Genomic DNA, 72089 nt, shown 5'->3' on the forward strand with positions numbered 1-72089 from the left:
CCCCCCCCCCCCCCCCCCCCCCCCCCCCCCCCCCCCCCCCCCCATTTTTACACTGCTGCTACTCTGTTTATTATCCATGCGTAGTCACTTTACCTCTACTGACATGCACATATTACCTCGACTAACCTGTGCCCCCACACATTGACTCTGTACCGGTACCCCCCTGTAAATAGCCTCCACATTGACTCTGTACCGGTACCCCCTGTATATAGCCTCCACATGGACTCTGTACCGGTACCCCCTGTATATAGCCTCCACATTGACTCTGTACCGGTACCCCCTGTATATAGCCTCCACATTGACTCTGTACCAGTACCCCCTGTATATAGCCTCCACATTGACTCTGTATCGGTACCCCCTGTATATAGCCTCCACATTGACTCTGTACCAGTACCCCCTGTATATAGCCTCCACATTGACTCTGTACCAGTACCCCCTGTATATAGCCTCCACATTGACTCTGTACCGGTACCCCCTGTATATAGCCTCCACATTGACTCTGTACCGGTACCCCCTGTATATAGCCTCCACATTGACTCTGTACCGTAACACCCTGTATATAGCCTCCACATTGACTCTGTACCGGTACCCCCTGTATATTGCCTCCACATTGACTCTGTACCGGTACCCCCTGTATATAGCCTCCACATTGACTCTGTACCGGTACCCCCCTGTATATAGCCTCCACATTGACTCTGTACCGGTACCCCCCTGTATATAGCCTCATTACTGTTATTTTATTGTTGCTATTAAATTATTTGTGATTTAAATGTTTTCTTTTTTTTCCCCCTTCACTGCATTGTTAGTTAGGGGCTTGTAAGTCAGCATTTCACTGTAAGGTCTACTACACCTGCTGTATTTCAGCGCATGTGAAATCAAATCAAGAGTCGGCTTTCTATTTCGCAACAAAGCCTCCTTCACTCACGCCGCCAAACTTACCCTAGTAAAACTGACTATCCTACCGATCCTCGACTTCGGCGATGACATCTACAAAATAGCTTCCAATACCCACTGGCTCCAAGTCATCTACAAGGCTATGCTAGGTAAAGTGCCGCCTTATCTCAGTTCACTGGTCACGATGGCAACACCCACCCGTAGCACGCGCTCCAGCAGGTGTATCTCACTGATCATCCCTAAGGCCAAAACCTCATTTGGCCGCCTTTCCTTCCAGTTCTCTGCTGCCTGCGACTGGAACGAATTGCAAAAATCTCTGAAGTTGGAGACTTTTATTTCCCTCAACAACTTTAAACATCTGCTATCTGAGCAGCTAACCGATCGCTGCAGCTGTACATAGTCCATCGGTATATAGCCCACCCAATTTACCTACCTCACCCCCCATACTGTTTTTATTTACCTTTCTGCTCTTTTGCACACCAGTATCTCTATAATGACATCACAATACCCCCCACACCAGTATCTCTACTTGCACATCATCATCTGATGATTTATCACTCCAGTGTTAATCTGCTAAATAGTAATTATTCGCTCCTATGGCCTATTTATTGCCTACCTCCTCATGCCTTTTGCACACATTGTATATAGATTCTTTTTTTTCTTTTCTACTGTGTTATTGACTTGTTTATTGTGTTATTGACTTGTTTATTGTTTATTCCATGTGTAACTCTGTGTTGTTGTCTGTGTCACACTGCTTTGCTTTATCTTGGCCAGGTCGCAGTTGCAAATGAGAACTTGTTCTCAACTAGCCTACCTGGTTAAATAAAGGTTAAATAACAATAAATAATAATAATTTAATTCAATACTAAGCTAAGCATTGGTAATAATCAATCATAAGCATTAATAATAATAATAATCCATTCTAAGCATTAATAATAATAATAATAATCCATTCTAAGCATTAATTAATAATAATCAATCCTAAGCATTAAAACCCATCGAGGATAAATACAGTAAAGTGAGTGGTGACTTACAGCAGGAGCAGCCTTGGGGGGGACGAAGGTCTCAATGTCTTTCCTGGTGACACGACCATCAGGACCGGAGCCTGAAACACACACACACAAGCATCAGAGAGAAGGTGTGTGTGTGTGTGTGTGTGTGTGTGTGTGTGTGTGTGTGTGTGTGTGTGTGTGTGTGTGTGTGTGTGTGTGTGTGTGTAAACTCACCGCTGACCTGGGCCAGGTCAATGCCCTTCTCAGCAGCGAGCGTCTTGGCGAGCGGGCTGACGAAAACACGCCCTTTCCTGGGGGTTGCTGGGGCAACGGGGGCTGGGCTAGGGAGGGGCGCTGCATGAGTGGGGGCTGCAACCTAGCACACAATGTTGTTGTATCTATGAGTTGACTGACAGGTCTGTCAGATAACCATCTAGAAAATGTCTAGTTAGCTAGCAAGTTATAGTACAAGATCTCTAACAATGCTAGTTAACAAGTTATAGTACAAGATCTCTAACAACGCTAGTTAACAAGTTATAGTACAAGATCTCTAACAACGCTAGTTAACAAGTTATAGTACAAGATCTCTAACAACGCTAGTTAACAAGTTATAATACAAGATCTCTAACAATGCTAGTTAACAAGTTATAATACAAGATCTCTAACAACGCTAGTTAACAAGTTATAATACAAGATCTCTAACAATGCTAGTTAACAAGTTATAATACAAGATCTCTAACAACGCTAGTTAACAAGTTATAATACAAGATCTCTAACAACGCTAGTTAACAAGTTATAATACAAGATCTCTAACAATGCTAGTTAACAAATTATAATACAAGATCTCTAACAACGCTAGTTAACAAGTTATAATACAAGATCTCTAACAACGCTAGTTAACAAGTTATAATACAAGATCTCTAACAACGCTAGTTAACAAGTTATAATACAAGATCTCTAACAACGCTAGTTAACAAGTTATAGTACAAGATCTCTAACAATGCTAGTTAACAAGTTATAGTACAAGATCTCTAACAACGCTAGTTAACAAGTTATAATACAAGATCTCTAACAACGCTAGTTAACAAGTTATAATACAAGATCTCTAACAACGCTAGTTAACAAGTTATAATACAAGATCTCTAACAACGCTAGTTAACAAGTTATAATACAAGATCTCTAACAACGCTAGTTAACAAGTTATAATACAAGATCTCTAACAACGCTAGTTAACAAGTTATAGTACAAGATCTCTAACAACGCTAGTTAACAAGTTATAATACAAGATCTCTAACAACGCTAGTTAACAAGTTATAGTACAAGATCTCTAACAACGCTAGTTAACAAGTTATAATACAAGATCTCTAACAATGCTAGTTAACAAGTTATAATACAAGATCTCTAACAACGCTAGTTAACAAGTTATAATACAAGATCTCTAACAATGCTAGTTAACAAGTTATAATACAAGATCTCTAACAACGCTAGTTAACAAGTTATAATACAAGATCTCTAACAACGCTAGTTAACAAGTTATAATACAAGATCTCTAACAATGCTAGTTAACAAATTATAATACAAGATCTCTAACAACGCTAGTTAACAAGTTATAATACAAGATCTCTAACAACGCTAGTTAACAAGTTATAATACAAGATCTCTAACAACGCTAGTTAACAAGTTATAATACAAGATCTCTAACAACGCTAGTTAACAAGTTATAGTACAAGATCTCTAACAATGCTAGTTAACAAGTTATAGTACAAGATCTCTAACAACGCTAGTTAACAAGTTATAATACAAGATCTCTAACAACGCTAGTTAACAAGTTATAATACAAGATCTCTAACAACGCTAGTTAACAAGTTATAATACAAGATCTCTAACAACGCTAGTTAACAAGTTATAATACAAGATCTCTAACAACGCTAGTTAACAAGTTATAATACAAGATCTCTAACAACGCTAGTTAACAAGTTATAATACAAGATCTCTAACAACGCTAGTTAACAAGTTATAGTACAAGATCTCTAACAACGCTAGTTAACAAGTTATAATACAAGATCTCTAACAACGCTAGTTAACAAGTTATAGTACAAGATCTCTAACAACGCTAGTTAACAAGTTATAGTACAAGATCTCTAACAACGCTAGTTAACAAGTTATAATACAAGATCTCTAACAACGCTAGTTAACAAGTTATAATACAAGATCTCTAACAATGCTAGTTAACAAGTTATAGTACAAGATCTCTAACAATGCTAGTTAACAAGTTATAGTACAAGATCTCTAACAATGCTAGTTAACAAGTTATAATACAAGATCTCTAACAACGCTAGTTAACAAGTTATAATACAAGATCTCTAACAACGCTAGTTAACAAGTTATAATACAAGATCTCTAACAATGCTAGTTAACAAATTATAATACAAGATCTCTAACAACGCTAGTTAACAAGTTATAATACAAGATCTCTAACAACGCTAGTTAACAAGTTATAGTACAAGATCTCTAACAACGCTAGTTAACAAGTTATAGTACAAGATCTCTAACAACGCTAGTTAACAAGTTATAATACAAGATCTCTAACAACGCTAGTTAACAAGTTATAGTACAAGATCTCTAACAACGCTAGTTAACAAGTTATAATACAAGATCTCTAACAACGCTAGTTAACAAGTTATAATACAAGATCTCTAACAACGCTAGTTAACAAGTTATAATACAAGATCTCTAACAACGCTAGTTAACAAGTTATAATACAAGATCTCTAACAACGCTAGTTAACAAGTTATAATACAAGATCTCTAACAACGCTAGTTAACAAGTTATAATACAAGATCTCTAACAACGCTAGTTAACAAGTTATAATACAAGATCTCTAACAACGCTAGTTAACAAGTTATAGTACAAGATCTCTAACAACGCTAGTTAACAAGTTATAATACAAGATCTCTAACAACGCTAGTTAACAAGTTATAATACAAGATCTCTAACAACGCTAGTTAACAAGTTATAATACAAGATCTCTAACAACGCTAGTTAACAAGTTATAGTACAAGATCTCTAACAACGCTAGTTAACAAGTTATAATACAAGATCTCTAACAACGCTAGTTAACAAGTTATAATACAAGATCTCTAACAACGCTAGTTAACAAGTTATAATACAAGATCTCTAACAACGCTAGTTAACAAGTTATAATACAAGATCTCTAACAACGCTAGTTAACAAGTTATAATACAAGATCTCTAACAACGCTAGTTAACAAGTTATAATACAAGATCTCTAACAACGCTAGTTAACAAGTTATAATACAAGATCTCTAACAACGCTAGTTAACAAGTTATAGTACAAGATCTCTAACAACGCTAGTTAACAAGTTATAATACAAGATCTCTAACAACGCTAGTTAACAAGTTATAATACAAGATCTCTAACAACGCTAGTTAACAAGTTATAATACAAGATCTCTAACAACGCTAGTTAACAAGTTATAATACAAGATCTCTAACAACGCTAGTTAACAAGTTATAATACAAGATCTCTAACAACGCTAGTTAACAAGTTATAATACAAGATCTCTAACAACGCTAGTTAACAAGTTATAATACAAGATCTCTAACAATGCTAGTTAACAAGTTATAGTACAAGCCATCAAAGTTGTGTGTTACCGGGGCGGGGAGTGGGGTGGAGACATCCGCCCCTGCTGTCTCTATGTAGTCACTGAAGGCAGCGATGTCACTCTCTTTCTCCACGATGATGCAGAGAGGAGCGCCCAGTGGAACATCACGCGTTCCCTCAGACACCATGATCTTCGCCAGGTAACCCTCCTCCTGCACCTCAAACCCTGCACACACACACAACTAACATCAATATGTACAGTGTGGTAGTGCTGCGTGGGTCAGCCATTTTGTTTATTATCCACACCTGCCCGCAATAGCTAATAACCCATCGACAACTCTGTGATAGTGACAATCTGAGGCCCCCAACCGACCCTGACCCGCTAATATAGAAAATGCCCTGTACAGTCAGAGATGACGGAGTGATTTTTTGACGGGGGGGTGCAGGATATATTTTACGTCTAATTTAGATAAGCCCTATGTTTCTGCTCATAATGTCCAACGTTTTGGTAGGCTAGGCTATCGATGAATGCTTCAGTCTAGTTGACATCGGTAAAGTTCTCTCATCTCTGCATCTCTGTTTAGGGACCGGAGAGTAAAAAATAAAAAAGAGAAGATTTTCCATGTAAAATTTCCAAATGACATCAGTTTGACTGGATTCTAGAAATGAAAAGCTGAGAAAGAGAAAACTACACGTTTCCTATTTCAGTTTGGCTTGGATGCATATTTTGTTGTTGAAATATTATCAGCTTTTATGATGCTGATAAAGTTAGCACCTTTACAGATGGTCCCTAACTGCACAATAGTTCTCTCAAGATACTGAAATAAAGAACATCTCCACTCAGGTTAGCCAGTCGAAATTTACATTTGGCATATCATTTTACCGTGCGATGCTAACATCTGCAGGAATTAATATTAGCACAGACAGCACAGTATGAAGATAGGACAAAAACTGCTTCTCCAATAGAAATCCCTGATCGTGCTTGTAGGCGATGTCATGGCAACGTTGGCTAGCTAAACTCGTGCAGAAACACGGCATCTGGGGGTGGCGTGTATACCCTGGGGGTGGCGTGTATACCCTGTGGGTGGCGTGTATACCCTGTGGGTGGCGTGTATACCCTGTGGGTGGCGTGTATACCCTGTGGGTGGCGTGTATACCCTGTGGGTGGCGTGTATACCCTGTGGGTGGCGTGTATACCCTGTGGGTGGCGTGTATACCCTGTGGGTGGCGTGTATACCCTGTGGGTGGCGTGTATACCCTGTGGGTGGCGTGTATACCCTGTGGGTGGCGTGTATACCCTGTGGGTGGCGTGTATACCCTGTGGGTGGCGTGTATACCCTGTGGGTGGCGTGTATACCCTGTGGGTGGCGTGTATACCCTGTGGGTGGTGTGTATACCCTGTGGGTGGTGTATGTGTACAGTCTGTCTGTGTATTTATACAGTGTGTGTACAGTCTGTGTGTGGTGTGTACTGACCGATGGTAGCCTTGTCGGTCTCTATCTCTGCCAGTAGATCTCCTTCACTGAGTTTCTCTCCAACCTTCTTCTCCCAGCGCTGCACTGTCCCCATGGTCATCGTAGGAGACAGGGCCGGCAGACACACCTAACACACACACAGACACAGACAGACAGACACAGACACAGACAGACAGACACACAGACACAGACACACAGACAGACACAGACACACACACAGACACAGACAGACACACAGACACAGACACAGACAGACACACAGACACACAGACACACAGACACACAGACACACAGACACACACACAGTTTCTGGTTCTGAAAATAAAAAGCATCTTCACAGAGAATCTCCAGTGAAAGTGTTATGTCCAGCAACATGTATGGTGCATGTGTCCTACCTTCATGTGGGTGGGTAGGGAGCTTCCGGGGGCGGGAGCAGGGGGCGGGGCTGCTGCAGGGGGAGGGGCTGCTGCAGAAGAGGCAGAGCTAGCAGCAAGCTTCTCCAATGTCAGGTCCTTAAAGGCCGGGATCAGATCAGCACTGAAGACACACACACAGGTTAGAAGACACGGGTTAGAAGACACGGGTTAGAAGACACGGGTTAGAAGACACGGGTTAGAAGACACGGGTTAGAAGACACGGGTTAGAAGACACGGGTTAGAAGACACAAACAGAGGGCCTCCCTCTGCAGCAGCGGTCTAAGTCACAGCCGGCAGGAGTCACTACAGACCCGGGTTCGATCCCAGGCTGTGTCACAGCCGGCAGTGACCGGGAGACCCATGAAGCGACGCACAATTGGCCCAGCGTCGTCCGGGTTGGGGGGGGGGGGTTTAGCCGGCCGTGATTTCCTTGTCCCATCGCGGGATGCTGGGCAAGCTGACTTCGATCGCCAGCTGGACGGTGTTTCCTACGACAGATTGGTGCGGCTAGCTTCCGGGTTAACGGGTTAAGCGAGCAGCGTGATAAGAAGCTGTGCGGCTTGGCAGGGTCGTGTTTTGGAGGACGCCTCTCCCGAGTCCGTACGGGAGTTGCAGCGATGGGACAAGACTAACTACCAATTCGATATCACAAAATTGGGGAGAAAAAGGGGTAAAAGTACAAATCACACACAGACCTGTCAACGGTGATGCAGATGACTGCTCCCACGGTGACGTCTCTAGTTCCTTCAGGTACCAGGATCTTGGCCAGGTAACAGTCCTCCAACAGCTCAAACCCCACCGTGGCCTTGTCCGTCTCCACCTAACACACACACAGTTAGCCAGGTCTGTGGTCACTACGTATGAAACAGAGGAACACACCGTGGCCTTGTCCGTCTCCACCTAACACACACACAGTTAGCCAGGTCTGCGGTCACTACGTATGAAACAGAGGAACACACCGTGGCCTTGTCCGTCTCCACCTAACACACACACAGTTAGCCAGGTCTGTGGTCACTACGTATGAAACAGAGGAACACACCGTGGCCTTGTCCGTCTCCACCTAACACACACACAGTTAGCCAGGTCTGTGGTCACTACGTATGAAACAGAGGAACACACCGTGGCCTTGTCCGTCTCCACCTAACACACACACAGTTAGCCAGGTCTGTGGTCACTACGTATGAAACAGAGGAACACACCGTGGCCTTGTCCGTCTCCACCTAACACACACACAGTTAGCCAGGTCTGCGGTCACTACGTATGAAACAGAGGAACACACCGTGGCCTTGTCCGTCTCCACCTAACACACACACAGTTAGCCAGGTCTGTGGTCACTACGTATGAAACAGAGGAACACACCGTGGCCTTGTCCGTCTCCACCTAACACACACACAGTTAGCCAGGTCTGTGGTCACTACGTATGAAACAGAGGAACACACCGTGGCCTTGTCCGTCTCCACCTAACACACACACAGTTAGCCAGGTCTGTGGTCACTACGTATGAAACAGAGGAACACACCGTGGCCTTGTCCGTCTCCACCTAACACACACACAGTTAGCCAGGTCTGTGGTCACTACGTATGAAACAGAGGAACACACCGTGGCCTTGTCCGTCTCCACCTAACACACACACAGTTAGCCAGGTCTGTGGTCACTACGTATGAAACAGAGGAACACACCGTGGCCTTGTCCGTCTCCACCTAACACACACACAGTTAGCCAGGTCTGCGGTCACTACGTATGAAACAGAGGAACACACCGTGGCCTTGTCCGTCTCCACCTAACACACACACAGTTAGCCAGGTCTGTGGTCACTACGTATGAAACAGAGGAACACACCGTGGCCTTGTCCGTCTCCACCTAACACACACACAGTTAGCCAGGTCTGCGGTCACTACGTATGAAACAGAGGAACACACCGTGGCCTTGTCCGTCTCCACCTAACACACACACAGTTAGCCAGGTCTGTGGTCACTACGTATGAAACAGAGGAACACACCGTGGCCTTGTCCGTCTCCACCTAACACACACACAGTTAGCCAGGTCTGTGGTCACTACGTATGAAACAGAGGAACACACCGTGGCCTTGTCCGTCTCCACCTAACACACACACAGTTAGCCAGGTCTGCGGTCACTACGTATGAAACAGAGGAACACACCGTGGCCTTGTCCGTCTCCACCTAACACACACACAGTTAGCCAGGTCTGTGGTCACTACGTATGAAACAGAGGAACACACCGTGGCCTTGTCCGTCTCCACCTAACACACACACAGTTAGCCAGGTCTGTGGTCACTACGTATGAAACAGAGAAACACAAGTTAAACACAGAGTTCAAAGTAAAGAAGGGAAGAGAGAAAAGTGAAAATATAAAACAATGAAATATAAAGCATGAATAAAGTAAGACATTTTCATTTATTTAACAATATTTACTATTAATATGATTGTGACATTCAAACCTCAGAGAAATTCAAAAAATTATTTTAAAGTGTCAAACCAGGTTTTGATGTTTATCTTTTCACAAGGCCACTCTCGCAACACCCGACAGCCACCCCCGCAACACCCGACAGCCACCCCCGCAACACCCGACAGCCACCCCCGCAACACCCGACAGCCACCCCCGCAACACCCGACAGCTAAGGGCACTCCCGCAACACCCGACAGCTAAGGGCACTCCCGCAACACCCGACAGCCACCCCCGCAACACCCGACAGCCACCCCCGCAACACCCGACAGCCACCCCCGCAACACCCGACAGCCACCCCCGCAACACCCGACAGCCACCCCCGCAACACCCGACAGCTAAGGGCACTCCCGCAACACCCGACAGCTAAGGGCACTCCCGCAACACCCGACAGCTAAGGGCACTCCCGCAACACCCGACAGCTAAGGGCACTCCCGCAACACCCGACAGCTAAGGGCACTCCCGAAACACCCGACAGCTAAGGGCACTCCCGAAACACCCGACAGCTAAGGGCACTCCCGAAACACCCGACAGCTAAGGGCACTCCAGCAACACCCGACAGCTAAGGGCACTCCAGCAACACCCGACAGCTAAGGGCACTCCAGCAACACCCGACAGCTAAGGGCACTCCAGCAACACCCGACAGCTAAGGGCACTCCAGCAACACCCGACAGCTAAGGGCACTCCTGCAACAACCGACAGCTAAGGGCACTCCAGCAACAACCGACAGCTAAGGGCACTCCAGCAACAACCGACTGCTAAGGGCACTCCAGCAACAACCGACTGCTAAGGGCACTCCAGCAATAACCGACAGCTAAGGGCACTCCTGCAATAACCGACAGCTAAGGGCACTCCAGCAATAACCGACAGCTAAGGGCACTCCAGCAATAACCGACAGCTAAGGGCACTCCAGCAATAACCGACTGCTAAGGGCACTCCAGCAATAACCGACAGCTAAGGGCACTCCAGCAATAACCGACAGCTAAGGGCACTCCCGCAACAACCGACAGCTAAGGGCACTCCCGCAACAACCGACAGCTAAGGGCACTCCCGCAACAACCGACAGCTAAGGGCACTCCCGAAACACCCGACAGCTAAGGGCGCTAAGGGCACTCCAGCAACACCCGACAGCTAAGGGCACTCCAGCAATAACTGACAGCTAAGGGCACTCCCGCAATAACCGACAGCTAAGGGCACTCCCGCAATAACCGACAGCTAAGGGCACTCCCGCAATAACCGACAGCTAAGGGCACTCCCGCAATAACCGACAGCTAAGGGCACTCCAGCAATAACCGACAGCTAAGGGCACTCCAGCAATAACCGACAGCTAAGGGCACTCCAGCAATAACCGACAGCTAAGGGCACTCCCGCAACAACCGACAGCTAAGGGCACTCCCGAAACACCCGACAGCTAAGGGCGCTAAGGGCACTCCCGAAACACCCGACAGCTAAGGGCGCTAAGGGCACTCCAGCAACACCCGACAGCTAAGGGCGCTAAGGGCACTCCAGCAACACCCGACAGCTAAGGGCGCTAAGGGCACTCCAGCAACACCCGACAGCTAAGGGCACTCCAGCAACACCCGACAGCTAAGGGCACTCCCGCAATAACTGACAGCTAAGGGCACTCCCGCAATAACTGACAGCTAAGGGCACTCCCGCAATAACTGACAGCTAAGGGCACTCCCGCAATAACTGACAGCTAAGGGCACTCCCGCAATAACTGACAGCTAAGGGCACTCCCGCAATAACTGACAGCTAAGGGCACTCCCGCAATAACTGACAGCTAAGGGCACTCCCGCAATAACTGACAGCTAAGGGCACTCCCGCAATAACTGACAGCTAAGGGCACTCCCGCAATAACTGACAGCTAAGGGCACTCCCGCAATAACTGACAGCTAAGGGCACTCCCGCAATAACTGACAGCTAAGGGCACTCCCGCAATAACTGACAGCTAAGGGCACTCCCGCAATAACTGACAGCTAAGGGCACTCCCGCAATAACTGACAGCTAAGGGCACTCCCGCAATAACTGACAGCTAAGGGCACTCCCGCAATAACTGACAGCTAAGGGCACTCCCGCAATAACTGACAGCTAAGGGCACTCCCGCAATAACTGACAGCTGACAGCTAAGGGCACTCCCGCAATAACTGACAGCTAAGGGCACTCCGCAATAACTGACAGCTAAGGGCACTCCCGCAATAACTGACAGCTAAGGGCACTCCCGCAATAACTGACAGCTAAGGGCACTCCCGCAATAACTGACAGCTAAGGGCACTCCCGCAATAACTGACAGCTAAGGGCACTCCCGCAATAACTGACAGCTAAGGGCACTCCCGCAATAACTGACAGCTAAGGGCACTCCCGCAATAACTGACAGCTAAGGGCACTCCCGCAATAACTGACAGCTAAGGGCACTCCCGCAATAACTGACAGCTAAGGGCACTCCCGCAATAACTGACAGCTAAGGGCACTCCCGCAATAACTGACAGCTAAGGGCACTCCCGCAATAACTGACAGCTAAGGGCACTCCCGCAATAACTGACAGCTAAGGGCACTCCCGCAATAACTGACAGCTAAGGGCACTCCCGCAACTGCAGCTAGGCACTCCGCAATAACTGACAGCTAAGGGCACTCCCGCAATAACTGACAGCTAAGGGCACTCCCGCAATAACTGACAGCTAAGGGCACTCCCGCAATAACTGACAGCTAAGGGCACTCCCGCAATAACTGACAGCTAAGGGCACTCCCGCAATAACTGACAGCTAAGGGCACTCCCGCAATAACTGACAGCTAAGGGCACTCCCGCAATAACTGACAGCTAAGGGCACTCCCGCAATAACTGACAGCTAAGGGCACTCCCGCAATAACTGACAGCTAAGGGCACTCCCGCAATAACTGACAGCTAAGGGCACTCCCGCAATAACTGACAGCTAAGGGCACTCCCGCAATAACTGACAGCTAAGGGCACTCCCGCAATAACTGACAGCTAAGGGCACTCCCGCAATAACTGACAGCTAAGGGCACTCCCGCAATAACTGACAGCTAAGGGCACTCCCGCAATAACTGACAGCTAAGGGCACTCCCGCAATAACTGACAGCTAAGGGCACTCCCGCAATAACTGACAGCTAAGGGCACTCCCGCAATAACTGACAGCTAAGGGCACTCCCGCAATAACTGACAGCTAAGGGCACTCCCGCAATAACTGACAGCTAAGGGCACTCCCGCAATAACTGACAGCTAAGGGCACTCCCGCAATAACTGACAGCTAAGGGCACTCCCGCAATAACTGACAGCTAAGGGCACTCCCGCAATAACTGACAGCTAAGGGCACTCCCGCAATAACTGACAGCTAAGGGCACTCCCGCAATAACTGACAGCTAAGGGCACTCCCGCAATAACTGACAGCTAAGGGCACTCCCGCAATAACTGACAGCTAAGGGCACTCCCGCAATAACTGACAGCTAAGGGCACTCCCGCAATAACTGACAGCTAAGGGCACTCCCGCAATAACTGACAGCTAAGGGCACTCCCGCAATAACTGACAGCTAAGGGCACTCCCGCAATAACTGACAGCTAAGGGCACTCCCGCAATAACTGACAGCTAAGGGCACTCCCGCAATAACTGACAGCTAAGGGCACTCCCGCAATAACTGACAGCTAAGGGCACTCCCGCAATAACTGACAGCTAAGGGCACTCCCGCAATAACTGACAGCTAAGGGCACTCCCGCAATAACTGACAGCTAAGGGCACTCCCGCAATAACTGACAGCTAAGGGCACTCCCGCAATAACTGACAGCTAAGGGCACTCCCGCAATAACTGACAGCTAAGGGCACTCCCGCAATAACTGACAGCTAAGGGCACTCCCGCAATAACTGACAGCTAAGGGCACTCCCGCAATAACTGACAGCTAAGGGCACTCCCGCAATAACTGACAGCTAAGGGCACTCCCGCAATAACTGACAGCTAAGGGCACTCCCGCAATAACTGACAGCTAAGGGCACTCCCGCAATAACTGACAGCTAAGGGCACTCCCGCAATAACTGACAGCTAAGGGCACTCCCGCAATAACTGACAGCTAAGGGCACTCCCGCAATAACTGACAGCTAAGGGCACTCCCGCAATAACTGACAGCTAAGGGCACTCCCGCAATAACTGACAGCTAAGGGCACTCCCGCAATAACTGACAGCTAAGGGCACTCCCGCAATAACTGACAGCTAAGGGCACTCCCGCAATAACTGACAGCTAAGGGCACTCCCGCAATAACTGACAGCTAAGGGCACTCCCGCAATAACTGACAGCTAAGGGCACTCCCGCAATAACTGACAGCTAAGGGCACTCCCGCAATAACTGACAGCTAAGGGCACTCCCGCAATAACTGACAGCTAAGGGCACTCCCGCAATAACTGACAGCTAAGGGCACTCCCGCAATAACTGACAGCTAAGGGCACTCCCGCAATAACTGACAGCTAAGGGCACTCCCGCAATAACTGACAGCTAAGGGCACTCCCGCAATAACTGACAGCTAAGGGCACTCCCGCAATAACTGACAGCTAAGGGCACTCCCGCAATAACTGACAGCTAAGGGCACTCCCGCAATAACTGACAGCTAAGGGCACTCCCGCAATAACTGACAGCTAAGGGCACTCCCGCAATAACTGACAGCTAAGGGCACTCCCGCAATAACTGACAGCTAAGGGCACTCCCGCAATAACTGACAGCTAAGGGCACTCCCGCAATAACTGACAGCTAAGGGCACTCCCGCAATAACTGACAGCTAAGGGCACTCCCGCAATAACTGACAGCTAAGGGCACTCCCGCAATAACTGACAGCTAAGGGCACTCCCGCAATAACTGACAGCTAAGGGCACTCCCGCAATAACTGACAGCTAAGGGCACTCCCGCAATAACTGACAGCTAAGGGCACTCCCGCAATAACTGACAGCTAAGGGCACTCCCGCAATAACTGACAGCTAAGGGCACTCCCGCAATAACTGACAGCTAAGGGCACTCCCGCAATAACTGACAGCTAAGGGCACTCCCGCAATAACTGACAGCTAAGGGCACTCCCGCAATAACTGACAGCTAAGGGCACTCCCGCAATAACTGACAGCTAAGGGCACTCCCGCAATAACTGACAGCTAAGGGCACTCCCGCAATAACTGACAGCTAAGGGCACTCCCGCAATAACTGACAGCTAAGGGCACTCCCGCAATAACTGACAGCTAAGGGCACTCCCGCAATAACTGACAGCTAAGGGCACTCCCGCAATAACTGACAGCTAAGGGCACTCCCGCAATAACTGACAGCTAAGGGCACTCCCGCAATAACTGACAGCTAAGGGCACTCCCGCAATAACTGACAGCTAAGGGCACTCCCGCAATAACTGACAGCTAAGGGCACTCCCGCAATAACTGACAGCTAAGGGCACTCCCGCAATAACTGACAGCTAAGGGCACTCCCGCAATAACTGACAGCTAAGGGCACTCCCGCAATAACTGACAGCTAAGGGCACTCCCGCAATAACTGACAGCTAAGGGCACTCCCGCAATAACTGACAGCTAAGGGCACTCCCGCAATAACTGACAGCTAAGGGCACTCCCGCAATAACTGACAGCTAAGGGCACTCCCGCAATAACTGACAGCTAAGGGCACTCCCGCAATAACTGACAGCTAAGGGCACTCCCGCAATAACTGACAGCTAAGGGCACTCCCGCAATAACTGACAGCTAAGGGCACTCCCGCAATAACTGACAGCTAAGGGCACTCCCGCAATAACTGACAGCTAAGGGCACTCCCGCAATAACTGACAGCTAAGGGCACTCCCGCAATAACTGACAGCTAAGGGCACTCCCGCAATAACTGACAGCTAAGGGCACTCCCGCAATAACTGACAGCTAAGGGCACTCCCGCAATAACTGACAGCTAAGGGCACTCCCGCAATACCTGACAGCTAGGGGCACTCCCGCAATACCTGACAGCTAGGGGCACTCCCGCAATAACTGACTGCTAAGGGCACTCCCGCAATAACTGACAGCTAAGGGCACTCCCGCAATAACTGACAGCTAAGGGCACTCCCGCAATAACTGACAGCTAAGGGCACTCCAGCAATAACTGACAGCTAAGGGCACTCCAGCAATAACTGACAGCTAAGGGCACTCCAGCAATAACTGACAGCTAAGGGCACTCCTGCAATAACTGACAGCTAAGGGCACTCCTGCAATAACTGACAGCTAAGGGCACTCCAGCAATAACTGACAGCTAAGGGCACTCCAGCAATAACTGACAGCTAAGGGCACGCCAGCAATAACTGACAGCTAAGGGCACGCCAGCAATAACTGACAGCTAAGGGCACTCCAGCAATAACTGACAGCTAAGGGCACTCCCGCAATAACTGACAGCTAAGGGCACTCCCGCAATAACTGACAGCTAAGGGCACTCCCGCAATAACTGACAGCTAAGGGCACTCCCGCAATAACTGACAGCTAAGGGCACTCCCGCAATAACTGACAGCTAAGGGCACTCCCGCAATAACTGACAGCTAAGGGCACTCCCGCAATAACTGACAGCTAAGGGCACTCCCGCAATAACTGACAGCTAAGGGCACTCCCGCAATAACTGACAGCTAAGGGCACTCCCGCAATAACTGACAGCTAAGGGCACTCCCGCAATAACTGACAGCTAAGGGCACTCCCGCAATAACTGACAGCTAAGGGCACTCCCGCAATAACTGACAGCTAAGGGCACTCCCGCAATAACTGACAGCTAAGGGCACTCCCGCAATAACTGACAGCTAAGGGCACTCCCGCAATAACTGACAGCTAAGGGCACTCCCGCAATAACTGACAGCTAAGGGCACTCCCGCAATAACTGACAGCTAAGGGCACTCCCGCAATAACTGACAGCTAAGGGCACTCCCGCAATAACTGACAGCTAAGGGCACTCCCGCAATAACTGACAGCTAAGGGCACTCCCGCAATAACTGACAGCTAAGGGCACTCCCGCAATAACTGACAGCTAAGGGCACTCCCGCAATAACTGACAGCTAAGGGCACTCCCGCAATAACTGACAGCTAAGGGCACTCCCGCAATAACTGACAGCTAAGGGCACTCCCGCAATAACTGACAGCTAAGGGCACTCCCGCAATAACTGACAGCTAAGGGCACTCCCGCAATAACTGACAGCTAAGGGCACTCCCGCAATAACTGACAGCTAAGGGCACTCCCGCAATAACTGACAGCTAAGGGCACTCCCGCAATAACTGACAGCTAAGGGCACTCCCGCAATAACTGACAGCTAAGGGCACTCCCGCAATAACTGACAGCTAAGGGCACTCCCGCAATAACTGACAGCTAAGGGCACTCCCGCAATAACTGACAGCTAAGGGCACTCCCGCAATACCTGACAGCTAGGGGCACTCCCGCAATACCTGACAGCTAGGGGCACTCCCGCAATAACTGACTGCTAAGGGCACTCCCGCAATAACTGACAGCTAAGGGCACTCCCGCAATAACTGACAGCTAAGGGCACTCCCGCAATAACTGACAGCTAAGGGCACTCCAGCAATAACTGACAGCTAAGGGCACTCCAGCAATAACTGACAGCTAAGGGCACTCCAGCAATAACTGACAGCTAAGGGCACTCCTGCAATAACTGACAGCTAAGGGCACTCCTGCAATAACTGACAGCTAAGGGCACTCCAGCAATAACTGACAGCTAAGGGCACTCCAGCAATAACTGACAGCTAAGGGCACGCCAGCAATAACTGACAGCTAAGGGCACGCCAGCAATAACTGACAGCTAAGGGCACTCCAGCAATAACTGACAGCTAAGGGCACTCCCGCAATAACTGACAGCTAAGGGCACTCCCGCAATAACTGACAGCTAAGGGCACTCCCGCAATAACTGACAGCTAAGGGCACTCCCGCAATAACTGACAGCTAAGGGCACTCCCGCAATAACTGACAGCTAAGGGCACTCCCGCAATAACTGACAGCTAAGGGCACTCCCGCAATAACTGACAGCTAAGGGCACTCCCGCAATAACTGACAGCTAAGGGCACTCCCGCAATAACTGACAGCTAAGGGCACTCCCGCAATAACTGACAGCTAAGGGCACTCCCGCAATAACTGACAGCTAAGGGCACTCCCGCAATAACTGACAGCTAAGGGCACTCCCGCAATAACTGACAGCTAAGGGCACTCCCGCAATAACTGACAGCTAAGGGCACTCCCGCAATAACTGACAGCTAAGGGCACTCCCGCAATAACTGACAGCTAAGGGCACTCCCGCAATAACTGACAGCTAAGGGCACTCCCGCAATAACTGACAGCTAAGGGCACTCCCGCAATAACTGACAGCTAAGGGCACTCCCGCAATAACTGACAGCTAAGGGCACTCCCGCAATAACTGACAGCTAAGGGCACTCCCGCAATAACTGACAGCTAAGGGCACTCCCGCAATAACTGACAGCTAAGGGCACTCCCGCAATAACTGACAGCTAAGGGCACTCCCGCAATAACTGACAGCTAAGGGCACTCCCGCAATAACTGACAGCTAAGGGCACTCCCGCAATAACTGACAGCTAAGGGCACTCCCGCAATAACTGACAGCTAAGGGCACTCCCGCAATAACTGACAGCTAAGGGCACTCCCGCAATAACTGACAGCTAAGGGCACTCCCGCAATAACTGACAGCTAAGGGCACTCCCGCAATAACTGACAGCTAAGGGCACTCCCGCAATAACTGACAGCTAAGGGCACTCCCGCAATAACTGACAGCTAAGGGCACTCCCGCAATAACTGACAGCTAAGGGCACTCCCGCAATAACTGACAGCTAAGGGCACTCCCGCAATAACTGACAGCTAAGGGCACTCCCGCAATAACTGACAGCTAAGGGCACTCCCGCAATAACTGACAGCTAAGGGCACTCCCGCAATAACTGACAGCTAAGGGCACTCCCGCAATAACTGACAGCTAAGGGCACTCCCGCAATAACTGACAGCTAAGGGCACTCCCGCAATAACTGACAGCTAAGGGCACTCCCGCAATAACTGACAGCTAAGGGCACTCCCGCAATAACTGACAGCTAAGGGCACTCCCGCAATAACTGACAGCTAAGGGCACTCCCGCAATAACTGACAGCTAAGGGCACTCCCGCAATAACTGACAGCTAAGGGCACTCCCGCAATAACTGACAGCTAAGGGCACTCCCGCAATAACTGACAGCTAAGGGCACTCCCGCAATAACTGACAGCTAAGGGCACTCCCGCAATAACTGACAGCTAAGGGCACTCCCGCAATAACTGACAGCTAAGGGCACTCCCGCAATAACTGACAGCTAAGGGCACTCCCGCAATAACTGACAGCTAAGGGCACTCCCGCAATAACTGACAGCTAAGGGCACTCCCGCAATAACTGACAGCTAAGGGCACTCCCGCAATAACTGACAGCTAAGGGCACTCCCGCAATAACTGACAGCTAAGGGCACTCCCGCAATAACTGACAGCTAAGGGCACTCCCGCAATAACTGACAGCTAAGGGCACTCCCGCAATAACTGACAGCTAAGGGCACTCCCGCAATAACTGACAGCTAAGGGCACTCCCGCAATAACTGACAGCTAAGGGCACTCCCGCAATAACTGACAGCTAAGGGCACTCCCGCAATAACTGACAGCTAAGGGCACTCCCGCAATAACTGACAGCTAAGGGCACTCCCGCAATAACTGACAGCTAAGGGCACTCCCGCAATAACTGACAGCTAAGGGCACTCCCGCAATAACTGACAGCTAAGGGCACTCCAGCAATAACTGACAGCTAAGGGCACTCCCGCAATAACTGACAGCTAAGGGCACTCCTGCAATAACTGACAGCTAAGGGCACTCCTGCAATAACTGACAGCTAAGGGCACTCCAGCAATAACTGACAGCTAAGGGCACTCCTGCAATAACTGACAGCTAAGGACACTCCCGCAATAACTGACAGCTAAGGGCACTCCTGTGCATCTTTTGAAGGCAGGGGTAGATAAGGATTGACGGAGCGTCCTTCCTCAATTCATTCGACAAATTCAAACAATATTTTTCTTATTCACTTGGTGACCTGACTTCCAGGTCACCAAGTGAATAAGGAATTTTCTTCTGATTCAATCAACTATGATAAAGCAGCCTTAGTATCTAAACAGGAAATGGAAGGGTTAGGTAGTTAGAAGTGTTTAAACACCTTTATTTTAGCGGGAAAATGAATTGAAAGTATAGTGAGAGTAACTTTAATCGCCGGAACGGCAATCAGCGTTTATCCACTAATTTTGTTGCCACTACATCGCTGGTTCTCACCTCAGTAATCAGGTCAGGGTTAGTATCTGAACTGATCAGGTCTCTCTGTGTGTGTGTGTGTGTGTGTGTGTCTGTGTAATAACTAGTCACCTCTGCTATCAGGTCTCCCTCGTTGATCTTGTCTCCCTCCTTTTTCTCCCAGCGAGCGATGGTTCCGGTCTGCATGGTGGGGGAAAGAGCAGGAAGCTCCACCTGCCACACACACACACACACACATATGATCAATGTGTGCAAAGCTATCAAAGGCAAAGGGTGGCTACTACATGACTCCATATGTGTTATTTAATTACTATTATTTTATTTCAGGGGTAGATCAGCTTTAATACTGCAGATAGATTGTAGCTTCTATCAATGTAATTGTCTGCATCACTTATTTATACACATATAAATATATACAGTTGAAGTCAGAAGTTTGCATACACCTTAGCCAAATACATTTAAACTCAGTTTCACAATTCCTGACATTTAATATTAGTAAAAAATCCCTGTTAGGTCAGTTAGGATCACCACTTTATTTTAAGAATGTAAAATGTCAGAATAATAGTAGAGAGAAGGATTTATTTCAGCTTTTATTTCTTTCATCACATTCCCAGTGGTCAAACGTTTCAGGTTGCCTTCCACAAGCTTCCCACAATAAAGTTTAGTTAGAAACCAGATTGCATAGTGGAGAAGGTACAGTGGGATTCGAAATGGTCAGTGATCTGTTTGTTAACTTGGCTTTGAAGACCTTAATAAGGCAGGGTAGGACAGATATAGGTCTGTAGCAGTTTGGGTCTAGAGTGTCACCCCCCCTTTGAAGAGGGGGATGACCGCGGCAGCTTTCCAATCTTTGGGGATCTCCGACGATACGAAAGAGAGGTTGAACAAGCTAGTAATAGGGGTTGCAACAATTGCGGCAGATCATTTTAGTAAGAGAGGGTCCAGATTGTCTAACCCAGCTGATTTGTAGGGGTCCAGGTTTTGAAGCTCTTTCAGAACATCAGCTATCTGGATTTGGGTGAAGGAGAAATGGGGGAGGCTTGGGCACGTTGCTGTGGGGGATGCAGGCCTGTTGACCGGGGTAGGGGTAGCCAAGTGGAAACCATGGCCAGCCGTAGAAAAATGCTTATTGAAATTCTCAATTATCGTGGATTTATCAGTGGTGACAGTGTTTCCTAGCCTCAGTGCAGTGGGGAGGAGGTGCTCTTATTCTCCATGGACTTTACAGTGTCCCAGAACTTTTTGGAGTTTGTGCTACAGGATGCATATTTCTGTTGAAAAGCTAGCCTTTGCTTTCCTAACTGCCTGTGTATATTGGTTCCTAACTTCCCTGAAAAGTTGCATATCGCGGGGGCTATTCGATGCAGAACGCCACAGGATGTTTTTGTGCTGGTCGAGGGCAGTCAGGTCTGGAGTGAACCAAGGGCTATATCTGTTCTTAGTTCTACATGTTTTGAAAGGGGCATGCTTATTTAAGATGGTGAGGAAAGCACTTTTAAAGAATAACTAGGCATCCTCTACTGACGGAATGAGGTCAATATCCTTCCAGGATACCGGGGCAAGGTCGATTAGAAAGGCCTGCTCGCTGAAGTGTTTTAGGGAGCGTTTGACAGTGATGAGGGGTGTTTGTTTGATTCTGGTTGAAGACTGCAGTGGTGTATTTAATGGGCAGGTTGGTCAGGATGATATCTATGAGGGTGCCCGTGTTTACAGATTTGGGGTTGTACCTGGTGGGTTCATTGATAATTTGTGTGAGATTGAGGGCATCTAGCTTAGAATGTAGGATGGCCCGGGTGTTAAGCATGTCCCAGTTTAGGTCACCTAGCAGCAAGAGCTCTGAAGATAGATGGGGGGCAATCAATTCACATATGGTGTCCAGATCACCTAACATGAGGAGAAAAATGTAAATTGTTCAGTCTTCTCAGCATAAATTGGAATAATGGGACAATAAATTATATAACGCATTTCTCATCCGTGGATTGAGGAAGTTTTCCAGGCAACATCTCGATCCGGGTCCGCCATGTCCTAATATACACAGGAATGCTGCCTGACCGTAGTGGCTGCCTGACCGTAGTGCAGCTGTAAGCAAGCAGGTCGGATCTGCTGGCTACTATTGTTGCTACTATGGACACCGCTAGTTAGTAAATTGGTTAGCTCCCGCAAGGGACTGGTTAGCTGCCGCTATTACCTAGGACACAGCTAGCTGGTAAGTTCCCGCTACTACCAGGGACACCGATAGCTAGCTGGTTAGTTAACGACTCTGGGTGGCTAACTGATTAAGATGGTTATCCCGTGTCACTGTCAATGACTGTTACTCCACTGATATATGTTGTTGGCTAAAATAAAGGAAATACCATTAGCTAGTTAGCTAGCAAAGCTAACGATACTGTCTGAAACGGACGTCTTAGAGCCCACACAAGCACAGAAGTTAGCTAGCTAAGTCATCATACCTTCTGGTGCGGTGGTAGGCTGTAGAGGCGTTGTGTCTGGGCTCCCATGATGGGCTGGGGAGGTTGCAGCAGGGCTCTGCAGGCGAAGACCACGGTGTTGAAACGACCTCCACTGCAAACAGCCCTGGACCGGACAGCGCCGTGGTAGCGCCTCAGATGACAGTGTCCCAGAACGAGACGAGCGCTCAAGGCAGGCCCAGGTTGGGCACAGCGGGACTGAGGCAACCCTGCAGACGGCCTCAGCCGCAGGACCAGACGGAGCATTTCGCCTTTATAAGTTTAGTCGCTAAACAGCTTTTAGATTCAGTTGGAGCTACTCGGGTAACAGAATGTCTGATACTAATGGTAGCAATAAAGTGTGTTTCTGTCCCCCGAACCAGCCCAGGTAGCTAGCAAGCTGCTCACTTTCCAATGACCTCCTTAATCACGCTTTACGGCTGTCCTTCCGTGCATGTTACAATGGTATTGGCATTGGCAAGAAGAATCTAAAAATAAATCCGTAAATGAGCTGGCAACGTTGAGGACTCCACTGTCGTAAAAAAGTCGCAAAACGGCTCTTCTTCTTTTTCTTCTTCTTCTTCTATGGTACATTGGCGATCGCACAATTTAATGTTAATTCTGCCACCTACTGTGCGGGTCGGAAACAGGATCCCTAAATATGGAATAAAATACCAAAACCACTCCCAAACGACCAAAAAATAAATAAACTAAATCAGACAACTTTAGTATAAAAAAAAAAGAAAAAAGAAGATCTGATCCCTACAAAGGCTCAAGGGAAACCTGGGAGGGTGGGTCTTCCGGCACCAGGTCTTTAGATGTAAAAGCCTTAAGTCCCAAAAACGTTTCTGCCGCAGCCACAATTATGTCCAGTTTCTTAGATTTCTTTGAGACTTATGCCGTAAAGTTTATACCTGTGTGCAGCTGAACACTGTCTGCTGGAAACACCCAGTATGTTGTTTTTGATTTTAAAAAAAGAACCAATCTTCTTTAGTGATGAATACTGAACTTGTTTTTGCATGGATTTCGTGACATGGTTAACTTTTAACAGCTAGGAGCACTTTTATTGTTTCCGCTTAACAGACAGGTCAAGCCTGCTTAACAGACAGGTCAAGCCAGGTCAAGCCTGCTTGACCACTGCAGCAGGAGCCGAACCCATATTGCCCGCTGGGAACCAGACAACTTCTCCTGGCCCAAACTAAGAGGTAAGGGACCTTTTTTCTAAATCCCTTTGATAGTTGTCTGTTTCTCTCGTGGGTGGTGGGGGTTTCCCCTGTCGCAAGAGATCTACAAATTGAAGGTAAATTGGCTGTCCTTTCTCAAAATACCTGGCAGTATGAGTTAAGAATAATGATACTATAACCGGTTACTGGAATAGACCCGATCTGGATTTTGGTTTGAATATGAATGAACGTTGACGAACGTGAATGGATGTCTTTTGGTTTATTGTGGTCTAGGGGTGTTTTCATAGTGGGTCCTTTTCATCGAGTTATTGTGAATTTAGTGCCGTTCGCTTGAACTCCTCTGTCCGGTTCCCTTTTTAGGGCAATGTGAACACACACCATTGGCTGTACAATTTTCAATTACACCATTATTTAATCTGTAGTTATTATTCTGTTAATAATAATATTTACATGTTATTAGTATCTTCTGATTACAATTATTATGTCTCATCTTATAACAAAATGCAATCTATTAGCTTCCACAATGTAAGTAGGTATAACTAGCTGTCCGATAACACATTCTGATGGAATGGCTAGTCCTGCACTTTGTAAAAACCCAGAGTTCATTGAGTGAACGTTAGAAAAAGATCTTGATTCCTTTCTAAACATATCAATGTGAATGCAAAAGAGGACTCGGACCACAAAATAGGTGAAGTGAACTGGCAAAAGAGTTAAGTCCTCATTCAAAGGGCAGTATGAATACAAAGAGGACAGAGTTGTTTGTCCTGTTTGTTTTACCCCAGAGTTCACTTTAAAGAGGACTGAGATCGGTTCTTAAAGAGGACTATATGGGAAAACATCCTAAGGCAACGTTTGTCTCTGGTTTATTGAGGTCTAAGGCAACTTTTGTCTCTGGTTTATTGAGGTCTAAGGTAACTTTTGTCTCTGGTTTATTGAGGTCTAAGGTAACTTTTGTCTCTGGTTTATTGAGGTCTAAGGTAACTTTTGTCTCTGGTTTATTGAGGTCTAAGACAACTTTTGTCTCTGGTTTATTGAGGTCTAAGACAACTTTGATTGTCTCTGGTTATTGAGCTCCAAGACAGCATTGATTGTCTTTGGTTATTGTGGTCCACTTAATTACACAACTGATAATAAATATATTTATAAATATATAGATATCTGTGGATAGGAGAATGTTAGAAAAATGTCTTATGACCGATATACGTTCTGTCATTATTGTAAGCAAAGGGGACACTGGGAAACCAGTGCCTTAATAAAGCAGGAATCCAGAGTCAGAGGGAGTTAAACAAGCAATTGTGTTAAGCGCCTGCATTGGGGTAGAATTACCCTTTAAAATGTTTATGCATGAACAGGAATGGCACTGTAGCGCGGTAGTTACACAGGACCATGGAGGAAAAGACAGACCAGTCAGGCACTGTAGCGCGGTAGTTACACAGGACCATGGAGGAAAAGACAGACCAGTCAGGCACTGTAGCGTGGTAGTTACACAGAACCATGGAGGAAAAGACAGACCAGTCAGGCACTGTAGCGTGGTAGTTACACAGAACCATGGAGGAAAAGACAGACCAGTCAGGCACTGGAGGAAATCTTTAGACTTCGTGGCAAGAGAAATGCCACCATGCCTATTAGTACAAGCAACTGAAATGGTTCTGCATAACATCCCTCCATTACTATGGGTCAAAAAGTAGAGGTGTATGTTCCACATGAGGTAGCGACTACAGTTAATAGTACAAAATGTTACCAACGACTGCTGAGAGACAAGGCAAGAAGGGCCTTCTATGCCATCAAAAGAAACATACAATTTGACATACCAATTAGGATCTGGCTTAAAATACTTGAATCAGTGTTTGCCCTTCATGGTTGTGAGGTCTGGGTTTCGTTCACCAACCAAGATTTCACAAAATGGGACAAACACCAAATTGAGACTCTGCATGCAGAATTCTGCAAAAATATTCTCTGTGTCCAACGTAAAACACCAAATAATGCATGCAGAGCAGAATTAGGCCGATACCCACTAATGATCAAAAAGAGTCGTTCAATTCTACAACCACCTAAAAGGAAGCAATTCCCAAACCTTCCATAACAAAGCCATCACCTACAGAGAGATGAACCTGGAGATGAGCCCCCTAAGCAAGCTGGTCCTGGGGCTCTGTTCACAAACAGACCCCACAGAGACATCACCTACAGAGAGATGAACCTGGAGATGAGCTCCCTAAGCAAGCTGGTCCTGGGGCTCTGTTCACAAACAGACCCCACAGAGACATCACCTACAGAGAAATGAACCTGGAGATGAGCTCCCTAAGCAAGCTGGTCCAGTGGCTCTGTTCACAAACAGACCCCACAGAGCCATCACCTACAGAGAAATGAACCTGGAGATGAGCCCCCTAAGCAAGCTGGTCCTGGGGCTCTGTTCACAAACAGACCCCACAGAGCCATCACCTACAGAGAAATGAACCTGGAGATGAGCCCCCTAAGCAAGCTGGTCCAGTGGCTCTGTTCACAAACACAAACAGACCCTACAGAGCCCAAACACAGCAACATAATTAGACCCAACCCAATCATGAGAAAACAAAAAGAGATTTACTTGACACTTTGAAAGAATTTACAAAAAAACAAAGAAAACTACAATGCTATTTGAGAGGGGAGAGGTGGAGAGAGACATGGGAGGGGGAGGTGGAGAGAGACAGGGGAGGGGGAGGTAGAGAGAGACAGGGGTGAGGGAGGTAGAGAGAGACAGAGGAAGGGGAGGGGGAGAGAGACAGGGAAGGGGGAGGTGGAGACAGAGAGACAGGGGAAGGGGAGGTGGAGAGAGACAGGGGAGGTGGAGGTGGAGAGAGAGAGAGACAGGGGAGGTGGAGAGAGAGACAAGGTAGGGGGAGGTGGAGAGAGATAGACAGGGTAAGGGGAGGGGGAGGTGGAGAGAGATAGACAGGGTAAGGGGAGGAGAGAGAGACGGAGGGAGGGAGAGAGTGTGTGAGGGGGGGTAGAGTAGGAGTGAGCGAGGGGAGATGGGGTAAGAGAGGGAACAGGGGGAGTTGATCCAAAATAATGTTTGGCTCCAAAGGCTGCAAATACAGTAAACACACACACATTGTAGTCCACATTCACTGATACGCTACTAAGTGAACCACTCTTATCAGTATTTATTGAGGGGTCAGAAGGATGCTGCTCTGCCTGCTGTGTTCTCCTGCTGTACCCTGGCATCCTGCAGCTTCACAGTCCCAGACGGGGTGTGGTGTGTGACTGGTGTTGGTGTAGTCCCTCCGGTAGCAGGAGTTGTTGGGGGGAGGTCTAACTCCAGCTGGTGGCCCGGGGAACTCTTGGACTCCTTCCTCACTGGAACACACACATACATTATCAGTAACATTATGACAAATTACTATTAGCATCAGTAATATTATGACAAAATACTATTAGCATCAGTAATATTATGACAAAATACTATTAGCATCAGTAATATTATGACAAAATACTATTAGCATCAGTAATATTATGACAAAATACTATTAGCATCAGCAATATTATGACAAAATACTATTAGCATCAGTAATATTATGACAAAATACTATTAGCATCAGTAATATTATGACAAAATACTATTAGCATCAGTAATATTATGACAAAATACTATTAGCATCAGTAATATTATGACAAAATACTATTAGCATCAGCAATATTCAGTGGTACTCAGGAATACTCAGTACTATTCAGTAGTACTCAGTATTATTCAGTATTATTCAGTAGTACGCAGTAGTACTCAGTAGTACTCAGTATTATTCAGTAGTACTCAGTATTATTCAGTAGTACTCAGTATTATTCAGTAGTACTCAGTATTATTCAGTAGTACTCAGTATTATTCAGTAGTACTCAGTATTATTCAGTAGTACTCAGTATTATTCAGTAGTACTCAGTATTATTCAGTAGTACTCAGTATTATTCAGTAGTACTCAGTATTATTCAGTAGTACCAAGTAGTACTCAGTAATATGCAGTAAAATTATATAATACTCAGTGATATGCAGTAGTATTATTCACAGCTGTAGATGGGTCTCTTCTCTTCACGGTTAAAGGAGGAGGAGTAGGTGGAGTCAAAGTAGTGAGAGAACTGTGAAAGAGGAGAGGAATGGACAGATATCAGGGAGGTGGAAGAAATAAACACTATATGGCCAAAAGTATGTGGACGCCCCTTCAGTGACCGCCTGCAGGGAGAAACTTTGTAGCGGGGCAGGGGAAAAAGAGGTTAGGGTTAGCTGTGAGGAGGAGGGTAGCATCCTGTATATGTCCCTGCCGAAAAATCCAAGTTTATCTAATTCCACATCTATCTTTTCGTAAAAAACATGCAGCTGTGTGTCTCTCTCTCTCTCCCTTCCTCTGTCTGTAGTGAAAATACATTTCACAAATTAACTTTTAACAAGGCACACATGTTAATTGAAATGCATTCCAGGTGACTACCTCATGAAGCTGGTTCAGAGAATGCCAAGAGTGTGCAAAGCTGTCATCAAGGCAAAGGGTGGCTACTTTGAAGAATCTCAAACATAAAATAGATTTTGATTTGTTTTTGGTCACTACATGATTCCATATGTGTTATTTCATAGTTAGAGGTCTTCAGTATTATTCTACAATGTAGAAAATAGTATAAATAAATATAAACCCTTGAATGAGTAGGTGTGTCCAAACTTTTGACTGGTACTGTATAAAATCGAGCACACAGACATGCAATCTCCATAGACAAACATTCCCCCCACATTCATGTCCCCCCACATTCTGACATTGCATTTTTGTCCCCCCTGTTTTAACATTGCAATGTGATACAAAAAAGGATCTGCGTTCGGACCATGCGGACACCTCCGAGCGGTCGGGTAGGCTGTTTGGAGAAGTCCGTTGGCTGGATTTAGGACCAAGGACACCACAGAGCGGGTTGACAGGCTGTGTGAATGCAAAGCTTCTGGAAGGCTGGCTGGACCAGCACGGGAGAGTTGAGCATAGTTCAGTGTGTATGTGTTGCTCTCTTTCACCGAGTTGTAAAAGCAAGCAGAGCAGAAACTGGCTAGTTGACTGATGTAGCTGGCAAGGTAACTGCTGTGTTTAACATAACAGAAAAAAACTAAAGTAGTGTTTTTATTCACAGTGTTGAGCTAGTATTGTAAGTGACATGTAACGTTAGCTAATGTTTCATACCCTCTCAAATGAGGTGAACGAATAAGCAACGCTAGCTAGTAGCTACCACAGCCAGGTCAGCTCTAGCCTCTAGATATCTGTCAGATAGCAATAATAGCCACGTCATATCACTATCTAACAGCTGTTGTTTGTATGAACATTTTTTGTAGCCTTTGTTTTGTCCCGTTTCAAAAGAAGTAATTGAACTTGGCTAGCTTTCACCAGTTGATGTACCGTTGGAGAGAGAGAGAGCTGGCCAAAAGTTGGTTAACGTTAGCTATAATTTTTTTGCCTCAATCACACTAAACCTGAATCAAATGTTGAAAACATCAACCAAATGATTGAAGATTGATATTCTGACATTTCTTCAGTGCAATGAGAGTTTTATTAGTCAGTATGTCAACGTAACATTATTGATCTGTCAGTTTTCCTAGCTAATTCCCTCCTTTCCACACTGACAGTAATAAACAGCTCCGACATAACAGGCCGATTTCTTCATCCCGTCCACATCTGCAGCTTTTCATACTGCACTGCTCCTTTCTGTCCGACTCCCACCCGCTACCGCAACTGGTCCCAAACCCACCCGCTACCGCAACTGGTCCCAAACCCAACCGCAACAACTGGTCCCAAACCCACCCGCTACCGCAACTGGTCCCAAACCCAACCGCAACAACTGGTCCCAAACCCAACCGCAACAACTGGTCCCAAACCCACCCGCTACCGCAACTGGTCCCAAACCCACCCGCTACCGCAACTGGTCCCAAACCCAACAACTGGTCCCACCCGCTACCGCAACTGGTCCCAAACCCACCCGCTACCGCAACTGGTCCCACCCGCTACCGCAACTGGTCCCAAACCCACCCGCTACCGCAACTGGTCCCAAACCCAACCGCAACAACTGGTCCCAAACCCAACCGCAACAACTGGTCCCAAACCCAACCGCAACAACTGGTCCCAAACCCAACCGCAACAACTGGTCCCAAACCCACCCGCTACCGCAACTGGTCCCAAACCCACCCGCTACCGCAACTGGTCCCAAACCCACCCGCTACCGCAACTGGTCCCAAACCCAACCGCAACAACTGGTCCCAAACCCAACAACTGGTCCCAAACCCAACCGCAACAACTGGTCCCAAACCCAACAACTGGTCCCAAACCCAACAACTGGTCCCAAACCCAACAACTGGTCCCAAACCCAACAACTGGTCCCAAACCCAACCGCAGTCCCGCATTGTTATTGTAGGCTATGTGACGCAGCTCACCTGCCAGCCATGGTCCCAGCTCACCTGTTAGCCATGGTCCCAGCTCACGTGCCAGCCATAGTCCCAGCTCACCTGCCAGCCAATTTGTTCTTAACCATGCATTAGTTAAATAAACTATTTAACCTTAGTTATTAAATAAAGGTTTAATTAAAAATAATAATAATAATAATTGTGTTACAGGGCTATATCAGCCAATATAGCCTTTCTCTTCAGCTATTGTTATTGCCTACCTTTTAGGAGTGGGAAGATTTCAGACTGAGAAATATGGGTGATCAATATTTAGGCAGCAAGAATGACGACATTTGATTTTTAGATTTGTTTTCAAACCTTTCCCTTGGTAATTAAAACAATTAAAGGTGTGAAATGAGAAGGAAAATGTGATGGGAGAAAATTGAGTTATTGACTAGACAGGTGGGGGTTGCTCGGGCTGACTGTGACTGTGAAGGTAGGGGTCAAACCTGTGAAATGGTCTAACCTGTGAAGGTAGGGGTCTAAGCTGTGACGGTAAGGGTCTAACCTGTGAAGGTAGGGGCCTAACCTGTAAAAGTAGGGCTCTAACCTGTGAAGGTAGGGGTCAAACCTGTGAAATGGTCTAACCTGTGAAGGTAGGGGTCTAACCTGTAAGAGTAGGGGTCTAAGCTGTGAAGGTAGGGGTCAAACCTGTGAAATGGTCTAACCTGTGAAGGTAGGGGTCTAACCTGTAAGAGTAGGGGTCTAAGCTGTGACGGTAGGGGTCTAACCTGTGAAGGTAGGGGTCAAACCTGTGAAATGGTCTAACCTGTGAAGGTAGGGGTCTAACCTGTAAGAGTAGGGGTCTAAGCTGTGACGGTAGGGGTCTAACCTGTGATGGTAGGGGTCTAAGCTGTGATGGTAGGGGTCTAACCTGTGATGGTAGGGGTCTAACCTGTGATGGTAGGGGTCTAAGCTGTGATGGTAGGTGTCTAACCTGTAAGAGTAGCAGTCTAACCTGTAAGAGTAGCAGTCTAACCTGTAAGAGTAGGGGTCTAAGCTGTGATGGTAGGGCTCTAAGCTGTAGGAGTAGGGGTCTAACCTGTGAAGGCAGGGGTCTAACCTGTGAAGGTAGGGGTCTAACCCGTGAAATGGTCTAACCTGTGAAGGTAGGGGTCTAACCTGTGATGGTAGGGGTCTGGCTTTCCGGTATTGAGTGATATCTTTTTGTTGTTCGACCCAGTTACCGATCAGAGTCCCGGTACCATATCCGTCCTCACTGGTTCCGCAGCGCCAGCCGTACTGATGGAACTTGTCCTCTGGCTGTGTGTCGCTCCATACCTCACTCTGCCCAGACGCACGCAGCATGTAGTGGAACGGAGGAGAGGAGAAGGTCCATGGGAACGACATCCTGCTGGGAGGGAGACAAGGGAATGAGTGAGTGAATACAATATCCGCAAATCAGTTATATAACATATGGCCTCTTATGGTTCTGGGGTCTGGGGTTCACTCACCAGCCAGGAATTCACAAAATGGGACAAATACCAAATTGAGACTGCATGCAGAATTCTGCAAAACCATCCTCCGTTAACAACGTAAAACACCAAATATTGCATGCAGAGCAGAATTCCCACTAATTATCAAAATCCAGAACAGAGACATTCAATTCTACAATTACCTAAAAGGATGCGATTCTCAAACCTTTCCTAACAAAGCCCTCACCTACAGAGAGGTGAACCTGGAGAAGAGTCCCCTCAGCCAGCTGGTTCTGGGGCTCTGTACACCAACAGACTCAGAGCCCCAGGACAGCAACATAATTAGACCCAACCAAATCACGAGAACACATAAGCATTTCAACCTGGCTATGTGATCTCGCTCTCAGTAGCTGATGTAAGACTTTTAACCCTATCAGCACCAGGAGCCCAGCAAACATGGACTTTTCATTTATCTGACATTCATTTATCTGCATGTTCAGGCCTTATATTTAGCCTCACAATGAAGTGTTTTACCATGTTATTTTCAGGACAACCAGGGCTACAAGTAGAACACCACATTTTACATAAACAATTGCATTCATGAGTTTTATTGACAAATATTAATATATAAAATAAGGTATGCCAAAGCAAAAACCTGATAAAAATAGATTTATACTGTATGAATGCTGTAAGTAATGGTTTTCTCAGTGGGAAATAAATATCCAACTATAAATGAACACAAAATATAAAATCAACATGTAAAGTGTTGGTCCCAAGCTTATTTCTCTCAAATGTTTTGCACAAAGTTGTTTACATCCCTGTTAGTGAGCATTTCTCCTTTGCCAAGATAATCCATCCACCTGACAGGTGTGGCATATCAAGAAGCTGTTTAATCAGCATGGATCATTACACAGGTGCACCTTGTACTGAGGAAAATAAAAGGCCACTCTAAAATGTGAAGTTTTGTCACACAACACAATGCCATAGATGTCTCAAGTTTTGAGGGAGCGTGCAATTAGCATGCTGAATATCCACCAGAGCTGTTGCCAGATAATTGAATGTTAATTTCTCTACCATAAGCCACCACCAAAGTTGTTTTAGAGAATTTGGCTGTATATCCAACCGGCCTCACAACCGCAGACAACATGTAACCACGGCAGCCCAGGACCTCCACATCTGCCTTGTTCACCTGCGGCATTGTCTGAGGCCAGCCACCCGGACAGCTTATGAAACTAAGGAGGATTTCTATCTGTAACGAAGGTCTTTTGTGGGGAAAGTCTCATTCTGATTGGCTGAGAATGGAGTGAAAGTGCACTGTGAGGACACAACAACGCAGTGGGCCAGGTAAAAACAGTGTAGCAGCCTTTCACATTGGAATACAAAGCCATCCACCCTTGATGGGCTATCAGCAGGACAATAGACTATTGATGGGCTATCAGCAGGACTATAGACTATTGATGGGCTATCAGCAGGACAATATACTATTGATGGGCTATCAGCAGGACAATAGACTATCGATGGGCTATCAGCAGGACTATAGACTATTGATGGGCTATCAGCAGGACAATATACTATTGATGGGCTATCAGCAGGACAATAGACTATTGATGGGCTATCAGCAGGACAATAGACTATTGATGGGCTATCAGCAGGACTATAGACTATTGATGGACTATCAACAGGACAATAGACTATTGATGGACTATCAGCAGGACAATATACTATTGAGGGACTATCAGCAGGACAATATACTATTGATGGGCTATCAGCAGGACAATAGACTATTGATGGGCTATCAGCAGGACAATAGACTATTGATGGGCTATCAGCAGGACAATATACTATTGATGGGCTATCAGCAGGACAATAGACTATTGATGGGCTATCAGCAGGACAATATACTATTGATGGGCTATCAGCAGGACAATAGACTATTGATGGGCTATCAGCAGGACAATAGACTATTGATGGGCTATCAGCAGGACAATATACTATTGATGGGCTATCAGCAGGACAATATACTATTGATGGGCTATCAGCAGGACAATAGACTATTGATGGGCTATCAGCAGGACAATATACTATTGATGGGCTATCAGCAGGACAATATACTATTGATGGGCTATCAGCAGGACAATAGACTATTGATGGGCTATCAGCAGGACAATAGACTATTGATGGGCTATCAGCAGGACAATAGACTATTGATGGGCTATCAACAGGACAATATACTATTGATGGGCTATCAGCAGGACAATAGACTATTGATGGGCTATCAGCAGGACAATAGACTATTGATGGGCTATCAGCAGGACAATATACTATTGATGGGCTATCAGCAGGACAATATACTATTGATGGGCTATCAGCAGGACAATAGACTATTGATGGGCTATCAGCAGGACAATATACTATTGATGGGCTATCAGCAGGACAATATACTATTGATGGGCTATCAGCAGGACAATAGACTATTGATGGGCTATCAGCAGGACAATAGACTATTGATGGGCTATCAGCAGGACAATAGACTATTGATGGGCTATCAACAGGACAATATACTATCGATGGGCTATCAGCAGGACAATAGACTATTGATGGGCTATCAGCAGGACAATAGACTATTGATGGGCTATCAGCAGGACAATAGACTATTGATGGGCTATCAGCAGGACAATATACTATTGATGGGCTATCAGCAGGACAATATACTATTGATGGGCTATCAGCAGGACAATAGACTATTGATGGGCTATCAGCAGGACAATAGACTATTGATGGGCTATCAGCAGGACAATAGACTATTGATGGGCTATCAACAGGACAATATACTATCGATGGGCTATCAGCAGGACAATAGACTATTGATGGGCTATCAGCAGGACAATAGACTATTGATGGGCTATCAGCAGGACAATATACTATTGATGGGCTATCAGCAGGACAATATACTATTGATGGGCTATCAGCAGGACAATAGACTATTGAGGGGCTATCAGCAGGACAATAGACTATTGAGGGACTATCAGCAGGACAATAGACTATTGAGGGACTATCAGCAGGACAATAGACTATTGAAGGACTATCAGCAGGACAATAGACTATTGATGGACTATCAGCAGGACAATATACTATTGATGGACTATCAGCAGGACAATAGACTATTGATGGGCTATCAGCAGGACAATATACTATTGATGGGCTATCAGCAGGACAATAGACTATTGATGGGCTATCAGCAGGACAATAGCCTATTGATGGGCTATCAGCAGGACAATAGACTATTGATGGACTATCAGCAGGACAATAGACTATTGATGGGCTATCAGCAGGACAATATACTATTGATGGGCTATCAGCAGGACAATAGACTATTGATGGGCTATCAGCAGGACAATAGACTATTGATGGGCTATCAGCAGGACAATAGACTATTGATGGGCTGTCAGCAGGACTATAGACTATTGATGGGCTATCAGCAGGACAATAGACTATTGAGGGGCTATCAGCAGGACAATAGACTATTGATGGGCTATCAGCAGGACTATAGACTATTGATGGACTATCAACAGGACAATAGACTATTGATGGACTATCAGCAGGACAATATACTATTGAGGGACTATCAGCAGGACAATATACTATTGATGGGCTATCAGCAGGACAATAGACTATTGATGGGCTATCAGCAGGACAATAGACTATTGATGGGCTATCAACAGGACAATATACTATTGATGGGCTATCAGCAGGACAATAGACTATTGAGGGACTATCAGCAGGACAATAGACTATTGATGGGCTATCAGCAGGACAATAGACTATTGATGGGCTATCAGCAGGACAATAGACTATTGATGGACTATCAGCAGGACAATATACTATTGATGGGCTATCAGCAGGACAATAGACTATTGATGGGCTATCAGCAGGACAATATACTATTGAGGGACTATCAGCAGGACAATAGACTATTGAGGGACTATCAGCAGGACAATAGACTATTGAAGGACTATCAGCAGGACAATATACTATTGATGGGCTATCAGCAGGACAATATACTATTGATGGGCTATCAGCAGGACAATAGACTATTGATGGGCTATCAGCAGGACAATATACTATTGATGGGCTATCAGCAGGACAATATACTATTGATGGGCTATCAGCAGGACAATATACTATTGATGGGCTATCAGCAGGACAATAGACTATTGATGGGCTATCAGCAGGACAATAGACTATTGATGGGCTATCAGCAGGACAATAGACTATTGATGGGCTATCAACAGGACAATATACTATTGATGGGCTATCAGCAGGACAATAGACTATTGATGGGCTATCAGCAGGACAATAGACTATTGATGGGCTATCAGCAGGACAATATACTATTGATGGGCTATCAGCAGGACAATAGACTATTGATGGACTATCAGCAGGACAATAGACTATTGATGGGCTATCAGCAGGACAATAGACTATTGATGGGCTATCAGCAGGACAATAGACTATTGATGGGCTATCAGCAGGACAATATACTATTGATGGGCTATCAGCAGGACAATATACTATTGATGGGCTATCAGCAGGACAATAGACTATTGATGGGCTATCAGCAGGACAATAGACTATTGATGGGCTATCAGCAGGACAATAGACTATTGATGGACTATCAGCAGGACAATAGACTATTGATGGGCTATCAGCAGGACAATATACTATTGATGGGCTATCAGCAGGACAATAGACTATTGATGGGCTATCGGCAGGACAATAGACTATTGATGGGCTATCGGCAGGACAATAGACTATTGATGGACTATCAGCAGGACAATAGACTATTGATGGGCTATCAGCAGGACAATATACTATTGATGGGCTATCAGCAGGACAATAGACTATTGATGGGCTATCGGCAGGACAATAGACTATTGATGGGCTATCGGCAGGACAATAGACTATTGATGGACTATCGGCAGGACAATATACTATTGATGGGCTATCAGCAGGACAATAGACTATTGAGGGACTATCAGCAGGACAATAGACTATTGAGGGACTATCAGCAGGACAATATACTATTGATGGGCTATCAGCAGGACAATAGACTATTGATGGGCTATCAGCAGGACAATAGACTATTGAGGGACTATCAGCAGGACAATAGACTATTGAGGGACTATCAGCAGGACAATATACTATTGATGGGCTATCAGCAGGACAATAGACTATTGATGGGCTATCAACAGGACAATAGACTATTGAGGGACTATCAGCAGGACAATATACTATTGATGGACTATCAGCAGGACAATACACTATTGAGGGACTATCAGCAGGACTCTTGATGGGCTATCAGTAGGACAGTATACTATTGATGGACTATCAGCAGGACAATAGACTCTTGATGGGCTATCAGCAGGACAATATACTATTGATGGGCTATCAGCAGGACAATAGACTATTGATGGGCTATCAGCAGGACAATATACTATTGATGGGCTATCAACAGGACAATAGACTATTGAGGGACTATCAGCAGGACAATAGACTATTGATGGGCTATCAGGAGGACAATAGACTATTGATGGGCTATCAACAGGACAAAAGACTATTGATGGGCTATTAACAGGACAATAGACTATTGAGGGACTATCAGCAGGACAATAGACTATTGATGGGCTATCAGCAGGACAATATACTATTGAGGGACTATCAGCAGGACAATAGACTATTGATGGGCTATCAGCAGGACAATAGACTATTGATGGGCTATCAGCAGGACAATAGACTATTGATGGGCTATCAGCAGGACTTGATGGACTATCAGCAGGACAATATACTATTGATGGGCTATCAGCAGGACAATATACTATTGATGGGCTATCAGCAGGACAATATACTATTGATGGGCTATCAGCAGGACAATAGACTATTGATGGACTATCAGCAGGACAATAGACTATTGATGGGCTATCAGCAGGACAATATACTAATGATGGGCTATCAGCAGGACAATAGACTATTGATGGACTATCAGCAGGACAATAGACTATTGATGGGCTATCGGCAGGACACTATACTATTGATGGGCTATCGGCAGGACAATAGACTATTGATGGGCTATCAGCAGGACAATATACTATTGATGGGCTATCAGCAGGACAATATAGTATTGATGGGCTATCAACAGGACAATAGACTATTGATGGGCTATCAACAGGACAATAGACTATTGAGGGACTATCAGCAGGACAATATACTATTGATGGACTATCAGCAGGACAATACACTATTGAGGGACTATCAGCAGGACTCTTGATGGGCTATCAGTAGGACAGTATACTATTGATGGACTATCAGCAGGACAATAGACTCTTGATGGGCTATCAGCAGGACAATATACTATTGATGGGCTATCAGCTGGACAATAGACTATTGATGGGCTATCAGCAGGACAATATACTATTGATGGGCTATCAACAGGACAATAGACTATTGAGGGACTATCAGCAGGACAATAGACTATTGATGGGCTATCAGGAGGACAATAGACTATTGATGGGCTATCAACAGGACAAAATACTATTGATGGGCTATTAACAGGACAATAGACTATTGAGGGACTATCAGCAGGACAATAGACTATTGATGGGCTATCAGCAGGACAATATACTATTGAGGGACTATCAGCAGGACAATAGACTATTGATGGGCTATCAGCAGGACAATAGACTATTGATGGGCTATCAGCAGGACAATAGACTATTGATGGGCTATCAGCAGGACTTGATGGACTATCAGCAGGACAATATACTATTGATGGGCTATCAGCAGGACAATATACTATTGATGGGCTATCAGCAGGACAATAGACTATTGATGAGCTATCAGCAGGACAATAGACTATTGAGGGACTATCAGCAGGACTCTTGATGGGCTATCAGTAGGACAATATACTATTGATGGACTATCAGCAGGACAATAGACCCTTGATGGGATATCAGCAGGACAATATACTATTGATGGGCTATCAGCAGGACAATAGACCCTTGATGGGATATCAGCAGGACAATATACTATTGATGGGCTATCAGCAGGACAATAGACTATTGAAGGGCTATCAGCAGGACAATAGACTATTGATGGGCTATCAGCAGGACAATAGACTATTGAGGGACTATCAGCAGGACAATAGACTATTGAGGGACTATCAGCAGGAAAATAGACTATTGCTGGGCTATCAGCAGGACTATAGACTATTGATGGACTATCAGCAGGACAATATACTATTGATGGGCTATCAGCAGGACAATAGACTATTGATGGACTATCAGCAGGACAATATACTATTGATGGGCTATCAGCAGGACAATATACTATTGATGGGCTATCAGCAGGACAATATACTAATGATGGGCTATCAGCAGGACAATAGACTATTGATGGACTATCAGCAGGACAATAGACTATTGATGGGCTATCAGCAGGACTATTGATGGGCTATCAGCAGGACAATAGACTATTGATGGGCTATCAGCAGGACAATAGACTATTGATGGACTATCGGCAGGACAATATACTATTGATGGGCTATCGGCAGGACAATAGACTATTGATGGGCTATCAGCAGGACTATAGACTATTGATGGGCTATCAGCAGGACTATTGATGGGCTATCAGCAGGACAATATACTATTGATGGGCTATCAGCAGGACAATATACTAATGATGGGCTATCAGCAGGACAATATACTAATGATGGGCTATCAGCAGGACAATAGACTATTGATGGACTATCAGCAGGACAATAGACTATTGATGGGCTATCAGAAGGACTATTGATGGGCTATCAGCAGGACAATATACTATTGATGGGCTATCAGCAGGACAATATACTATTGATGGGCTATCAGCAGGACAATATACTATTGATGGGCTATCGGCAGGACAATAGACTATTGATGGACTATCGGCAGGACAATATACTATTGATGGGCTATCGGCAGGACAATAGACTATTGATGGGCTATCAGCAGGACAATATACTATTGATGGGCTATCAGCAGGACAATATACTATTGATGGGCTATCAACAGGACAATAGACTATTGATGGGCTATCAACAGGACAATAGACTATTGAGGGACTATCAGCAGGACAATAGACTATTGATGGGCTATCAGCAGGACAATATACTATTGATGGGCTATCAGCAGGACAATAGACTATTGATGGACTATCAGCAGGACAATAGACTATTGATGGACTATCAGCAGGACAATACACTATTGAGGGACTATCAGCAGGACTCTTGATGGGCTATCAGTAGGACAGTATACTATTGATGGACTATCAGCAGGACAATAGACTCTTGATGGGCTATCAGCAGGACAATACACTATTGAGGGACTATCAGCAGGACTCTTGATGGGCTATCAGCAGGACAATATACTATTGATGGACTATCAGCAGGACAATAGACTCTTGATGGGCTATCAGCAGGACAATAGACTATTGATGGGCTATCAGCAGGACTTGATGGACTATCAGCAGGACAATATACTATTGATGGGCTATCAGCAGGACAATAGACTATTGATGGGCTATCAGCAGGACAATATACTATTGATGGGCTATCAGCAGGACAATAGACTATTGATGAGCTATCAGCAGGACAATAGACTATTGATGGGCTATCAGCAGGACAATAGACTATTGATGGACTATCAGCAGGACAATAGACTATTGATGGGCTATCAGCAGGACAATATACTATTGATGGGCTATCAGCAGGACAATAGACTATTGATGGGCTATCAGCAGGACAATAGACTATTGATGGGATATCAGCAGGACAATATACTATTGATGGGCTATCAGCAGGACAATAGACTATTGATGGGCTATCAGCAGGACAATAGACTATTGATGGACTATCAGCAGGACAATAGACTATTGAGGGACTATCAGCAGGACTCTTGATGGGCTATCAGTAGGACAATATACTATTGATGGACTATCAGCAGGACAATAGACTTTTGATGGGATATCAGCAGGACAATATACTATTGATGGGCTATCAGCAGGACAATAGACTATTGAAGGGCTATCAGCAGGACAATAGACTATTGATGGGCTATCAGCAGGACAATAGACTATTGATGGGCTATCAGCAGGACAATATACTATTGATGGGCTATCAGCAGGACAATAGACTCTTGATGGGCTATCAGCAGGACAATAGACTATTGATGGGCTATCAGCAGGACAATATACTATTGATGGGCTATCAGCAGGACAATAGACTATTGATGGGCTATCAGCAGGACAATATACTATTGATGGGCTATCAGCAGGACAATATACTATTGATGGGCTACCAGCAGGACAATATACTATTGATGGGCTATCAGCAAGGACAATGGGCTATCAGTAGGACAGTATACTATTGATGGACTATCAGCAGGACAATAGACTCTTGATGGGCTATCAGCAGGACAATACACTATTGAGGGACTATCAGCAGGACTCTTGATGGGCTATCAACAGGACAATATACTATTGATGGACTATCAGCAGGACAATAGACTCTTGATGGGCTATCAGCAGGACAATAGACTATTGATGGGCTATCAGCAGGACTTGATGGACTATCAGCAGGACAATAGACTATTGATGGGCTATCAGCAGGACAATAGACTATTGATGGGCTATCAGCAGGACAATATACTATTGATGGGCTATCAGCAGGACAATAGACTATTGATGAGCTATCAGCAGGACAATAGACTATTGATGGACTATCAGCAGGACAATAGACTATTGAGGGACTATCAGCAGGACTCTTGATGGGCTATCAGTAGGACAATATACTATTGATGGACTATCAGCAGGACAATAGACTTTTGATGGGATATCAGCAGGACAATATACTATTGATGGGCTATCAGCAGGACAATAGACTATTGAAGGGCTATCAGCAGGACAATAGACTATTGATGGGCTATCAGCAGGACAATATACTATTGATGGGCTATCAGCAGGACAATAGACTATTGATGGGCTGTCAGCAGGACAATAGACTATTGATGGACTATCAGCAGGACAATAGACTATTGAGGGACTATCAGCAGGACTCTTGATGGGCTATCAGTAGGACAATATACTATTGATGGGCTATCAGCAGGACAATAGACTCTTGATGGGCTATCAGCAGGACAATAGACTATTGATGGGCTATCAGCAGGACAATATACTATTGATGGGCTATCAGCAGGACAATAGACTATTGATGGGCTATCAGCAGGACAATATACTATTGATGGGCTATCAGCAGGACAATATACTATTGATGGGCTACCAGCAGGACAATATACTATTGATGGGCTATCAGCAGGACAATAGACTCTTGATGGACTATCAGCAGGACAATAGACTATTGAGGGACTATCAGCAGGACAATAGACTATTGATGGACTATCAGCAGAACAATAGACTATTGCTGAGTTTAGGGACATTAGATGTATTAATGGATGTTTGCGAGGCATGTCACTTCTCCCATCTCTTTGCACAGCCCTCCACATGCACTGTTTTCTAACCACATCTGGATGGATCCATAACGAATTACTGTGGGAATAAATATCACTGAATGACAGAAGAACTGGAATAAAGTGGGCTAATGCAATCGAAGGCAACACACTATTGCTTATTGAAACACCCAAAGTTATCCAATCGTTATAATAGGATATGAAGTAATAGCCTACCTGCCTGTGGTCAACTATTTCAGCAACATTTCGCACTGCTTAGAGACAAGCATTTTACACGCTAGCAGTAGGCCTACATTGAGTTAAATATGATAAAAGACAAAAACTTTCTGAGCATTTCATCCTCAAAGTGCCATGAAGGTCTGCTACACCGTATGCATATTAACAGTAGAAGCCGGGACTCAACGAGTAGCCTACCAATAGCCGCCAGTCTAATAAATACATTTAAATATACACAATCACAAAGAAATCCATTAATATTTTAGGAAAGTCATAAAAATAAGGCAATTTATTTCAAAAGAACAGAATAGCTAAGATGCATTTCTCTGTGCTATAGTAGCTGAGGCTATGGTTGATTCATGTCAACTAAATGAATTCACTTGCTATGCTCTTTCAGATAGGGTATAGCAATCAAAACGTCTGGCCTGCATGGCCCTCTGTAGGATTATTAGGGAAAGTGCCAACACACTTCATAAAGACGCCCTCAAGGATGCCCTCTGGTGGTTTCAACAAGCATTAACAGCGACAATGGCTGACATCAAAATACTATGACGTCACCTGCTGTACCATACCGCAGCAGCCTGCAAGTTGTGTTGCAGTATGATGCAACTTTTAAAATGAGGAACCACTGTACCTTTGTCAAATAACTCTCAAAATTCAAGAGGTGTAGCTCTATTTCCAAATTGCACTTTTTCCAAGAATATCCGCACTGTCCATGCATTCAGCATATGACCACTCGTGTGGCAGCATTGCTCTGGCTACTAGGCAACAACTAGTAACATAATAAACTTCAATTTACAATATGCTATTCTGTGGATAATGAATGAATGGGTGATAGAAACCAGATAGAAACTGATAATGGTGCGTGTGACTTTTGGTTAGCTGCCGATGTCAAAACCAAGTAATTGCTCAATTGCTTTCCATATCAGTGGAAAGATTAAACCAGGCCAGCGGGTGAACGACTGTCTGAGACTGTGGTTTTGAGACTCGTGGAGCCTTACATTGTGACCATGGATAACTTCATCGCATCAATTTCCCTGGCAGACAAGTTGATTGCAAAGAATACTAGACTGCTCGGAACTGTGGACAAACAAAGGCAAGAGCTGCCCCCCTATGTGCAAAACAACATACCAGTGGAGTTGTACTCCACATCAGTGATGGAGAGTGGTAAAGCAACACGTGGTACAGATGTCAAAGAAATAAGAGTGTTTCCTCCTCAGCACCATGCTTCCCACTGTTGCCATCGGCGGTGACCAACAGAAGAAACCAGAGACAGTGACAGACTACAATCACACAAAGTTATACAAACACCAAATATTATATTACATTAAAAACCTTTTCTCAATAGGGGGGTGCTGTTTTCACGTTGTAAAAATTCGTTCCCAAATTAACTTTTACCGCCTCTCAACCCCGTATCCGGGATCACCCCCCACCCCCCCCACACTGATTAGCATCGCTAGCATAGCTTCACAAGTAAATAGTAGCATCTAAATATCATTAAATCACAAGTCCAAGACACCAGATGAAAGATACAGATCTTGTGAATAAACCCATCATTTCTGTTTTTTAAAATGTTTTACAGGGAAGACACAATATGTAAATCTATTAGCTAACCACGTTAGCAAAATACACCATCTTTCTTTGTCCACCATTTTCTCTCTCCACCACTAGCTATCACCAATTCGGCTAAACTAAGATATTGATAGCAACAAACCAAGACAAAAACTCATCAGATGACAGTCTGATAACATATTTATGGTATAGGATAGGTGTTGTTAGAAAAAAGTGCATATTTCAGGTAGAAATCACAGTTTACAATTGCACCGACCATCACAAATCGACTAGAATTACTAGATAGAGCAACGTGTATGACCAATTTACTCATCATAAAACATTTCATAAAAATAGACAAAGCATAGCAATGGAAAGACACAGTTCTTGTGATTTCAGACCATATTTCAGATTTTCTAAGCGTTTTTCAGCGAAAACACAATAAATCGATAAGTTAGCATACCACATGTGAAAACGTTAGTAGAGTATGAATTCAAGGCAAAGGGAGCTATAACGTTATCATCGCCAAAATATATTAATTTTTTCACTAACCTTCTCAGAATTCTTCCGATGACACTCCTGTAACATCATTTTACAACATACATATACAGTTTGTTCGAAAAGGTGCATATTTAGCCATACAAAACCGTGGTTATACAATGGAAATAGTCACAACTCAAGCATCAAAATGAGGGACGTCAGCTTTCAGAGTGATCTAGTTTAATCGAAAGCTAATCATATACTTGACTAAAAAATACAGAGTTGACAGGAATCGAAAGACAAATTAGTTCTTAATGCAACCGCTGACTTACATTTTTAAAATTATCCTTACTTTTCAATACAGGGTTCGCCAAGTGAAGCTATACCAAACAAAATGGCGAAATATGCGTTTAAAATATTTCGACAGAACAACGATTTATCATATTAAATATTGCTTACTTTGAGCTGTTCTTCCATCAGATTCTTGGGCAATGTATTCTTTCTTGGGTTTAATCTTCTTTTGGTCGAAAGATGTCCTTTGTCCGTCTAAATGCCCGCTAACGTTCGACCGGGACCCCGAAATGTGCCCGGTGCTTCACATAGAAATGCATCAAAATCGCACTAAACGGATATAAATTGCTATAAAACGGTTTAAATTAACTACCTTATGATGTTTCTAAGTCCTATATCGAATTAAATTACAGACGGATACATTTTACGTTGATAACCGAGCCTTTGAAAATGGCATCCGGAGGTGTCTTCCTGCGTAAAGGCGAGCGTCGAAAGGGGGGCTACCCTCACTCCTTGGTCCTTTATAACCTCTGAGAGCTACGCAGAAGGCCCATTCCACTTCTCATTGGTTACTGACATCCAGGGGAAGGCGGGTGCAGTTCGTGTCGTTCCATAGGATATACACAGACTTTTAAAACTGATCTGAAATCAGAGCTTCGCTCTCAGACCTTTCACTGTCTGTCATGGATTTCGCTGTAGAAAGAGTTCTGGGTCACCCACAGACATCATTCCAACTTTGTATGAAACTAGAAAGTGTTTTCTATCCAATAGAATTAATAATATGCATATTGTACGAGCAAGAATTGAGTACTAGGCAGTTTAATTTGGAGACGACAAAATGCTAATTCGGAACAGCACCCCCTGTAGTCGCAAGAAGTTTTAAACTGCCTCGTACTCAATTCTTGCTCGTACAATATGCATATTATTATTACTATTGGATAGAAAACACTCTCTAGTTTCTAAAACCGTTTGAATTATATCTGTGAGTAAAACAGAACTCCTTTTGCAGCAAACTTCCTGTCAGGAACTGAAAAATCTTAAATCTGGGGCTCTGTTCCAGGGTCAGTTTATAAATCTGCATGTAATCTATGAGTCGACATGCACTGCATACGCCTTCCCCTAGATGTCAGCAAGCAGTGAGAATTGGAATGGAGTTGCTAGGTAGATCTGAGGCAGTATAAAGGCTCGTGGAACGGGTGGTGCACTCTTTTCAACGTTCGTCATGGCGCAAAGCTGACCTCAGGATGGCATTCTGAAAAGCTCTCGTTATAGGCCTTAGATATATCCGGCTCTGATTTTATTCGATATAGGTGTTAAAAACATCATAATGTAGTTATTTTAAACCGAGTTATATCAGTTTATATCAGTATATTGCGATTTTCGGAATTTTCTTAGTGCTGCGTTATAGTGAGTTGGACACGTCTTCGCCACATGGCTAATGTTTACTGCTAATTCCAAAGTTGAAGGCGACAATCTACAACCGAGCAACGATTCTTCTGGACAAAGGACAACTTGCACAAGATTCTGATGGAAGCTCATCCAAAAAGTAAGAACTATTTATGATGTTAATTCGTTGTTCTGTTGAAAAATGTTGATCTACTATTCCGCCATTAATTTCGGTGCGGTCTCGCTTTAACGCACGCTGTATGTCGTAGTAACGTTAATTTTAAAAATCTAACACAGCGGTTGCATTAAGAACTAATGTATCTTTCATTTGCTGTCCAACCTGTATTTTTTTGTCAAGTTTATGATTAGTTACTGATTAGATTAGGTGCCTCTCCCAAGATTTCTCCCGACATTTTGTTTGCAGCTTGGCTACTATTCTCATTGTATAACCACGATTTGTGCCGCTAAATATGCACATTTTCGAACAAACAATATATGTATTGTGTAATATGATGTTATAGGACTGTCATCTGATGAAGTTTTGAGAAGGTTAGTGAAAAATGTAATATCTTTTGCTGGTTTATTCGCTATCGCTAACGTGCATGAATCAATGCTGCTGTGTGGTTGGCTATTGTAGTAAGCTAATATAATGCTAAATTGTGTTTTCGCTGTAAAACACTTAAAAAATCTGAAATATTGGCTGGATTCACAAGATCTTTGTCTTTCATTTGCTGTACGCTGTGTATTTTTCATAAATGTTTTATGATGAGTATTTAGGTAATTCACGTTGCTCTCTGTAGTTATTCTAGTTGCTTTGGTGAGAGTTGTGCTGGTGGCTGCAATGTAAAACTATGATTTATATCTGAAATATGCACATTTTTTGAACAAAACATATGCTATACAATAAATATGTTATCAGACTGTCATCTGATGAAGTTGTTTCTTGGTTAGTGACTATTTATATCTTTATTTGGTCGAATTTGTGATAGCTACCTATGCAGTAAAAAAATGGTGAAAAAAAAAAAGTTGTCTCTTTTGCTATCGTGGTTAGCTAATAGAAATACATATTGTGTTTTCCCTGTAAAACATTTTAAAAATCAGAAATGATGGCTGGATTCACAAGATGTGTATCTTTCATCTGGTGTCTTGGACTTGTGATTTCATGATATTTAGATGCTAGTATTTACTTGTGGCGCTATGCTTGTCAGCTTTTTTACTGATGAGGGTGCTCCCGAATCCGGGATTGTGTGCAACTAGAAGTTAAATTGTTATTGCTATTAGTTCTATATCATGCTAACCTTTTCTATTTAATGCAATAGGTTGGTGTGGATGCACTCGACCAGATGTCAAACTGTAGTCTGTAAATGGAGGTACACACCGCGGACCTGTACACGCCGCGGACCTACCTGTACACGCCGCGGACCGACCTGTACACGCCGCGGACCTACCTGTACACGCCGCGGACCTACCTGTACACGCCGCGGACCGACCTGTACACGCCGCGGACCGACCTGTACACGCCGCGGACCTACCTGTACACGCCGCGGACCTACCTGTACACGCCGCGGACCTACCTGTACACGCCGCGGACCTACCTGTACACGCCGCGGACCTACCTGTACACGCCGCGGACCGACCTGTACACGCCGCGGACCTACCTGTACACGCCGCGGACCGACCTGTACACGCCGCGGACCTACTTGTACACGCCGCGGACCTGTACACGCCGCGGACCTACCTGTACTCGCCGCGGACCTACCTGTACACGCCGCGGACCGACCTGTACACGCCGCGGACCTACCTGTACACGCCGCGGACCTGTACACGCCGCGGACCTACCTGTACACGCCGCGGACCTACCTGTACACGCCGCGGACCGACCTGTACACGCCGCGGACCGACCTGTACACGCCGCGGACCTACCTGTACACGCCGCGGACCTACCTGTACACGCCGGCGTACACGCCGCGGACCTACCTGTACTCGCCGCGGACCTACCTGTACACGCCGCGGACCGACCTGTACACGCCGCGGACCTACCTGTACTCGCCGCGGACCTACCTGTACACGCCGCGGACCTACCTGTACACGCCGCGGACCGACCTGTACACGCCGCGGACCTACCTGTACACGCCGCGGACCTACCTGTACACGCCGCGGACCTACCTGTACACGCCGCGGACCTGCCTGTACACGCCGCGGACCTACCTGTACACGCCGCGGACCTACCTGTACACGCCGCGGACCTACCTGTACACGCCGCGGACCTGCCTGTACACGCCGCGGACCTGTACACGCCGCTGACCTGTACACGCCGTGGACCTACCTGTACGCGCCGCGGACCTACCTGTACGCGCCGCGGACCTACCTGTACACGCCGCGGACCTGCCTGTACACGCCGCGGACCTACCTGTACACGCCGCGGACCTACCTGTACTCGCCGCGGACCTGTACACGCCGCTGACCTGTACACGCCGCGGACCTACCTGTACACGCCGCGGACCTACCTGTACACGCCGCGGACCTACCTGTACACGCCGCGGACCTACCTGTACACGCCGCGGACCTACCTGGACCTACCTGTACACGCCGCGGACCTACCTGTACACGCCGCGGACCTACCTGTACACGCCGCGGACCTACCTGTACACGCCGCGGACCTACCTGTACACGCCGCGGACCTACCTGTACACGCCGCGGACCTACCTGTACACGCCGCGGACCTACCTGTACACGCCGCGGACCTGTACACGCCGCGGACCTACCTGTACTCGCCGCGGACCTACCTGTACTCGCCGCGGACCTACCTGTACACGCCGCGGACCTACCTGTACACGCCGCGGACCTACCTGTACACGCCGCGGACCTACCTGTACACGCCGCGGACCTAACTGTACACGCCGCGGACCTACCTGTACACGCCGCGGACCTACCTGTACACGCCGCGGACCTACCTGTACACGCCGCGGACCTACCTGTACTCGCCGCGGACCTACCTGTACACGCCGCGGACCTACCTGTACACGCCGCGGACCTACCTGTACACGCCGCGGACCTACCTGTACACGCCGCGGACCTACCTGTACACGCCGCGGACCGACCTGTACACGCCGCGGACCTACTTGTACACGCCGCGGACCTGTACACGCCGCGGACCTACCTGTACTCGCCGTGGACCGACCTGTACACGCCGCGGACCTACCTGTACACGCCGCGGACCTGTACACGCCGCGGACCTACCTGTACACGCCGCGGACCTACCTGTACACGCCGCGGACCGACCTGTACACGCCGCGGACCGACCTGTACACGCCGCGGACCTACCTGTACACGCCGCGGACCTACCTGTACACGCCGCGGACCGACCTGTACACGCCGCGGACCTACCTGTACTCGCCGCGGACCTACCTGTACACGTCGCGGACCGACCTGTACACGCCGCGGACCTACCTGTACTCGCCGCGGACCTACCTGTACACGCCGCGGACCTACCTGTACACGCCGCGGACCGACCTGTACACGCCGCGGACCTACCTGTACACGCCGCGGACCTACCTGTACACGCCGCGGACCTACCTGTACACGCCGCGGACCTGCCTGTACACGCCGCGGACCTACCTGTACACGCCGCGGACCTACCTGTACACGCCGCGGACCTACCTGTACACGCCGCGGACCTGACTGTACACGCCGCGGACCTGTACACGCCGCTGACCTGTACACGCCGCGGACCTACCTGTACGCGCCGCGGACCTACCTGTACGCGCCGCGGACCTACCTGTACGCGCCGCGGACCTACCTGTACGCGCCGCGGACCTGCCTGTACGCGCCGCGGACCTGCCTGTACGCGCCGCGGACCTGCCTGTACACGCCGCGGACCTACCTGTACTCGCCGCGGACCTGTACACGCCGCTGACCTGTACACGCCGCGGACCTACCTGTACACGCCGCGGACCTACCTGTACACGCCGCGGACCTACCTGTACACGCCGCGGACCTACCTGTACACGCCGCGGACCTACCTGGACCTACCTGTACACGCCGCGGACCTACCTGTACACGCCGCGGACCTACCTGTACACGCCGCGGACCTACCTGTACACGCCGCGGACCTACCTGTACACGCCGCGGACCTACCTGTACACGCCGCGGACCTACCTGTACACGCCGCGGACCTACCTGTACACGCCGCGGACCTGTACACGCCGCGGACCTACCTGTACTCGCCGCGGACCTACCTGTACTCGCCGCGGACCTACCTGTACACGCCGCGGACCTACCTGTACACGCCGCGGACCTACCTGTACACGCCGCGGACCTACCTGTACACGCCGCGGACCTACCTGTACACGCCGCGGACCTACCTGTACACGCCGCGGACCTACCTGTACACGCCGCGGACCTACCTGTACACGCCGCGGACCTACCTGTACACGCCGCGGACCTACCTGTACTCGCCGCGGACCTACCTGTACACGCCGCGGACCTACCTGTACACGCCGCGGACCTACCTGTACACGCCGCGGACCTACCTGTACACGCCGCGGACCTACCTGTACACGCCGCGGACCTACCTGTACACGCCGCGGACCTACCTGTACACGCCGCGGACCTACCTGTACACGCCGCGGACCTACCTGTACACGCCGCGGACCTGTTGAGGTGTTCTACAACGTGCTCAACATGGCTGCTATCAACGCACATATGTTGTACAAGCAATGCCTTGACATCAAATCACATTTATTTATATAGCCCTTCGTACATCAGCTGATATCTCAAAGTGCTGTACAGAAACCCAGCATAAAACCCCAAACAGCAAGCAATGCAGATGTAGAAGCACATGACAGTCAGCAGGAGAGATTTCATTATGGATCTGGCATGTGAGCTTCGTGAGAACCAAGCTACAGCCACCAAGCAGGCCTCCAAGGCAGCAGGTCCTGCTCTCCCTCTTCCCCAGCACCACAGCTCCAAGCAGGCAGCAGGTCCTGCTCTCCCTCTTCCCCCAGCACCACAGCTCCAAGCAGGCCACAGGTCCTGCTCTCCCTCTTCCCCCAGCACCACAGCTCCAAGCAGGCCACAGGTCCTGCTCTCCCTCTTCCCCAGCACCACAGCTCCAAGCAGGCAGCAGGTCCTGCTCTCCCTCTTCCCCCAGCACCACAGCTCCAAGCAGGCCACAGGTCCTGCTCTCCCTCTTCCCCAGCACCACAGCTCCAAGCAGGCAGCAGGTCCTGCTCTCCCTCTTCCCCCAGCACCACAGCTCCAAGCAGGCCACAGGTACTGCTCTCCCTCTTCCCCCAGCACCACAGCTCCAAGCAGGCCACAGGTCCTACTCTCCCTCTTCCCCCAAGCACCACAGCTCCAAGCAGGCCACAGGTCCTGCTCTCCCTCTTCCCCAAGCACCACAGCTCCAAGCAGACAGCAGGTCCTGCTCTCCCTCTTCCCCAGCACCACAGCTCCAAGCAGACAGCAGGTCCTGCTCTCCCTCTTCCCCAGCACCACAGCTCCAAGCAGACAGCAGGTCCTGCTCTCCCTCTTCCCCAGCACCACAGCTCCAAGCAGGCAGCAGGTCCTGCTCTCCCTCTTCCCCCAGCACCACAGCTCCAAGCAGGCCACAGGTCCTGCTCTCCCTCTTCCCCCTCTGAGGAAGACCTGAGACCTGAAGTAGTTGTTCCCCTTGCTCTGCAAGGGCCGCGGCTTTTGTGGCGCGATAGGTAACAATGCTTCGTGGGTGACTGTTGTTGCTGTGTGCAGAGGGTTCCTGGTTCAAGCCCAGGTACCCTGACAGACAGGGTAGAGGTGGTGGATTGGACATTCTTATAAAAAATAATGACGGTCTCTTTACTGAAATTAATTTCCCTTTTGCTCCAAATTGTTTGCTACTATCTTTAAGCCTTTGTCTGGGGAAAAATGTATCCAGAACTGTTATAGGGTCTACCGTCCTCCCTCGGCTAACCTTTGTGCACTCGAGGAGTTAACTAGTTTGTTGTCTTCTTTTACCAAATCAAGTCATTATCCTGGGTGACCTAAATTATGATTGGGAAATGCAGGCTTCAGACAATCTATAAGACGTGTAATGATGTAAACTCAAATCAAATGTATTTATAAAGCCCTTCTTACATCAGCTGATATCTCAAAGTGCTGTACAGAAACCCAGCCTAAAACCCCAAGCAGCAAGCAATGCAGGTGTAGAACCTAACCCAGCTGGTGACTAAGACTACACGGCCCAACCCTAGAGATCCTTCAGTCCGATTGATCTTATTTTAACGAATACACCAGCGAAATATGTTGCTACTGGTGTCTTCAGCCCAAGACATGAGTGATCATTGCCCAGTTGTTTGTGTTTGGATGTGAGAATACAACAATCTAAGGCTTGTGTCATCACAAAGAGGAACTTCAGCGAACAGGCTTTTTTACATTATCTTTATTTTAGTACCCTTGATTGAATTTCAGCTATCCCTGTGTAACGTCTGCTTCCAACTCACACTCTCAAACACGTAGATCCCCTGAAAGCAGCTCACTCTCCAGATCCCAATCACCTGAATTCTGATCACCTGTTCACACACCTGTACGTCATTTACACACACTATTTAGTTCAGTTCTTTGCACCCCATCACTGTGAGGTATTGTTTGTTTTGATACACATTCTATTCGGAGCGCTGTTTTCCGTATTTGTTCTCCTGTGTATCATAGTTTTGGCCATCCTCACTAACGATGCCTTTTTGCCTATTCCCTGCCTGTATTTTTGCCTATCGGATTTCCTGTCGTCAAACTCTTTGCTTGATCTCCCGGACTACATTACTAGCCTTTTCCCTGCCTGTACTGTTGCCTTTTTGGACCCCCTGTGTATGACCTTCTGCCTGCCCCTGGACCCAGCTACCTGCCTCCTCCTGTGTATGACCTTCTGCCTGCCCCTGGGCCCAGCTACCTGCCTCCTCCTGTGTATGACCTTCTGCCTGCCCCTGGACCTAGCTACCTACCTCCTCCTGTGTATGACCTTCTGCCTGCCCCTGGACCCAGCTACCTGCCTCCTCCTGTGTATGACCTTCTGCCTGTCCCTGGACTTAGCTACCTGCCTCCTCCTGTGTATGACCTTCTACCTGCCCCTGGACCCAGCTACCTGCCTTCTCCTGTGTATGACCTTCTGCCTGCCCCTGGACTTAGCTACCTGCCTCCTCCTGTGTATGACCTTCTGCCTGCCCCTGGACCCAGCTACCTGCCTCCTCCTGTGTATGACCTTCTACCTGCCCCTGGACCCAGCTACCTGCCTCCTCCTGTGTATGACCTTCTGCCTGTCCCTGGACTTAGCTACCTGCCTCCTCCTGTGTATGACCTTCTACCTGCCCCTGGACCCAGCTACCTGCCTCCTCCTGTGTATGACCTTCTGCCTGCCCCTGGACCCAGCTACCTGCCTCCTCCTGTATATGACCTTCTACCTGCCCCTGGACCCAGCTACCTGCCTCCTCCTGTGTATGACCTTCTGCCTGCCCCTGGACCCAGCTACCTGCCTCCTCCTGTGTATGACCTTCTGCCTGCCCCTGGACCCAGCTACCTGCCTCCTCCTGTGTATGACCTTCTGCCTGCCCCTGGACCCAGCTACCTGCCTCCTCCTGTGTATGACCTTCTGCCTGCCCCTGGACCCAGCTACCTGCCTCCTCCTGTGTATGACCTTCTGCCTGCCCCTGGACCCAGCTACCTGCCTCCTCCTGTGTATGACCTTCTGCCTGCCCCTGGACCCAGCTACCTGCCTCCTCCTGTGTATGACCTTCTGCCTGCCCCTGGACCCAGCTACCTGCCTCCTCCTGTGTATGACCTTCTGCCTGCCCCTGGACCCAGCTACCTGCCTCCTCCTGTGTATGACCTTCTGCCTGCCCCTGGACCCAGCTACCTGCCTCCTCCTGTGTATGACCTTCTGCCTGCCCCTGGACCCAGCTACCTGCCTCCTCCTGTGTATGACCTTCTGCCTGTCCCTGGACTTAGCTACCTGCCTCCTCCTGTGTATGACCTTCTGCCTGCCCCTGGACCCAGCTACCTGCCTCCTCCTGTGGTCCTTTACAAATAAACACCTGCTGCACCCTGTGCTTAAAACCATCTCTCTGTCTCCCATCATATTCATTACAGAATACCTCACCAAAAGATGGATTCAGCGGAGCTGCAGCTACGTCTAACCCGACAGGAGGAATGAATCGATGAACTCTGCGACCTCCATCGCCAGTCCATTCCTGTTTCACCGATATCAGGTGCCACAGCATCCCCTCGTTCATCTCCCCCCATATCCATGCCTAATAAATACCACGGCTCCCCAGGGAAATGTCAAGGATTTCTCATGCAATGTAACCTGTACATAGACCATCACCCCGCTGACTTCACCTCTGACAAAGACAGGGTTGACTTCGTCATCTCCCTACTCACAGGCAAAGCTCTGGATTGGGTCACAGCCCTGTGGGCCGCTCAAAGTTCTGATCTGTCCTATGAATCCCGTTTCCAAATTGGGAGTTACAGACCGAACTGGCCTGCAGAGGAGATTTAACGGACCTAAACCCATACATCCGGATGTCCATTGGCAGCCTACTGGACCGTAGACCTATACAGTCGCCCATGGCCTGCGAGTCTTCCACGCCCTTCTCTCGTCCACCACGGTCTAATAGCCCCGAACCCATGCACCTCGGCCGCGCGCCTCTCACTCCTGCCGAGAGACATCGGAGGTTACGGAGGTTACGTGAAAACCTGTTCCTCTATTGTGGAGAGAGTACCCACCTACTCAATAGCTGTCTGAATTTGGGGCAACACGGGAAAAGTTGTTTAACAAGTTTCTATCTTCCGACTTAAACAATAAAGATATACAGATATCTCTTAAATCAATAACAGTCAATTATTAATTATTACCTCAGTCTCATTCTGAACGTGGCATAATCCTTGGATCGCAAGAACCCTAGCCCTTCTGAATATTCAGTACTACACAAATTGATTTCATTATTTATTTATTAACTAAATAATAACACAGAATACACACTTACATGAGATAAAAGTTCCTTGTGGACTGACACAATATGATGGCTTGTTACACAATGGAAAGGGGGTGGGGAAAGATAGAGAGGGAGAGACAAAGAGAGTCAACTTATCGTACATACATTTGGAAACTACCCTCATGTCACGTCCCGACCGTAGAAAGCCTGTATTTTCTATGGTAGAGTAGGTCAGGGCATGACATGGGGTGTTTAGTCTAGTTTATTATTTCTATGTGGGGTTCTAGGTTTAATTTTCTATGTTGGTGTTTGTGTATGATTCCCAATTAGAGGCAGCTGGTAATCGTTGTCTCTAATTGGGGATCATACTTAAGTAGCATTTTTTCCACCTGTGGAGTTATGGGATATTGTTTATGTTTAGTTGCCTGTTAGCACTGCATCGTCGTCACGGTTCGTTTATTCTTTATTTTGTTTTGTCTTTGCTTAAGTTTCCCTTTAAAATTATGTGGAACTCAAAGTACGCTGCGCCTTGGTCCGACATTCATTATTACGAACAACGTGTGTTAGAGACGATTTGGACATATTTGTATGAAAGACTGAACATACCGAACTCCATGTACATTTGTGTAAATATATTAAATATTAATGTATATGATGAAATATTAGGTACGTTCCTTTATGATTGATATTTACCTGATTGGGATATATTCATTTGTTGTTAGTGTAACGTAGTTTTTGCCCCCCCCCCTTCCCCATTCATTGTACTGTGGTAAGTGTGTTAGTATAAAGGCAGGAAGTTGGGCCTTCGGGGGGAGGAGTCCTTGCTAGACACGGGAGCGGTATAGTTTTCTGACCAGACAGACAGACAGACAGGCAGACAGGCAGGCAGGCAGGCAGGCAGGCAGGCAGGCAGGCAGGCAGGCAGGCAGGCAGGTCATATTATGTATTTTCCATATCAAGTAATCTATGTTTTAAGTTGATTGGAGAATAATTTCCTTGTTACATATAAGAAGAATAAACATTTTTGTTGCACCATATCCCTGGATGTCATTGAACGTTTGGCCGTTTGGAAACGTTGAGTGTGGAGTGTATGCATCCGAAACAACCCCGCTCCAGGCTTGGGCAGTGGCTACGGTAAAGAGGAAAGGAAGCCACTACAACGTGACAGCTCACAGTAACCAGAATGCTTAGCACCCTAACCACCACACATTCAGATTAGAAATTCAATATATATTTACGCGTAGCTGTGTCTCTCTCTCTGTCGTCTCTCTCTTGAAACCGAGCCACTACCCATAGACGGATCGATTGATGTAAGGCTCTGGTCACAATGAGAGGTCACAATGTCCTTCTTCTTTATAGAGTTTCTCTGGTAGTGGAGTGTTAGAACAGAAACTTCAGATGTACCAATGGTTGTCTCTGGGGATTCTCCTTCCCACCTTGTGTCTTTAGTCAAAGTTCTAGGTCCTCTTTTACATGCACAGCTGCAGACTGAATGGGTCTCCAAGGTGAGATTATCTTCTCTTCTCGTGTTGAGGTTGACAGCTTCAGAGTTTCTCACCGTTTCAACGTGTAGAATAACGTCTCACGTCTTTTGGTATCAATGGTTGACTATTCAGGGTTCAGCTCCCGACATCTTTACACACCAGCAGCAACCCGCCATGTTTTGGTCTCACCATTTTCAGCCGTGTAGCCAACGATCCACGCTGTCTGGTCTTGTAGTTTTAACCATTTCGTAAACATTCAGCTCGCGCTGTCCATCAGGCTGGTCTGTATGTTAATTCTTAGTGAGTCTTTTTAAGGTCCTAGGCGCTCTAGTACCGCTTGCCGTGTGGTAGCAGAGAGAACAGTCTATGACATAGGTGACTGCAGTCTTTGACAACTTTTTGGGCCTTCCTCTGACACCGCCTAGTATATAGGTCCTGGATGTCAGGAAGCTTGGCCCCAGTGATGTACTGGGCCGTACTCACTACCCTCTGTAGCGCCTTACGGTCGGATGCTGAGCAGTTGCCATACCAGGCAGTAATGCAACCGGTTGGGATGCTCTCGATGGTGCAGCTGTAGAACTTTTTGAGGTTCTGGGGACCTATGCCAAATCTTTTCAGTTTCCTGAGGGGAAAAAAAGTGTTGTGGTGCCCTCTTGACGACTGTCTTGGTGTGTTTGGACCATGATAGTTTGTAGGTGATGTGGACACCAAGAAACTTGAAACTCTCGACCTGCTCCACTTCAGTCCCGTCGATGTTATTGAGGACCTGTTCGACCCTCCTTTTCCTATGGTACACAATCAGCTCCTTTGTCCTGGCACCACACTGCCAGGTCTCTGACCTCCTCCCTATAGGCTGTCTCATCGTTGTCAGTGATCAGGCCAACCACTGTTGTGTCATCAGCAAACTTAATGATGGTGTTGGAGTTGTGCCTTGCCATGCAGTCATGATTGAACAGGGAGTACAGGAGGGGATTAAGCACGCACCCCTGAGGGGCCTCAGTGTTGAGGATCAGCGTGACAGATGTATTGTTGACTGCCCTTACCACCTGGGTGCGGCCCGTCAGGAAGTCCAGGATCCAGTTGCAGAGGGAGGTGTTTAGTCCCAGGGTCCTTAGCTTAGTGATGAGCTTTGTGGGCACTATGGTGTTGAATGCTGAGCTGTAGTCAATGAATAGCATTCTCACATAGGTGTTCCTTTTGTCCAGGTGGGAAAGTGCGCTTGAGATTGCGTCATTTGCGGATCTGTTGGGGCGGTATGCAAATTGGAGTAGGTCTAGGGTGTCCGGAAGGATGCTGTTGATGTGAGTATTTTGGAGGTTAATGTGAGCCATGACCAGCTTTCAAAGCACTTCATGGCTACCAACGTGAGTGGTACGTGGCGGTAATCATTTAGGCAGGTTACCTTCACTTTCTTGGGCACAGGGACTATGGTGGTCTGTTTAAAACATGTACAGTTGAAGTCAGAAGTTTACATACATTTCGGTTGGAGTCATTAAAACTTGTTTTTCAACCGCTCCACAAATGTCTTGTTAATTCTAGGACACACGTTCCGCTAGCGGGAAACCCCCCCCCCCCCCCCAACATTCCGCTGAAAAGGCAGCGAGGGAAATTAAAAAAAAATGTTTTTAAATATGTAACTTTCACACATTAACAAGTCCAATACAGCAAATGAAAGATAAACATCTTGTTAATCTACCCATCGTGTCCGATTGGTTCATCCGATTGGTTCATCCTAGAACTGTTTGGCCATAATGACCAACATTATGTTTGGAGGATAAAGGGGTAGTCTTGCAAGCCGAAGAACACCATCCCAACTGTGAAGCACGTGGGTGGCAGCATCATGTTGTGGGGGTGCTTTCCTGCAGGAGGGACTGGTGCACTTCACAAAATAGATGGCATCATGAGGGAGGAAAATTATGTGGATATAATGAAGCAACATCTCAAGACATCAGTCAGGAAGTTAAAGCTTGGTCGCAAATTGGTCTTCCAAATGGACAATGACCCCAAGCATACTTCCAAAGTTGTGGCCAAATGGCTTAAGGACAACAAAGTCAATGTATTGGAGTGGCCATCACAAAGCCCTGACCTCAATCCTATAGAACATTTTTGGGCAGAACTGAAAAAGCGTGTGCGAGCAAGGAGGCCTACAAACCTGACTCAGTTACACCAGCTCTGTCAGGAGGAATGGGCTAAAATTCACCCAATTTATTGTGGGAAGCTTGTGGAAGCCTGCCAAAAATGTTTGACCCAAGTTAAACAATTTAAAGGCAATGCTAACAAATACTAATTGAGTGTATGCAAACTTCTGACCCACTGGGAATGTGATGAAAGAAATAAAAGCTGAAATAAATCATTCTCTCTACTATTACTCAGACATTTCACATTCTTAAAATAAAGTGGTGATCCTAACTGACCTAAGACGGGGAATTTTTACTAGGATCAAATGTCAGGAATTGTGGAAAAACTGAGTTTAAATGTATTTGGCTAAGGTGTATGTAAACTTCGGACTTCAACTGTAGGTATTACAGACTCGGCCAGGGAAAATGTCAGTGAAGACACTTGCCAGTTGGTCCGAACATGCTTTGAGCACACGTCCTGGTAATCCGTCTGGCCCTGCGGCCTTGTGAATGTTGACCTGTTTAAAGGTCTTGCTCACGTCGGCTACGGAGAGCGTGATCACACAGGGGTCCGGATCAGCTGGTGCTCTCATGCATGCTTCAGTGTTTCTTGCCTCGAAGTGAGCATAAAAGGTATTTCTCTCATCTGGTAGGTTTGCGTCACTGGGCAGAGCATGGCTGGGTTTCCCTTTGTAGTCTGTAATCGTTCTCAAACCCTGCCACATCTGACTAGCGTCAGAGCTGGATTCAATCTTAGTCCTGTATTGACGCTTTGCCTATTTGATGGTTCGTCTGAGGGCATAGCGGGATTTGTGTGCAAAGCTGTCATCAAGGCAAAGGGTGGCTATTTGAAGAATCTCAAATATAAAACAGATTTTGATTTGTTTAACACTTTGGCGGTTACTACATGATTCCATATGTGTTATTTCATAGTTTTGATGTCTTCACTATTATTCTACAATGTAGAAAATAGTAAAAAATAAAGAAAAACCTTTGAATGAGTAGGTGTTCTAAAGCAATTGGTAACAGCATTGTACGCTGCCCAAACTTACATCATTAGAAATAATAGGTTATCCTGATTAAAATGGTGTCGAACTTCAAACCATTAAAATAGATACATTAAGATATTTGGCGAAATAGACAGACATGTCCCTATTTCCCCAAAACAATGGCAGGCTGAATGTTCTACGAGCAGTCTTTTATTTAACCAGCTTACCATTCATGTACGACCATTTGCCTTTTTGTGTTGAACATTTAGTGGTTTGTAATCTAGTGGTTAAGAGCGTTGGCCAGTAACCGAAAGGTGTCTGGTTCGAATCCCCGAACCGACTAGGTGAAAACTCTTTCCATGTACCCATGAGCAAGGCACTTAACCCTAGTCGCTCTGGATAAGAGTGTCTGCTAAATGAGTCAAATGTAATTGTAAACTAATAACTTATTAACTTTTAATTATTCACAGATCTCCTCCTCTGATGACAGGCAGCACACTCCTGAAAACGAACTGCTCAGCAAAGCAAAGGCTCTTTTGAGACCTACCAGATTTATAAAAACAAAAGCTTATTTTCAGTGTCTGTGTTTATGTTAAGGGGGTGTTACTTTGGCATATAAATAAAGTAATTTTTTATATAATTATCTAAATGTATGGTAGTTTGGTTTGTCCGTTTCATTGTTTGTTATGCTACAAATTGTTATTTTAGGGTTGTACGTGATACAATAAACTATAAAATGTTATATTTTGCAATTCTGAGTAATTACTACTTTAGAAAGGACATACTAATTATTCAGTCCTACTGCAGTTGCTAAATAATTCCAATAGATGGCAGCATAAGACCACAAATTTCAGAAGATTAGTTTAGTTTTCTCCCTGGATAACACAGTCTGCTAACGCAAGAGGAAGGACTGAAAAAGCATTTAACAGATTACTGTGAAGATGATGATAAAGATGATTCATGTTAATTATTACCTGTTTTTATGCTCATATTTTTATATTATACTTCATTGGGGCGGCAGGTAGCCTAGTGGTTAGAGCGTTGGACTAGTAACTGAAAGGTTGCAAGATTGAATCCCTGAGCTGACAAGGTACAAATCTGCCCCTGAACAAGGCAGTTAACCCACTGTTCCTAGGCTGTCATTGTAAATAAGAATTTGTTCTTAACTGACTTGCCTAGTTAAATAAAGGTAATAAGAAAGTACTATTAAGGATTGTCAATAAGCCTGAACATTAATTCAGTCACTTCTGGTTGACAAAAATGTATTTTCCTCGTACATTCGTTTTCAAATTTATCAACCAGCATTGACCCGCTCTGCCTTATCGCACAAGTAGCCAACTCAACAAGCCCTGCAAAAGCTTGTGCCGTCAGTGGTGGCGAGCGCTCAGCCTTCTTGTGGAAGCGAGGGGCATGTTGAGGTAAATTTGCTAACCGCGAGGGTTACATTATGTAATTTATTGGCGGACTGGAAGATGACTCGTCTTTTCTATTCCGAGGCTGTTTACTGGCGATATGACATATTAGTATTGTATTTTTAATGCATGTATACTAGGGTTGAGGTTAGCGCATCTGACTCGTGATTATTTGGCCGGGGTTCATTTGAGCAATAAGGCCCGAGGGGGCGTGGTATATGGCAAATATACCACGGCTAAGGGATATTTCTTAAACACGACACAACGCGGAGTGCCTGAATACAACCCTTAGCCGTGGTATATTGGCCATATAAACACAAACCCCCAAGGTGCCATAATGCTATTATAAATTGGTTACCAACTTAATTAGAGTAGTGAAAATATATGTTTTGTCATACCCATGGTATACGGTCTGATATACCACGGCTGTCAGCCAATCAGCATTCAGGGCTAGAACCACCCAGTTTATAATACCTGCTATAGTCACAATGTTTTTGCTCTTCCAAAAGCAACACAGGCCTAATACGAGATATATAGCTAACTGTAAAGAAATGAGTGACCATTTTAGAAAATCTTGGGACATATAGTCTTTGGTTGCATGCTATTTTATGTCAATCATATTGCTGCACTGTCAGAACTAGAAGCACAAGCATTTCGCTACACTCGCATTAACATCTGCCAACCATGTGTATGTGACCAATACAATGTTATTAGATTTGCTTGTAGCCTATAACTGATGCTTCGTGGTCTTATGCTGCCATGTATTGGAAATATTTAGCAATTCAAAGTTATTAATTTACATAAAGACATTGGTGAGGCAGCTGAGAAAGTGTATTTTTCTTGCAATTCCTTAGATCAGTCTCAAACCTGCCCCACATATCCCACGCTTATTGCTGGAGTTTCACATAGAGGTTACTAGGTCACCCAGTTCAAACCACAATTGAAAAATAAAACAAATGTGGCTTGTTAATCAAGTGTTCTGCCTTACAATAATAAATATACTAAAATAACTAATAAAATGCTATCTACAATGGTGTTAACTAACATATTATTACTAAAATAGTTTCTAAAAGTGTTCTAGTCCACCCTACCCTAGAATTAGGGGTTAGGGGTAAGGCTAAAATAGGTTATACGTAGGGTTAGAGTTTCTGTATAGCCCTTTGTGACATCTGCTGATGTAAAAAGGGCTTTATAAATACATTTGATTGATTGTTAGGTTTAGGGTTTTTAAGGCCTTCTCTGGTTACTTCATACCTCATTCGCGACTAGGCTCATAATCTGAAGTAGCAGCTGCGTCAGATCTACAATTCACTGAGCTAGACCTATCCATATTGCTTGCAACGCAGTGAACCTGCGCAGTATTCGCTCAATTCGACGCCTACCAACAACGATTTCGACGCATATCAAATTATCCAGCAGCCATTTAGAAATAACAAATCGTCAAAAAGTGTATTTCTTAATTAAAAAATGTCTTTTGGCTGTTTAAATCGTCCACATCTTGAAAAAGAGGACAGGGACATGCGTCTTGTTAAGGTTGACCCATTTTTCTGAAATAAAATATGGTTAACCAGGACCAGAACATGTTTACCGTTTGATCACTTTGCGCCAGCCACAGATGGACATGTTGGTCAACACAACGTGTATCCAGGTGAACGATGAGTTTGCGCGTCAAGTAGCTGTAACCTTGTTAATGATAAATTAGATGAGGTGATCCTACGAGTTTAACGTGTGCAGGTATCGTTACCGGCTGCAGCGAAGCAGGCGTTGTGACGCAGAACAAGGGCTGAACGTTCTGAAGGAAGTTGGTTCCACGGAGTTCAATACTACTAACAAGGAGCAGTTTGAAAAATGCCAGTTACTTCAAAACTACACCAAGCAGCTGGGACATATTGTAATTTTATGAAACTGGGCTCCACGGCAGATGCAATGAACTAGTTATCAGAAAAAAGCGTTGTTAAAGATGTAATGTGTCCAGCCTAATCATATCTATCTATCCTACTATCAAATATCCTTTCTGTAATTCACATCTCAATGGCAAGGAGAACAAGATTGCACGACCACACACACACACATGGCGCAGGCCCCGGTAGAAACTGGATCATATTTTCCAAACAGTAAACCTAATTTCCACCCCGGAATGTATAAAGGTCCCTTTTGACCGGGATAAACGGTACAACGTGATGTATTTAGTTGGTAATGGTCTGAAGTAAATATCTACATTTCTACCTACACACGTCTTACCTGCTGACAGCGTGAACTGAACTTGCGGACAGATCTCCTGCACGCTCCTTTATTGTCAAGCGTTTCCTTGGCGATGTGACACAACACGCAGCTCTGTGCGCAAACAGCGGATCCGTCAACATAAAACCTATGGGTGCGTTCGTAAATTTACTGTTTTTTAAAATTATTTTATGTTTCATTTCATGAACAACGAATCAAGAGTACAATATATATATATATATACATACACACACATCTATATATACATATATATTCACACATCTATATATACATATCTATATCTATTCACACATCTATATATACATATATATATCTATTCACACATCTATATACAAATATATATATATATATATATACACACACACATCTATATATACATATACACACATTCCTAAGACCTTTCTCGCTTGGAAATAAGTATTAATAATAAGTATTGTAACGACCCTGGGTTTATAAGCGTGGATATCGACTCCGCCGCACGAGCATGCTTTTGGGGCACATTCGATAGCGCGCTGGACCTCGGTCTACCTGCTCCCTGCCTGTTTCATTACATTGGTGTCAGAAGTGATCGGACCTTGCATCCACGAACATGCATGTCCTCGGCTGGTGAGCGCGTTCCTATAAGACGTTGCGTCACAAGCTAGCGCAAGGACGCCCTCTGAAAGGAGAGAGTTGTGTAACGACCCTGGGTTTATAAGCGCATATATTGTCGACTATGCCGCTTTATATCCTTGTCGCAGTCGATAGCGCGCTGGACTTCGGTCTAGAAGGTTGAGGGTTCGAGATCTGCTCCCTGCCTGTTTCATTACAGTATTAATAATAAGTATTAATACACCAATAGAAAAATAAGAGTTAATTCACTCTGGCTATCTACTCCGATTTCAGAGCACTCTCGACAGTGTGCCAGAGACAGAATAACTGAGGAATTTAAGAACGCTCAACACATGTTGAATATGATGGTGTCAGTAAATGTTGGCAAAAAAACGTAATTCAATTGTTGACAGCAGCACCGTTACAGTCACCAACGCTATAGACAACATGAAAACATCCTAACCAGCTCTGCTAGGGCCAGTAAAATGGTCAGAGTGAGATGTTCTTTCATTTGTGTCTGGAAGTAGCTAGCAAGCCAGCCAACTTTAGCCCTTTAAAAAAAAATTATTAACAACAAATCAATACAAAAAGTACAAGGGGAAGACAAGTGTAAATACAGTTAAAGTCAGAAGTTTACATACACCTTAGCCAAATACATTTAAACTCAGTTTTTCACAATTTCTGTCATTTAATCCCAGTAAAAATTGAGGTAGATATGCACATAAATCGGAATAAAGTAACAGTAAACAGTAGCAGCAGCGCATTTGGTGAGTCAAAAAGGTCAATACGAATAGTACGGGTACTATTCTGTTTTAGGTCATTTAGGATTACCACTTTATTTTAAGAATGTGAAAAGTCAGAATAATAGTAGAGAGAATAATTTATTTCAGCTTTTATTTATTTCATCACATTCCCATTGGGTCAGAAGTTCACATACACTCTATTAGTATTTGGTAGCATTGCCTTTAAATTGTTTAACTTGGGTCAAACATTTCGTGTAGCCTTCCACAAGCTTCCCACAATAAGTTGGGTGAATTTTTACCCATTCCTCCCGACAGAGCTGGTGTAACTGAGTCAGGTTTGTAGGCCTCCTTGCTCGCACATGCTTTTTCAGTTCTGCCCACAAATGTTCTATGGGATTGAGGTTAGGGCTTTGTGATGGCCACTCCAATACCTTGACTTTGTTGGCCATTTTGCCACAATTTTGGAAGTATGCTTGGGGTCATTGTCCATTTGGAAGACCAATTTGCGACCAAGCTTTAACTTCCTGAATGATGTCTTGAGATGTTGCTTCAATATATCCACATCATTTTCCATCCTCATGATGTCATCTATTTTATGAAGTGCACCAGTCCCTCCTGCAGCAAAGCACCCCCACAACATGATGCTGCCACCCCCGTGCTTCACGGTTGGGATGGTGTTCTTCGGCTTGCAAGCACCTCCCTTTTTCCTCCAAACATAATGATGGTCATTATGGCCAAATAGTTATATTTTGGTTTCATCAGACCAGAGGACATTTCTCCAAAAAGTACAATCTTTGTCCCCATGTGCAGTTGCAAACCGTAGTGTTTTTTTTATGGCGGTTTTGGAGCAGTGGCTTCTTCCTTGCTGAGCAGCCTTTCAGGTTATGTCGATATAGGACTCGTACTGTGGATATAGATACTTTTGTACCTGTTTCCTACAGCATCTTCACAAGGTCCTTTGCTGTTGTTCTGGGATTGATTTACACTTTTCGCACCAAAGTACGTTAATCTCTAGGAGACAGAACGCGTCTCCTTCCTGAGCGGTATGACGGCTGCGTGGTCCCATGGTGTTTATACTTGCATACTATTGTTTGTAATGACGAACGTGGTACCTTCAGGCGTTTGGAAATTGCTCCCAAGGATGTGGTCTACAATTTGTTTTGAAGGTAGGCCTTGAAATACATCCACAGGTACACCTCCAATTGACTCAAATGATGTCAATTAGCCTATCAGAAGATTCTAAAGCCATGACATAATTTTCTGGAATTTTCCAAGCTGATTAAAGGCACAGTCAACTTAGTGGATGTAAACTTCTTACCCACTGGAATTGTAATACAGTGAAATAATCTGTCTGTAAACAGTTGTTGGAAAAATTACTTGTGTCATGCACAAAGTACATGTCCTAACCGACTTGCCAAAACTATAGTTTGTTAACAAGAAATTTGTGGAGTGGTTGAAAAACGAGTTTTAATGACTCCAACCTAAGTGTATGTAAATTTCCGACTTCAACTGTAGCTACCCGTACTATTCGTATTGACCTTTTTGACTCACCAAATGCGCTGCTGCTACTGTTTACTGTTACTTTATTCCGATTTATGTGCATATCTACCTCATATATACTGAACAAAAATATAAACGCAACAATTACGATGATTTTGCTGAGTTACAGTTCATGTAAGGCAATCAGTCAATTTAAATACATTCATTAGGCCCCAATCTATGGATTTCATATGCCTGGGAACACCGATAAGAATCTGTTGGTCACAGATACCTTAAAAAAATGTATGAGTGTGGATCAGAAAACCAGTCAGTATCTGGTGTGACCACCATTTGCCTCATGCAGCACGACACATCTCCTTCGCATAGAGTTGGTCAGGCTGTTGACTGTGGCCTGTGGAATGTTGTCCCACTCCTCTTCGTTGATCCAGAGCATCCCAAACTAGCTCAATGGGTGACATGTCTGGTGAGTACGCAGGCCATGGAAGAACTGGGACATGTTCAGCTTTCAGGAATTGTGTACAGGTCCTTTGTGACACGGGGCTGTGCATTATCATGCTGAAACATGAAGTGATGGCAGTGGATGAATGTCACGACAATGTGCCTCAGGATCTCGTCATGGTGTGTCTGTGCATTCTAATTGTCATTGATAAAATGCAGTGGATCCTCATCAATCTACACACAAAACTCCATAATGACAAAGCAAAAACAGAAATATTACATTTACATGCACTTTTGGCAGTGATTACAGCCTCGAATCTTCTTGGGTATGAAGCTACAAGCTTGGCACACCTGTATTTGGGGAGTTTCTCCCATTCTTCTCTGCAGATCCTCTCAAGCCCTTTCAGGTTGGATGGGGAGTGTCGCTGCACAGCTATTTTCATGTCTCTCCAGAGACGTTAGTCCGGGCTCTGGTAGGGCCACTGAAGATAATTCAGAGACTTGTCCCAAAGCCACTTCTGCGTTGACTTGGCTGTGTGCTTCGGGTTGTTTTCCTGATGGAAGGAGAACCATCATCTTTCCCTCGACCCCGACTCGTCTCTCAATCCCTGCCACTGATATATATTATATAATATCCCCACAGCATGATGCTGCCACCACCATGCTTCACCACGTTTCCTCCAGACGTGACACTTGGCATTCAGGCCAAAGAGTTCAATATTGGTTTCATCAAGCCCGAGAATCTTGTTTCTCATGGTCTGAGAGTCCTTTAGGTGCCTTTTGGCAAACTTCAAGCGGGCTGTCATTTACCTTTTACTGAGGAGTGGCTTCCATTTAGCCACTCTACAATAAAGGCCTGATTGGTGGAGTGTTGTAGAGATGGTTGTCCTTCTAGAAGGTTTTGTCTCCACAGAGGAACTCTGGAGCTCTATCAGAGTGACCATCAGGTTCTTGGTCACCTCCTTGACCAATGCTCTTCTCCCGATTGCTCAGTTTGGCCGGGCGGCCAGCTCTAGGATGTCTCTTGGTGGTTCTAAACTTCTTCCATTTAAGAATGATGGACGCCACTGTGTTCTTGGGGACCTTCAATGCTGCAGAAATGTTTTGGTACCCTTCCGCAGATCTGTGCCTCGACACAATCCTGTCTCGGAGATCTACGGACAATTCCTTCGACCTCATGGCTTGGTTTTTACTCTGACATGCACTGTCAACTGTGGGACCTTATATAGACAGGTGTGTGCCTTTCCAAATCATGTCCAATCAATTGAATTTACCACAGGTGGACTCCAATCAAGTTGTAGAAACATCTCAAGGATGATCAATGGAAACAGGATGCACCTGAGCTTAATTTCGAGTCTCATAGCCAAGGGTCTGAATACTTATGTAAATAAGGTATCTGTTTGTATTTTGAATACATTTGCAAAAACTTCTAAAAACCTGTTTTCGCTTTGTCATTATGGGGTATATTGTGTAGATTGATAAGGGGAAAAAAAGATTTTACTCATTTTAGAATAAGGCTGTAACGTAACAAAATGTGGAAAACGGAAGGGGTCTGAATACCTTCTGAATGCACTGTGTGTATAAATATATATATCTATATATCTAATGTCTGTTTGTACCTGGCAGCATTTAGGAAGGGTTTCGATGCCATGATAGACAGGTGTGTGCCTTTCCAAATTATGTCCAGTCAATTTAATTTACCACAGGTGGACTCCAAGTTATAGAAACATCAAGGATAATCAATAGGAAAAAAAAGAAAGAAAAAAAACTCACCTCACTCCTCTTTCACCTTTCTCCCCCAGCTTCCACCTTTCTCCCCCCCCCTCTCCTCTTCCCCCAGCTTCCACCTTTCTCCCCCACTCCTCTTCCCCCAGCTTCCACCTTTCTCCCCCACTCCTCTTCCCCCAGCTTCCACCTTTCTCCCCCACTCCTCTTCCCCCAGCTTCCACCTTTCTCCCCCACTCCTCTTCCCCCAGCTTCCACCTTTCTCCCCCACTCCTCCTCCCCATCATCCAACTTTCTCCCCCAGTCCCCCCTTCTCCTCCCCTTGCTGTTGTTACAGTTCAGGATACTGTATATCTTCTGTTAACCTTTTGTTCTATTTTATTTATAGTACTACTGTTATTCTATTTTATTTATAGTTTAATGATTGTACTACTGTTATTAATTACTGCATTGTTGGGGAAGAGCTTGCAAGAAAGGCATTTCACTGTACTTGTACACAGGACAATAACACTTGAATAGATTACAAGGAAATGAGAACTATGGTTGCCGCTGATTAAAGTGTGTGTACTCCCTAAATAAAGGTATCTGAACTCAGTCTGTTTTACTTAGAGGTTTTTATTCTCCAATTAAAGTCTCGTACACTCACTCTCTGACACACACACACCTTAATTACGCTATCACACACGTCAACATCACTTTCAAACATTTGATGGTCAGGACATGATGTCTCTTTCACACCCACATGACTTATGTTCTTAAAGGGTCAGAAATCTTTTAAAACACACCGGACAGAGGAATGGGTGGAGATGTGGGGGGGGGGGGGACAGAGCAGACTTCAGAGCTGAGGGGGGGGGGAGGTAGAGGGGGAACAGAGCAGACTTCAGAGCTGAGGGGGGGGGGGGTAGAGGGGGAACAGACTTCAGAGCTGAGGGTCAGGGGTAGAGGGGGAACAGACTTCAGAGCTGAGGGTCAGGGGTAGAGGGGGAACAGACTTCAGAGCTGAGGGTCAGGGGTAGAGGGGGAACAGACTTCAGAGCTGAGGGTCAGGGGTCAGAGGTCAGGCGTGGCTGCGTTTGCGAGGCTGCTTTGGTCGTCGTGGTTTCAGGATAACGTATCTTGTGTATGTGGTGTGATGCTCAGAGAGGAAGGGAATGAAGAACGCTCTGAACAGAGGAGAGGACCTGAGAGAGAGAAGGAGAGGGAGAGAGGAGAGAGCAGAGAGAGAAGGAGAGAAGGAGGAGAGAAGGAGAGGACAGAGGACAGAGGAGAGAGGAGAGAGAGAAGGAGAGAGAGAAGTAGACAGAGAGACAGAGAGAGAAGTAGACAGAGAGAACAGAGGAAGGAAATATCACATTACCATTATATTTACTGCTGTCACACATATAACCTCTCATTGTATGTGTCTAAAATAAAGAAGAAATATATATACAGTATATATACAGTACCAGTAAAAAGTTGACACCTACTCATTCAAGGGTAATTCTTTATTTTCACTATTTTCTACATTGTAGAATAATAGTGAAGACATCAAAACTATGAAATAACACATATGGAATCATGTGGTAACCCAACAAGTTTTAAACCAATATATTTAAAATTTGAGATTGTACAAAGTAGCCTCTCTCAACCAGTTTCATGAAGTAGTCATCTGGAATGGAATCAGGATGCACCTGAGCTCAATTTCAAGTCTCATAGCCAAGGGTCTGAATACTTATGTAAATAAGGTATCCGAAAAAAAGATTTTACTCATTTTAGAATAAGGCTGTAACGTAACAAAATGTGGAAAACGGAAGGGGTCTGAATACTTTCTGAATGCACTGTGTGTATAAATATATATATCTACAGTGGGGAGAACAAGTATTTGATACACTGCCGATTTTGCAGGTTTTCCTACTTACAAAGCATGTAGAGGTCTGTAGTTTTTATCATAGGTACACTTCAACTGTGAGAGACGGAATCTAAAACAAAAATCCAGAAAATCACATTGTATTATTTTTAAGTAATTAATTTGCATTTTATTGCATGACATAAGTATTTGATCACCTACCAACCAGTAAGAATTCCGGCTCTCACAGACCTGTTAGTTTTTCTTTAAGAAGCCCTCCTGTTCTCCACTCATTACCTGTATTAACTGCACCTGTTTGAACTCGTTACCTGTATAAAAGACACCTGTCCACACACTCAATCAAACAGACTCCAACCTCTCCACAATGGCCAAGACCAGAGAGCTGTGTAAGGACATCAGGGGTAAAATTGTAGACCTGCACAAGGCTGGGATGGGCTACAGGACAATAGGCAAGCAGCTTGGTGAGAAGGCAACAACTGTTGGCACAATTATTAGAAAATGGAAGAAGTTCAAGATGACGGTCAATCACCATCGGTCTGGGGCTCCATGCAAGATCTCACCTCGTGGGGCATCAATGATCATGAGGAAGGTGAGGGATCAGCCCAGAACTACACGGCAGGACCTGGTCAATGACCTGAAGAGAGCTGGGACCACAGTCTCAAAGAAAACCATTAGTAACACACTACGCCGTCATGGATTAAAATCCTGCAGCGCACGCAAGGTCCCCCTGCTCAAGCCAGCGCATGTCCAGGCCCGTCTGAAGTTTGCCAATGACCATCTGGATGATCCAGAGGAGGAATGGGAGAAGGTCATGTGGTCTGATGAGACAAAAATAGAGCTTTTTGGTCTAAACTCCACTCGCCGTGTTTGGAGGAAGAAGAAGGATGAGTACAACCCCAAGAACATCATCCCAACCGTGAAGCATGGAGGTGGAAACATCATTCTTTGGGGATGCTTTTCTGCAAAGGGGACAGGACGACTGCACCGTATTGAGGGGAGGATGGATGGGGCCATGTATCGCGAGATCTTGGCCAACAACCTCCTTCCCTCAGTAAGAGCATTGAAGATGGGTCATGGCTGGGTCTTCCAGCATGACAACGACCCGAAACACACAGCCAGGGCAACTAAGGAGTGGCTCCGTAAGAAGCATCTCAAGGTCCTGGAGTGGCCTAGCCAGTCTCCAGACCTGAACCCAATAGAAAATCTTTGGAGGGAGCTGAAAGTCTGTATTGCCCAGCGACAGCCCCAAAACCTGAAGGATCTGGAGAAGGTCTGTATGGAGGAGTGGACCAAAATCCCTGCTGCAGTGTGTGCAAACCTGGTCAAGAACTACAGGAAACGGATCATCTCTGTAATTGCAAACAAAGGTTTCTCTTCCAAATATTAAGTTCTGCTTTTCTGATGTATCAAATACTTATGTCATGCAATAAAATGCAAATTAATTACTTAAAAATCATACAATGTGATTTTCTGGATTTTTGTTTTAGATTCTGTCTCTCACAGTTGAAGTGTACCTGTGATAAAAATGACAGACCTCTACATGCTTTGTAAGTAGGAAAACCTGCAAAATCGGCAGTGTATCAAATACTTTTTCTCCCCACTGTATATATCTAATGTCTGTTTGTACCTGGCAGCATTTAGGAAGGGTTTCGATGCAATGACGCTCCAGTCTGTGTTGTCAGCGTAGCGTGGCTCTCTGGGTGCTGTGGTCTCTAGGTCCAGATCCACCAGGTAATGGCACTGACGCACGTCCACCTGAAACAACCACAACACAACCATAAGCTCTGTTGGAATCACTTTTACAGATAACTTTGACACATTCTGGAAACTGCTCTACAGGAACGATGGAGTCCATCCAAATAATTTTGTCCACGCATTTCAAGGCTGCATTGAGAGATTGACTTATCAATGACC

At 45.9% G+C, this 72089-nt stretch overlaps 3 protein-coding genes across 4 annotated transcripts in view; all 3 read right to left on the reverse strand.

The window, feature by feature from the left end:
• Positions 1 to 1928: 1928 nt before the first annotated feature.
• LOC120043439 (dihydrolipoyllysine-residue acetyltransferase component of pyruvate dehydrogenase complex, mitochondrial-like) lies at positions 1929 to 23103 on the reverse strand (the record flags this gene model as incomplete). Its single annotated transcript, XM_038988023.1, has 8 exons — positions 22627 to 23103; positions 20288 to 20389; positions 8097 to 8221; positions 7381 to 7522; positions 6986 to 7112; positions 5561 to 5736; positions 2121 to 2262; positions 1929 to 1999 (listed from the first exon to the last, which is right to left on the reverse strand). Coding segments are annotated over exons 1-8 (1149 nt in total), but the record flags the coding sequence as incomplete, so codon positions are not given.
• A 3717-nt stretch (positions 23104 to 26820) lies between these two features.
• Positions 26821 to 31584, reverse strand: cunh11orf1 (chromosome unknown C11orf1 homolog). The gene is made up of 3 exons (XM_038988030.1): positions 31336 to 31584; positions 27842 to 27911; positions 26821 to 27143 (listed from the first exon to the last, which is right to left on the reverse strand). The coding sequence occupies exons 1-3, from the start codon at positions 31582 to 31584 to the stop codon at positions 26962 to 26964; spliced, it is 501 nt and encodes a 166-aa protein (XP_038843958.1). The 3' UTR covers positions 26821 to 26961.
• A 37351-nt stretch (positions 31585 to 68935) lies between these two features.
• The window catches only part of alg9 (ALG9 alpha-1,2-mannosyltransferase), a 71308-nt gene continuing 68154 nt past the window's right edge, over positions 68936 to 72089 (reverse strand). The window contains exons 14-16 of one of the 2 annotated variants that reach the window (XM_038988026.1): positions 71803 to 71930; positions 69359 to 69510; positions 68936 to 69321 (exon numbers count right to left, since the gene is read on the reverse strand). In XM_038988026.1, coding sequence (XP_038843954.1) covers positions 69387 to 69510; positions 71803 to 71930 — 252 coding nt within the window. In that variant the 3' untranslated portion in view covers positions 68936 to 69321; positions 69359 to 69386. Of the gene's footprint in view, positions 69511 to 71802; positions 71931 to 72089 lie in introns of both variants that reach the window. The other variant, XM_038988025.1, reaches the window with a different exon arrangement.

The sequence above is a fragment of the Salvelinus namaycush genome, unplaced genomic scaffold (genome assembly GCF_016432855.1).
Source record: "Salvelinus namaycush isolate Seneca unplaced genomic scaffold, SaNama_1.0 Scaffold92, whole genome shotgun sequence".
Lineage (NCBI taxonomy): Eukaryota > Metazoa > Chordata > Actinopteri > Salmoniformes > Salmonidae > Salvelinus > Salvelinus namaycush.

Bases quoted from the DNA above. Each gene is read 5' to 3' on its own strand.
- cunh11orf1 (XM_038988030.1), bottom strand. From the start codon at position 31,584: ATGTCGTTCCCATGGACCTTCTCCTCTCCTCCGTTCCACTACATGCTG. The intron at 27,912-31,335 runs GTTAGACCATTT...CCTCTTTCACAG, and splicing joins TTAGACCCCTACCTTCACAG to TTCTCTCACTACTTTGACTC. The intron at 27,144-27,841 runs GTGAATAATACT...TGTGTGTTCCAG, and splicing joins GAAGAGACCCATCTACAGCT to TGAGGAAGGAGTCCAAGAGT.